Genomic DNA, 67041 nt, shown 5'->3' with positions numbered 1-67041 from the left:
TTGCTGACATAATTGGAACGTGGTGAGCCATATGTTGTCTTGAGCATTGGTCTTGGCAATGTTGAAATGGGTTGTTATCACACTTCATAGATTGGCTAATGGCTTCATTGAGCGTTTACAAATCGAGAAGAGATAATAACAAATCCTTCATATTTTCCTTCAAGCTTCAATAAAATTACTAATTATTCAATCAAGCTTGAAAATAAGGGAAGCCCTAAGTTTATATATAATTTTTCCTTTTGAGTAATTACACCAAATATAAAATCCTCAAGTAACCCACAACTTCCAAAATATGATAAAATCTTCTAAAACCTTGTTTATTCTTATGTGGAGATTTTTCCAAACTTCAACACTTCATATCTCCTAATCCGACCGTCCAAACAAACTCAAATTGTACAAGAGGTACTGATGTATTCTTATTAACTTCTACAACAAATTTCAACCGCAAATTCATTGCAGATCTTGAGATATCTTGAAAATCCTAATAGCCGCTTCAAACCCTTGTCTTTATACATCCACGTGCAATTTTCTTCATATCTCACAAAATATAAGCTCAAATGCCACAAAATTTGTATGCATAGCTTCTTAATACAAAAATTTACATTTTCCAAAATTTTAAGCCAAAAATTCATCTGAATACTCAAGTTATGGCTCCAACCATTACTACAAATAAAACCGCTTACTTACTGCCTTTGATTTAGAAGCGCCACCTTCAATTCCTGACAACTTCTTCATATGAACTCCAAAAGCAATAATTCCTTTGTGAAAGATGTAGGCCTTAAAATCGCCATTCCAGTCGCACCTTCCGATCTTCAAAAGCTGCTGTAAAACATCTCGTACTCTCAATAGAGTAACAGTATATCTTAAATAAACACCTTAGCTTCAAACGGCTGTAACTTTTTCATCCTAACTCCAAATCCTCTAATTTTTGCACACAAATTTTACCCCAAATCCTAAACTTTACAACCCTAGCTTGTAATCTCCGAATGCCTTCTTTGAAGTCGCCGAAACCCTTCTTAAGGTCGTAGGCAGCCTCCTCAAAGTCCATTGGGCATGGTATTCGACCAATAGGGATGAAGTTTCCCATTCCTTGCCTTCATCCGACCATGCTTTGTTTTCATCCCTTTCAATTAGCCTCCTACTAGTTTAGATTTTCATCCTTAGGTTTCCACCTTCTCCCAAGGCTTCATACTAAATATTTAGGTCCTATATATATATATATATATATATTTTAATATCAAAATCAAAAGAAGTAAAGAAACAAAGTAAAGTTTCTTATATCAACTTCTTTTAATTTAATCTACTAGCCACTCTAACACACATCTAGATTTATCAACATATAATATGTTTTAGCTAATTTTTACATACTGTAAGCATTTACAATACGGCAACATGACTCCTCCGTCGATTAGCATTTAGGCTGTAAAGTTGTTATCAATCTAATTTGATTGAGAAAACCTCAAAACTTGGAACGCGTACCATCAAACTTGTTTAGAAGGCTAATTCGGGGCTCCTTTCATTGTAAGACCTATTGTCCTTATTGAACTAGAGGCAAAGCTGCTTCTCTTGGTGCTGAAGCTTGAGGTTGGTGAATCCTTGATTGTGCCATCCCGGATGCTCTATAATTATGAAGTCTTGCAATGATTCCTAAAATCTCTACAGTTCTTTGTAATAACGTAGCAATAGCATGCATAATAGCATCCAACTTGGACTCTAAACTTTCAGTTATACTAATATCTTGACCTCCGGCCATTCTAAAAGAAAGAAAGAAATGACTCTATATGAAGGTAGTATTGGTTTAGAGGAAGATACTCTGCAACTTCTAAAATGCCTTAAAACCTTCAAGAATAGGAGTAATCCACTCTCTCCAAGATAGATAAGACTCCAATATTATAATAAAAAAAATATCAATTTAGAAGATGGTAATCCGCAATCTCTAAAATACTAGCACCTTCAAGCGGAGGGATAATCCACACTCTAATAAGAAAGAACTAGCTCTGATATGAAAGATGAGTATAGTCTCGACAAACTGCCATGAATTTAGAATACTGACTTGAAATCTAAACAAAAAGCTCAAGAAGAATCGGTAAGAACTAGATTAATCAGATGAGTACAAGAACAACACTAGACAAGTGAGCTAGAGCTCTAAGAGGTGTATTGTCAAGACTAAGGATCCCTTCAGTCTCGGCTCCTATATATACTACAAACTAAGAAGCTTCTCAAGTAGCTTCCACAAATTAGGAAGCTTCTCAAGTAACTTTCACGAGCTTAAAAACTTCTCAAGTAGCTTCTACAAACTACAAAGCTTCTTTAGAACCTTCTAGAATCTTCTACAACTTCCTAGTATATGTCCTTGACATTTAATTAGATAGTATATATAGAAGCAAGAATAAAACCTTCTTCACTCTTGTCAATTCTTTTCTTGCTTCTAATCTAGATTTAAGAGACTTTAGTTTCTTTGTCTTTTAACAATAGATACTTCAATTTTTTTTTAATATACATATTACTTTATTGCTATTTTTTTTACTTTTCTTTTAATACAAATTTTTTAGGTTTATGCATTTTCTTGCAGTTCATGTCTTTGACAGATTGATAAGACTATAGTTACAATATTAGAGCTTTATCTTGTCTTGATTAAGAATAGATTACCCTTTTTTCTTGATAAGACATAAGCATATTAGAAGTTACAAATTATCCTCTTCTAAACTAATATTATTCTTAGTATCTTCTTTATTCTCAAGTCCCTCTTTTTGCTTATCTTGAGCGATATTAGACATTTATTTTTTAAATATTATCATACCCTAGCTTGTTAAAATGAAAAGTGCAATGGCATAAATACAAGAGCAATTGAGGGAGTTAATGCTTGCAATGCATCAACTCAATTTACCACTACAAGGAGCAACAAGAATGGCAGGAAATACAAATATAGATATGATTAGAGTTGCTTCAACATTTGCATCCAATCATGCCCCTTTTCCTATGTTGGAACATCCTTCCAGTACTAGAAAATTAAGAATTGCCTTGTTTGAGAAGTTTGATGACACAAGATCCAAATTTCGAGGATTTATCAATCAAGTATAATTTGTGATTGAACTTCAATTCCAAAGCTATCTAATTCCAAACTCACAAGTTAGATTCATTGGTACACTTCTTTTAGGTTCAATATTATTGTGACTTTTATTTTTTCTAAATGATGTCATACAATATTAGATAATTTGGAGGATTTTTTAGTAGAATTTCAATTCATGTATGGAGAACATAATGCAACTCGTGTTGCAATCAATAAGATCCATAATTTATAACAAAACAATCGATCTGTAATATTATATGCTTCATAATTTTAACAACTTACAACTAATATGAAGTGGATTGATGTTGCACTTATTAGCCAATTTTTTTATGGATTATAATATGAGGTAAAAAAAATTGATGCTCAACTTTTATAATCTTCAAATATTGAGTCAAGTAATTGACTTTGCTATGAAGTATGAAAATCAACTTTTTGAATTTCAATCTATGAGTTGGACAAGTAGGCCTCAATATTATTATAATTCAATGGCAACACCAATGTCTTCTCAACACATACATTCAAAAATAGAGGATATGTAAATTAATGCGATATATTTCAAATCTCTTATTGAACAAGAAAAAAATCATCGTCATCAGGAAGGATTGTTCTTATAATATGGAGAACCTAAGTACACAACTCAACATTATTCAGAGAAGTAACACAATTATAAATTGAGAGGTACAAATGTCAAAAAAGACAATATATCACGAAATGAATTTTTTCAGCTATAATAGGGACCATATAGCTAGAACCTTGTATAGTATCTAATGAAGGTCATATTCTCTCTTCAAAACCTTCTCCTTATTTTACATTAAATAATATTTTAGGACCTATATATTATAAAGTCTCTGCCTTGTTAGATTTAGGAGCCTCAATGTGTTTCTTAAATAAAGAATTTGTTAAAAGACTTAACATATCTTTAGTAAGGAAAAATAAACTTATTTACATAGAACTCATAGTTGGTTTTTTGTTATATTTTGGAGATATTACTCACAAAATCCTTCCCATAGAAGTAATTACTAATGGTCATAATAGCTTTGTGGTATTTAATATCATTAGATCTTCCTCTAATCCAATTATTTTAGCTTTATTGTGATTAAAAAAAATAAAAACTTGGAGTAGATTGGATTTCTCGTAGTCTTGGCTTTTGTAAAAGTATAACTAAGAGTGTAGTTAATCAAGTAGAAAATCACATGTCTAGTATAATTAAATCTATGTTTGTAGGTGCAAGAGCTTTCTTATATGCTGCAAAAAAAGGATCACCTTGTATTATTTATATTACACTTGCTTGTAATATTATCAAGATTTCAAGTGATATTTCAAGCAAATATCAAGATTTATAAGATGTATTTGAAAAAAAAATGTGGATACTCTTCCAAAACATCATTCCCATGACTACTCAATTGAGTTTCAAGAAAGAGCACAACCACCATTTTGACCAATCTACAATTTATCACAAAATGAGTTGGCCAAATTCAAAGAGTATATTGAAGAAAATCTAGTTAAGAACTTCATATGCATTTCAAATCTCCAATAAGAGCCTCAATTCTATTTATGAAGAAAAAAGATGGATCATTGTGGATGTATGTTGATTATTGAAGACTCAACAAGATCACCATCAAGAATAAATATTGACTATTTTTAATATGTGGATTTTTTGATCAGTTGAATTAAGTTAAGATCTATACAGAAATAGATCTATAAAGAGTATATAATTTGATAAACATCAAAGAAAGAGATGAATGGAAGACTATATTTCAAATTAGGTACAGACATTTTGAATATAATATCATGTTTTTTAGACTTACAAATATACCAACAGCTTTTCAACAACTTTTGAATGATATTTTTTGAGAGTTTTTGGACGATTTTATTATCTGTTATCTAGACAAGATCTTGATCTATTCTAAGAAAATAAAAAAATATGAACTTCATGTTTATTGTGTATTATAAAAATTACGCAATAAGGGACTCTATGCCAAGATAGAAAAGTGTATATTCCACACTATTCAAGTTGTCTTCTTAAATTACATCATTTCAAATGATAGACTTACGATAGATCCTAAGAAAGTTCAAACTATTATAGATTGGAAGATTTCAAAAATGGCCTCAGATGTCCAATATTTTTTGAAAATTATAAATTACTATTGGATTTTTATTAAAGATTTCTCTCAAATTACAGCTCCATTTACTCGCTTGACTTATAAAAAAAAACTTCAATAGTATCAAGAAGCGGAAGTAACATTTGAAGCTTTAAAAATAGCTTTTATTTTTATACCAATCTTATATCATGTTGACTTCTCTATGGCATTCTTTATGAAAAAAGATGCATCAAACTTTGCTTTTTATGTTGTTTTATCATAAATGAGAATAGATGATAAACTTCATCTAATAGCTTTTTATTCTAAGAAATTTTCAGTAACCAAGATTAACTATGAAATCCATGATAAAGAGCTTTATGTAAATTGTGGATTCTTACTAAGAATAATATCATTATCTAAAAGGCCCTTCCAGTCCAATCTCTCTATATATAGATCACAAGAATTTCAAGTATTCAATATCAACTTATGTTTTGAATTATTGCTAAGCTCGTTGGAGCATGTCTTTATCAAGTTTTGAATTCAATATTACTTATTGGCTATGACAACAACAAGGTTTATTTAATGTCCTTTTTAGATTTCTTTATCTTGTACCTAAAGAAAGAAATACAACTTTTGATGAACAAAGGATATTTTTATTGAAGCCAAAATAATTTCATCTTTGAGCAATGAAATCAACATTGATTATTGATTCAACTTTTTTTAAAAAAATTTAGTCAAGTATATTCGCTGATCTACTTATTCATGATATCAAGAATATTTTTTTTAAGTCTCGTGATACTTCTAAGTTTGAGTTTAAGAACAATCTAATTTATTTTTGATGGATGCCTATATATGCTAGAAGAAGAAGCACATTTATGTCTTCTTCAAGAATATTATAATTTTTTAATAGCATGATATTTTAGATACAACAAGACTCTCAATCTAATATCTAAAGATTTTTCGTGGCCACAAATGTCGAAGCTTGTAAAAGACTTTGCTCAATTGTGTGAAATTTGTTCAAGGTTAAAAACTCCTTGGCATCAATTATATGGACTTCTTCAATCATTACCTATTCTTGAACAACCATGGTCTTTTATTTTTATAGATTTTATTACGAATCTTCCAATCTCAAGGTCATGTGATTCTATATTTGTGATAGCAGATTGTTTTATCAAAATGGCACATTTTGTACCATGTATAAAATCTATTATTGATAAAAAAAAAAGTACCAAGCTTTTCCTTGGTAATATCTATTCATAACATGGATTTTCAAAAATTATTATATCAGATATGAGGATTCAATTTGTATAAAGATTTTGGAGAACTCTTTTTAAGATTTTAAAGATAGACATAAAGCTTTCTTTGGCCTTTCATCCTCAAATTGGTAGGCAGATAGAGCCCATAAATCAAATTTTGGAGCAATACTCAAGGTGTACTATGAGTGTAAATTTCCAACTCTCAATCCAAATTATAAGATGGCTTCAATTAAGAGTTACTTGTAATGGATGGTGTGAAGTAGAAGTAACAAACAACAAGAACTAAAGAAGAATAACACAAAAGAAGTGAAACAAATACAATCAAGCAATTGTACACTACAAAACGAGTCACAGTCTGTTTATTGGATTCTCATTCAATAAAAAGTAAAAAATAAAAGTAAAAAGTATATTTTTAGAAATTTAATTTTTTTATCTTTTCATTGATATAAAAAACATGTAAATCCGAGTTACTATAAGTAAGTTATGAAGGATTAAAAATAACAAGTAACAAATGGAAAGTTAAATAAAAAATATTTTACCTCAAGGATAACTTGTTAATAAAATAACTAGGTTCTAACCTCACCAAGGCTCACATGTAGTGTATATGGATTACTTAAAGAGGCCTTGTGGCCTTAGTCTAATCTTCCTACCTACATCGAAGGTGCTACAACCCATATGGGACTTGTGCACCTTCCTTCTTATAAGGACTATATTAGCTGCTGGTCCTCTTATTTTCTACTAGTGGATTTAATATTTTTATATTTTTGACTTCACCATGGTATTCAAAAATATCCAATTAGCCTAGAAACATTGTGTGGCCTTCAAACTTTGCTCCATTTCTCCATAATGGCTCTCCACGTGGTAAAATTTAATTTTACCAAGGTCTTAAAAATTAACCTAAGCATTCATAGAAAATTCTAAATAAATTCTAAATAATCCATTCTACAATTATCAATTCAATAATACTTCTCTCAATCATAATTCTTCATAAGAAAATAATAAAGAAAATAAAGAAGTAGCACGAAGCTTATCTCGGCTTACGACTCTCATACTTTGGCTCTCAATCTCTCTTTCATCAACCTCTTTATCCTACCAGAAGATGGACCGTCGGCCAGCAGATTCCAAAGATTATGATCATTTGAATTCTAAACCATTTATTCTACTAACAACCTACTGTTACCAACTAAACTACCTAACCATTAGTCTAATTCTCAAGGTTATCAATAATCAACCAGTAACTTACCACAAAGTTTATTTACCTATTCTACATAGCCCCACTCATATCTGTGTAGCATCCTCGCAAACATTATTTAGCCTCAACTTTTAAAGACGTAGCAGCGTTGGCTTCTTCAGTCAATGGCGTTGGCTTACCACCTTTTGAATTGGTGACCTTCTCTTCTTTAAATCTTCGTCATGTGCCTCAATGTTCGGGGGTTCTCCATCCAAACACGCTATCAGATCTTCATTCAACAAATCCAATTCCTGTACCTAAGACTCACGTCGGGCAATTTGGTTGTCATGCTCCTCCAACATCTTCTGCCATTCTTTTGTCAGTTTCAAAGGTATCTCCGAAGGTGTTGTTGTTAAAACTGGTGTAATGGTCTGCACTAAATTATTGGCCTCCTTTGCTAATACGACTAGTTTAGTTTGTAACATCGCAACCTCTACCTGCAGCCGTTCTTGCCGTTCCTTCTAATTAGTCTACAATCTTGCTTTCTCAGATACAATGTTCGCCATCTTCTTCTTAACTACAAAAGAAAATATGATGCTTGTCAAGAGTTCCCCTCCTACTTCTTACTATGGTCCAATCAATTAAATCGATTCCCCTTTTTGTAACAAAAAATCCATCCTAAGTTTATATATAATAAAGTTTAAGCCGATTGCCATTGATCCGTGTCGTAAATTTAATATCCATAAAATCTTCCAATTGTACTAAACCATTTGAAAATCCTTCAATAACTTGATATGATCCATGCCATCGAACTTGAAATTTTCCTGGAAAACTTTTAAATCGACTATCATGAAGAAGTACCAAATCATTTGGCATAAAAGTCTTTGATCTAAGCTTACTATCATAATAAGTCTTCCTTAATTTTTGTATAGTTTCCATTATCATTAATGCATTGGCTCTAGTTTCATCTAATTTTTCCAATTCTTCTAAATAGTGCCGTAATGAATCCTGATCTCCTAATCTAGTATCTATAGCAATTCGTAAACTTTGGACTTCCAATTCAATAGGTAATATTACTATCTGGCCATAAATCAATTGAAAAGGAATAGCATTGGTAGTAACTTTATATATAGTACGGTATGCCCATAAAGCTGAGGACAACTTAGTATCCCAATCTGTTCCCGCTCTTGAAATTATTTTTGTTAAGATTTTACATAAAATTTAATTAATCTTTTTTGTTTGTCTATTGGCTCTAGGATGATACCGTGTAGTCTTACGATGTTTTATCTCGTATTTAGCCATAAGTGCTTTGATTGAACTATTTATAAAATGAGTTCTTTGATCACTAATCAATTCTTGTGGACAACCGAACCGTGTAACAATATTTTCATATAAAAGGTTGCTTCTGTACTTGCACTATCAATTTTCGTAGCTACGGCTTTAGTCTATTTTGTTATGTAATCCGTTGCTATCAGTATATACCATTTTTGTCCATTTCTCGAGGCTGTTGTAATTGGTCCCACAAAATCAATTTCCCATTTTTCAAAAGGTGCTTGAGCCAGAATTGGTATTAATGGCAATATTGAAGTTCCAGTAGGTCGACTCGTTCTCTAACATGGGTCACAATGACAGACGAATTGGTGGGCATCTACAAACATTGTTGGCCACCAATAACCAACCTGTAAAGCTTTACGAGTCATGCTATCCCCCGCAAAATGTCCACCATAACTGTCCAAGTGACAACTTTTTAATATAGTATGCACTTCAGTCTGATAAATACAGCATTGCAAAAGTCCATCCTTGTCTTTTATACCATCGTAAATTTGAATGATTTGGAGAGCCTCCCCTGTACTTAAATTAATTGATTGACATCGTGGAATTTCAGGTATCTTTGAACTGATGTTCTATTCAATTTCAGAATCTTTTATAAAATTTCACACATTAGAACTTTCGAACTCCAATTCAATAGCACTAATATGATTAACATCCTCTCTATTCATCCAATATGCAATCATATGATCAGAATCATCAATAACATCTGGAGGAACTAAGTACTCTCTTGGTCCCATGCATTGGTAGTTTATTCTAGTGTGTTCGACAACTTGCCTTATATCAACATAAATTGGGTCAGGTGCACCAATTTCTTCTTCTATAGACTCATCTTCACAATCCGATGTGAATTCTGAACTGACAACTTGAGTTTCTCCGTGATATTGGACAGGGTACATTTGAAGCAGAATTTTATCATTACTTTTTCCAATTTTCAATATAATACGACCCTAGTCATTTTGAGCTTTAGCTTGATACAACTATGATCACTCCAATAAAATTAGATATGACAATAAAGAGCTTCACGATCGAACAATAATATAATCAATTTTGTAGGTAATCCCCACAATTACTATATCAATACTTCGTAAAATACCCATAGGTTTAACTCAACTGGAGTCAGCCATTCTTAAAACCACTATAGTAGGCAATAAATGATCCAAACCCAGTTCCTCCATTGTAGTGGCATTCATAAGATTTACACTAGATCCTCCACCTACTTATACCCCCGATAATAACACTCCATCAATTGAGACATCAATCATAGGTGCATCCGGATTGAGATTCAAACTTACTTCTTAGATTTTTTATTTCAAAATTTGCGACAAATTAATGAGAAATTCAAGATAGTTTGGCACTTAGGTGCTACCCCCAATAGTTGCTTCATAGAGATCATAGGCTGTATGGTATCCAAATCTTTTAGAATATCATATGGTTCTATATTAGTGGTAATTCTCAATGTCCGTTTCTTCTTCGAGTCGTAGACACCAATGTAGATAAATTATTTTTTTCTATATTAGAAATTAATAAAATTACTAGAACTAAATTTGACGGAGTCTATAAAATTGGTTCTTTCAATGGGTAAGATTATTCTCCCAATTGGGTTGATATTGGTTCGTTGAAATTCACGCCTTTGAGAGGATCTTTCAACGGAAAGGATGTTTCCTAAAACTGTGTAGAAAACAAAATAGCTTGACACAAAACCAAAGCCTCCGTAATTGGTACCTCATTAAGGTGCACAACCGATTCAGGTCTTATACTGAGTAAGAGGCCCATATCAAGACCTGAATTAGATGGCCTTATAATTGGGTCCAATTGGCACTTCATTTTAAGATCATCCAAATGTTGAATTGGTCCTTTCTCCTTTTACTGACTTTTTGAAAGGATAGCTTGGACTACTTCTACCCAATGAACTGGTGAATCTCGAGGACCTTGATTTATCTCCTCCATTGTTTTTTGGCTTTGGATCTACTGATCTCGATTATTGAAATTGAACGGAGCATTACATTGCTGATAAGTATGTCCCAACAGTTTACAATTTGCACATACTGGCGCATAATCATCACTGGCTCTGGGATTGGGACATTCACTGGCATAATGACCAATCTATCTACAACAGAAACAACGAAGTGGTCTTCTTGCACCTCCATCTGGCATATTGGATGTCTCCACCAGTATATACCTATTAAGCTTATTTTATATAGAGTTAGAAAATGATCTTGGTTGTCCCATTTGTATTGAGGGTACTTGATTTGATGACGCCGGTGGAACATATTGCTGATATTTCTACTGCTCTTTCTTGTAGTTCTAAGGTTTTGATGTAGACTCCTGATTAAAATTGGAACTTTGAAAGTTATGTAATGCTCGATTATATCGATTAGATCGATTTCCATTCCATCCATATATATTTCCCGTTTGAACGTAATTGACTTCCTATTGAGTCAGTGGGATCATGGTCTAATTACTAAATTGTTGTTGCCTTTGTAAATGCCAGCAGTTTTGGGTAGGGTACTTTCCTCCGCAAAATGTACATTGAACACCCGTTTATCTGGATAATGGACATTCTATATCAAAATGATCTTATCCCTTATAATTATTACACCATACATTAGGTCTCGTATTAGAAGACTTATGTCATTTCTCCTTGTCTTTAGCCAAATTCATGGCCAATTCTTCTATCTTCTTTATTAGATTTAATAACAAGGCTTCATTGGATCTTTAACAGTCATATTTGTGAACAACTTTGGTTATTGATAGGTTGGCAATGTATAATAAGGTGTCATCATTATTGGCGCTATTGCTTAGAAAAGTGTAACATTAATTGATTTTTGCAACATAACATTCTTCACATTGGAGGCAGCCATTTGTGGATAATTACCCATTGATACATTTCCCGATTATATTTGTTGGCTTTTGAAACTTGGAATTATCGTGGCCTCGATTGTTAATAATTGGTCATAATGACATTCTTCCCATACCTTTGCTTGTACCAATGATGCCTCTACCGTAGGTGGTCGAGCTTCTTTTACAAATATTTTTAATTTTGGTGGATGGAAACGGTTAGTTAATATCGACAATATAAACGCATCTGGCATTTGATTATTTGTCCATTTACAAAGTATATCCACGATCCAACCATAATAAGACTCTACGGATTCCTCCACAAACGTCTTGCTATTCATAAAACTTTCTCGAAGCTGATCTTCAAATCCAATTGGTCTAAAATGGGTTAGGAAGGCATTTTTCAAGGCCTTCCAATTGAAAAATCTACCTACTGGTTGTCAAATATATCATTCAAAAGCTATATGTTTTAAAGTTGCTAGCAATCATCTCAACCAAATGTCTTTAGTTCTACCATTATTAGCTATGTAGGTTGTCAAGAATTGAGATATATAGTAATCATAATCAAAGCGCAGTCAACCACTAAAAGTAGGTAATGGTGCCACACTTATAGTTTGGTCTCCTATTGCTCTCATTTGTACTGCAATTGGTACTTCTTGCACTCCCGTGGCCATTGGTATTATCATTGGTCTCTTTGCTATTTGAATTTGAATTTTTTTTCCTTTGATTTTTCTTGCACCTGCAATTCTTTTTTGTCGTTTCCATAGGATATTTCTTATGCGTAATTGCTTCTATCTTTCTTTCACTTGTTGATTAACTCTTTGATAGTCCTCTCTTTTATGATTATCACTCATAATCTTTCATTCTTCTTTACAAAATCAATACTGCCTTGAATTATAACTCACATATTTGTAATCCTAAAATTGGTTCTTTTTACGTTTTCATTCAATATATAAATCCATCTCCCATACAATCAATTTCTAACATTTCATATTGTTATCATTTCTTCAACAGCGGTGCCAAAATGTTGCTCTTGTTGCGTTCAAGGTTTAGTAGACCAAAGCAATTGAACTAATAGAAGTGGATTGAAACACGGAGAAAGATTGGTTATATGAATTGGGTCTGTTAGTGTCACAATTGACTGTACTCTGGCTATCTGAAATCAATTATCAAACTACAAAACACCGAGGCTTACTACTTCCGTCTTAACTCAACCCATAATCCATTCTACGATTATCAATTCAACAATACTTCTCTCAATCTCAATTCTTCATAAGCAAATAATAAAGAAAATAAAGAGGTAGTACTAAGCTTATCTCGGCTTACGACTCTCACAGTCTGGCTCTCGACTTACTTTCCTCAACCTATTTATCCTACCAAAAAGATGATCCGTCAGCCAACGGATTTCAAAGATTATAACGCTTTGAATTCTTAACCATTTATTCTACTAAAAACCTACTGTTACCAACTAAACTGCCTAACCATCAGTCTAATTCTCAAAGTTTTCAATAACCAACCGATAATTTATCACAAATTTTATTTACCTATTATAAAATCTACTAAAAATTCTAAATAATTTTGAAATAAATTCTAAAAATTCCTATAATATTTTTATAATATTAATAGTAATTTAAGGATATAATTTCCTATATTATTGATTTTTTATAGTAATAGAATCAACTTAAATCTATTATAAATTCTACTTTCTAAATAAATAACTAAAAAGACATGAGGTTCTTTTTCATGCTTCTTTTAACTACTAACAAATATTTATAGTTTTTGTATAAATAATACATATAGATATAAGATCTATATAAATATTAATTTTAATAACTACTTTTTACTCCTCAATAATAAGTAAAAATACTAAACCAACTAAAATAATTGCCTCTAAGACTTACTAAGACTCCATTTCTTCTCCACTAATACTATTCTTCTTTCTTTAATATCTTCTAAGCACATCTTTACCTAATAATTTTAATTTTGGCACTCTACATGCATTCTTTTATCCTAAAATAACTAGTGAGTGAATCTGATGACTTACATGTACCATCAATTATCAACAAAATGATTGGAGAACCTTTTTGCCATTGGCAAAGTTTATTTATAATAATACAATACATTCTTCTATATTAAAAATACTTTTTTTTGTTAATTATGATTATTATCTATGATTTGATACTTTTGAATTTTTAAAAGATGATAATTTTTTGGCAAAAGGTTTGGCAAATTGTTTATTAGAGCTACATACAACAATGAAGGTGCAATTAAAAGAAGCTCAAGAACATCAAAAGATCAATGCAGATGCCTATCAAAAGGAATGACCATAATTCAATATAGGTAACAAGGTATAGTTGCTTTATCATAATATCAAGATTATTTGTCCTTGTGATAAGTTGGACTATGAGAAGCTTGGACCTTTTCCTATTTGTGGACAAATCAATCCCATTGCTTATTGATTATATTTACCAGAGGCAAAGAAGATCCATCTTGTCTTCTATGTGTCTCTTCTTAAACCATACAAGACTATAAATATATTAAGAAGAAGATAAGTTCCACTTCTTTGTATAGAAGTGGACAATAATGAAGAGTTTGAAGTGGAAGAAGTTTTAGACTCAAGGCAGCACCGAAATAAATTAGAATACTTTATCCATTAGCACAAATATGATATTAGTGAATGCACATGGGAGCGAGTAAAGAATCTTATAAATGCAGCAAAGGCAATGGAGGCTTTTCATCAACAATATCTATCCAAATCAAGATGAAAAATAGTATGTCTTTGCTATAAAAGCAACAAGGTCCAAAGAAGATTGCATTCTACTTCCTATCTTCTTTTGTAGCTTCTGTATATTTGTGACACTATCATATTGTAACATGACTATATCGTAAAAGATGATAATGTGGATCTTATTATAAAAGAGCCAAGTTAAAAGATAGAGTAAAAAAATATAGATAAAAGATAGGAAGGTAATAAAACTTTTAGTAGTAATGTTGCATTTTAAAAAAAGTAACTTCTACTTATTTTTTAGGGCCATAATTAAAGCAAAAAAAAGTAGATTGGAAAAATAAATGATATGGACATCTTTAGAAAGAAGTTAAGAATAAATTCTAGAAAAATTTACATATAAAAATTAGATATTGATACTCAAAGAGGGCCAATTATGAATCAAGTTCAAAATCAGATCCCAAGACACAAAATTGAGCTCCGATGATGATTCTAGGATTGTTTGGTAGATCAAAGAGTGGGATTAGAGAGAAGAAATGATAGAATTTTAATGAACATTATTTTGAGGTGATTTGGATTTGTATTGACTTTATAAGAGCTTTGCAAAGTTAGGATTTGTTTTGGGTGACTTTGGATTTGTGAAATAAAAGGAGAGATACTTTTTGGAGAATTTTGTAAGTTTGGTAATAGATCCATAAGTAAAATTTTAAAATTTTGTGGATTTATATATATATAATTTATGCCATGATTTTGAGCTTGATTGAAGGATTGGATCGAGGGTTATTGAGGTTTAAGTGGATCAAAGTGTGAGAAAGTAGAGTTTTAAGTCCAGTGAGAGTTTTTAAGATTTCTTGTAATCTATCAAATGGATTAGAGTAAAAATTATATATGTAGGTAGTAGACTTATTCTACTACATATTAAAAAAATTTATGATCAATATAATAATTTAATTAGGAGATATTAGCCCTGAAAATTCAACATTCAGATTGGAGAAGGAGGCTGGCCAACATCTGAGCAAATATTAGGGTTGATCTACTTTTTGGTGAGTTCGATCTTCTTCAAAACTTTTATGCTTGTTTTCAACTTAATTTTTAAGATGTGTACAAAACTTTGAGTTAAAATCAATGGTTCATTCATTAATTATTGAGGTTTAAATCTATTGTTAGAATTACTTGGAATTATTTAGGATTTGATTAGGGTATGTTTAAGAATCGATTAGAATTTGGTTAGGATTGTTTAGGATTTGATTAGGATTTATTTAAGATTTTTTTAGGATTTTTTTAGGATTTATTTAAGACTTGGTTAGGATTTGTTTAGGATTTATTTAAGATTTGTTTAAGATTTGGTTAGGATTTGTTTAGGATAAATTTAGGATTTATTTAGGATTTGGTTAGAATTTATTTAGGATTTGACTAGGATTTATTTAAGATTTGATAAAGATTTTATTAGGATTTGATTAAGATTTATTTAGGATTTGATTAGGACTTTTTTAGGATTTGATTAGGATTTATTTAGGATTTGACTAGGACTTGGTTAAGATTTGTTTAGGATTTGATTAAAAATTAGTTAAGATTTGACTAGAATTTATTTAGGATTTATTTAGGATTTATTTAGGATTTGATAAGGATTTTTTTAGGATTTGGTTAAAATTTGGTTAGGATTTGTTTAGGATTTGGTTAGATTTTGTTTAGGATTTGACTAAGATTTATTTAAGATTTGATTAAGTTTTGACTAAGATTTAATTAAGATTTCTATTTTAATATATTTTTTAAATTCTATATTATTTCTTTATGATTCTTTAAAGGATTTCTAAGAATACTTTGTATTTCTTATACAATTCTTTTGAAATTTTTATTGAATTTGATCAATGTTTGATTATATTTATTTATCTTTAATTTTAATTTATTTAAGAAATATATTAGAGTTGTTAGGACTTGTTGTTACAATTTATTTTTTATCTTCCATAACTAGGTGCTTAGTACATTCTCAAGTTAAACGCCATATAATATGACAATACTAAAGAGATAGAAAACCAACAACTAGCAGATTCAACTCAGGAGCTTTCATTTGTAGACTTATTAAGTGTCACAGATATATATATATATATATATATATATATATATATTTACCTCAATAGTTACTTATATGATTAAGTAGAAGTAAATAAATATAGAATAATTTCATAAAGTCTTTATGAAATGCTTTCTAGATGCTTTATAGACGTGGTTTTGACTTTAGATGTGTTTGTAGGTTAGAAACTTGGCCAATAAGCTAATCATGTATTGGTAGCTTGTGGAATAAGTTATTTCCGTATAATAGCTTGTAGAACAAGCCAACTACGTGGCATAGACATAGATAATTTACCTTACAAGATAAGATATGTGGCTAGCAAAGTCAACACATGTTGGAGGTCCTATATGACATTACTACGTAGCTCTTAGTTAGATAGTATATATGGAGGCAAGAGTGAAGCCTCCTTCACTCTTGTCAACACATTCTTAGTCCTTAGTCTTATTCTAAGACTTTTTAGTCTTCTTATCTTTGACAATAGCCATTCTAGTTCAATAATATATCATTTTTGAGTGACTTTCTAATTCTTTTCACTGACACAAGAGTGCATTGAGGATTTTCTTTCTTTGAGATTTATGTCCTTCACACCAAGCAAGATATTGTGATTGTCACAACCTTCAAGATGACAAAATTGAGATGAAGAAGTTCAAAAATGACATGACTTTCTTCAAATAGACAGCAAGATACAACATATTTGGTATCACAACTTTGGAAGATACTTCCAATATTTGGTGATTTTTTTAGAGGCAAGAACAACTCCTGACGGTGTTTTAAATATTTTATTTGAAAGAAGTTACTATGGCCTCAACAACAACCAAATAATAAGATGGTCTTCTTGTTTTGATATGAAATACTATCGATGGATGAGAGTTTTATAAAATCAAATAAATGAGATTCAATATCTGATATTTCCAAGATCACTTGAAATATCAAATCCAAAATATCACTACTCAAAAATTTTTTAAAGCCAAGAAATTATGTTTGAGAGTGTAGCATAGAGCTGAAGCAAACAACATGGCTATCTTTTGATATTTCAATTTTAAAATCACTTATGTAGTAAAGTAGATGATTTGGTGAAGTATCAAGTGATATTTTGAAATATGAGAGGATGTTTAGAAATCTCATCATTACAGGTAAAATATCACTCAAAATGACCATGTTTATATCCCTACTATATACAAAATGAATGAAAAAATAGAAATCTACTTTCAACTTGATCGATAGAGGGATACAAGTAGGGATTTCAATTTTACAAGTTTTTTTTTTATTTTTTTTATTTTTATTTTTTTTTCTTATTGGTGTTTTAGAATCAATTAATGAAAAAAAATTCTTCATGGCAAAGATAAGAAATGACAAAGAATTATAAAAAAAATATATCCAAATTTTCCAAAATTGATGAATGTTCTTTGTATTTTATGCTTTATATAAGTTATTGCACAGCTTTATGAAAGCAATCTTGTATCACCTATGATAATTTTTGGATATACTATATTCTATTCTTTGGTTGATGAAGGTAAGTTTATTGATTATTTCATTTGAGATTTTTGTTGGATGATCAAAGAATAATAATATGCTAAAATCAATGTAAGGTATTTAATTCTTACTCATTTGATATAATAAGTATATGGTTGCTTTCATTGCAAAGGATTCTACCTTGATGTCCTAAAAGTAATAATAATCAATAGAAGGCTTTTTTCAAACTCATTCTTTTGAGAAGATATTAATATGGATTTTATCAACTTTCTAGTTTTCTTATTTTTATTTGGTAAATTAATCTTTGAAGTTATTTTATCATTAGTTTCTTCAAAAATAAGGAGTAAGATAAAGAAGTAATTCAATCAAAAGAATCATAATACAAAATTGTAATTTATCAAGATACTAACATAATATGAGCATCAAATAGTAATTATATAAGTATAGAGAAATATAGGATGAGATCTATTTTTCTTTGAGATAAGTGGATATAAGATCAAGTATTTGTAGATCTATATAATAATATTAGTAAAAAGATGATGGAGTAGAAATGAATGTTCCAACATCCACTTTTATTGTAATATTATCCATGATGGAAGATATCAGAAAAATAGTTATGCAACTAAGGATGTAAAATCTAAATCAATGTAGACATTTGAAAAAATAAAAACTATGAAGCTAGTGTTTTTATTTTTTTCAATAGCAATGATAAGTGTTCTCTTATAGATGGCATGGTATACTATTTATGATATCTTATGTTAGTTGATAGTGGTTACTTTTGCAATCATATCCTCAAATAAATACAAGACAAGTAGAAATAAGAGTAAATCTTTATTAGGCGCTGAAGGTGGATTTGAACATTCTTTATATCACACTCCTTTTAATTCTACTTTTGATAATTTACTTGTTTCTTTCAAAGTTATAGAGTTTATTAAATAAAAAAAATGTTGTTATTCTCGTTGTGTTCAAGCTTCAATATATCAAAGCAATTGAACTAATAGAAGTCGATTCAAACATGAGAAAAGTCTGGTTATATAAATTGGGTCTGTTTATATCATAATTGACTGTACTCTAGCTATTTGAAATCAATTATCAAACTACAAAACACCAAGGCTTATTACTTCCATCTTAATTCAACCTATAATCCATTCTACAACTATCAATTCAACAATACTTCCATATTCTTATTTGTTCATTTCCCACATACTCTCTTTGTGATTTATATATATATTCAATTACTAATCTCCAGCTTATCTATTGTATTCAGTTTCTCAATTCATCTCACAAAATTCAATATCTTGACTTATGACTATAATAGTCTGACACTCCATCTTAACTTCTCAGTATTCAGAAACTATCCATTATTCCTCAACAACAAAGAAATAAAAAAGAGATAGCATCAAGCATCCCCTTGCTTATGACTATCACAGTCTGGCTCCGATCTCCCTTTCATCAACCTCTTTATCCTACCAAAAGATGGACCTTCGGCCAGCAGATTCCAAAGATTATGATCGTTTGAATTCTTAACCATTTATTCCACTAACAACCTACTGTTACCAACTAAACTACCTAACCATTAGTCTAATTCTCAAGGTTATCAATAATCAACCAGTAACTTACCACAAAGTTTATTTACCTATTCTACATAGCCCCACTCATATCTGTGTAGCATCCTCGCAAACATTATTTAGCCTCAACTTTTAAAGACATAGCAGCGTTGGCTTCTTCAGTCAATGGCGTTGGCTTACCACCTTTTGAATTGGTGACCTTCTCTTTTATCGCAACCTCTACTTGCAGTCGTTCTTACCTTTCCTTCTAATTGGTCTCCAACCTTGCTTTCTCAGATACCATGTTCGCCATCTTCTCCTTAACTACAAAAGAAAATATGATGCTTGTCAAGAGTTCCTCTCCTACTTCTTACTATGGTCCAATCAATTAAATCAATTCCCCTTTTTGTAACAAAAAATCCATCCTAAGTTTATATATAATAAAGTTTAAGCCGATTGCCATTGATCCGTGTCGTAAATTTAATATCCATAAAATCTTCCAATTGTACTAAACCATTTGAAAATCCTTCAATAACTTGATATGATCCATGCCATTGAACTTGAAATTTTCCTGGAAAACTTTTAAATCGACTATCATGAAGAAGTACCAAATCATTTGGCATAAAAGCCTTTAATCTAAGCTTACTATCATAATAAGTCTTCCTTAATTTTTGTATAGTTTCCATTATCATTAATGCATTGGCTCTAGTTTCATCCAATTTTTCCAATTCTTCTAAACGGTGCCGTAATGAATCCTGATCTCCTAATCTAGTATCTATAGCAATTCGTAAACTTTGGACTTCCAATTCAATAGGTAATATTACTATCTGGCCATAAATCAATTGAAAAGGAATAGCATTGGTAGTAACTTTATATATAGTACGGTATGTCCATAAAGCTGAGAACAACTTAGTATCCCAATCTGTTCCCGCTCTTGAAATTGTTTTTGTTAAGATTTTACATAAAATTCAATTAGTCTTTTCCATTTGTCCATTAGTTCTAGGGTGATATCATGTAGTCTTACGATGTTTTATCTCGTATTTAGCCATAAGTGCTTTGATTGAACTATTTATAAAATGAGTTCTTCGATCACTAACCAATTCTTATGGACAACCAAACTGTGTAATAATATTTTCATATAAAAGGTTGCTTCTGTACTTGCACTATCAATTTTCGTAGCTACGGCTTTAATCTATTTTGTTATGCAATTTGTTGCTATCAGTATATACCATTTTTGTCCATTTCTCGAGGCTGGTGTAATTGGTCCCACAAAATCAATTTCCCATTTTTCAAAAGGTGCTTGAGCCAGAATTGGTATTAATGGCAATATTGAAGTTCCAGTAGGTCGACTCGTTCTCTGACATGGGTCACAATGACAGACGAATTGGTGGGCATCTGCAAACATTGTTGGCTACCAATAACCAGCTTGTAAAGCTTTACGAGCCGTGCTCTCCCCAGCAAAATGTCCACTATAATTGTCGAAGTGGCAACCTTTCAATATAGTACGCACTTCAGTATGATATATGCAGCGTCGTAAATTTCAATCCTTGCCTTGTTTATATAAAGCTTCACCAATCATCGTATAAGGTGCACATTTTAATATTAATCATTCTTTAAGATTTTCATTAAAATTGGGTGGAAAGATTTGAAATGTCAAGTATTGAATTATTTCACTATACTCTAGAGTAATTACATCTACCGCAAATAATTCCGTATCGGGTAGTGCATCGTTAATGGGTTCATTATCCAATATATTGAATAATCAAGATAAATGGTCCGCATTAGAATGTGATTTTTTTGGTTTTACCTGAATAGTAAAGTCAAATTCCTACAATAGTAAAATCCATTGTACAATACGATCACTCAATTGAGGCTTATTAATCATATATTTTAAAGTATCATAGTCAACATAAAAAACAAATTTATAACCAAGAAGATAATGTCGAAACTTTTGTATGGAATAAATCATCCCCAATGCTTCTCTTTCGATTATTGTATAATTTTGTTCAATTGCTACCAATTGACAACTTACATAATAAATAGGGTGATCAAAATCCAAGTCATCTTTCTAGCTTAGCACAGAATTAATCACAATATTAGATGCATCTACATAAACTTGGAATAGTCTTGTCCAACAAGGTGCCACCAATATTGGTATTGAAACCAATTTCTATTTCAATGTTTCGAATGCAATTGTAAATTCCTTTGTCCAAAATAGACTAGTCCCATCGGTTGGTAGTTTCTTCAAGATATTTATCAAAGAAAGACATATAACTATGAATAGATAGATAAATCATCGATAATAATCGACATGGCCAAAAAATGCTCGAACATCCGTAACAATGTTTAATTGCTTTAATTCTATTATAATCTTTATTTTATCCAGATCTGTAGCAATGCCTGCCATTGAAACTAAATGATCCAACAATTTACCAAAAAATACATTAAATTGATATTTTTTAAAATTTAAAGAAATTCTATATTTGGTACATTGATTCAAACATGACCGAGATATTTTAAATACTTGGCTCTCGTATTAAATGTACAAAAATCATCTAGAAATATTTCCATTGAAATTCGTAGATAATCTTGGAACGCTTGCATCATTATCTTTTGAAATGTAGCTAGTGTATTACAAAGCCCAAACGACATAACCTTATAAGCAAAGGTCTCCCAATCCGTAGTAAAAGTAGTTTTTAATTAGTCTTCTTTTCAATCTTAACTTGATTATAACTAGAGAATCCATCAAGAAATGAATAACATTCATGTTCAGTAACAACATCCAATATACTATCCATAAATGGTAAAGAAAAATAATCCTTCTTAGTAGCCGCATTTAATTTTCAAAAATCTTGACAGATGCGAACTTTTCCATTGTTTTTCAATACCATAACAATTGGTAAAACCCATTCACTGAAAAAAATTGGATAGATAAATCCAACATCTAAGAGTTTATCCAACTCTTCTTTTACCATAAGTGAGTATTTTGGATTAAGTCAATGTTGTCTTTAGCGTACAGGTATAGCGTTCTCTTCCAATATAATTTGATGTTCACAAACTTTAGCTGAAATTTCTTTCAAATCTGCATACGACTATGCGAAAGTAGTTTTATGCATTAAAAAATAATCCATCCAAATTTCTTTTTCCTTGTCTTTTATACCGTCATAAATTTGAATGATTTGGAGAGCCTCCCCTCTACTTAAATTAATTGATTGATATCGTGGAATTTCAGGAGTCACTAGAATAATGTTCTACTCAATTTCAGAATCTTTCATAAAATCTAATACATTAGAACTTTCTAACTCCAGTTCCATAGCACTAAAATGATTAACATCCTGTCTATTCATCCAATATGCAATCATATGATCAGAATCATCAATAACATCTGGAGAAACTAATTACTCTCCCTATCCCATGCACTAGTAGTTCATTCTAATAAGTTCGACAACTTGCCTTGTATCAACATAAATTGGATCAGGTGCACCAATTTTTTCTTCTGTAGACTCATCTTCACAATCTGATGTGAATTCTGAACTGGCAACTTGAGTTTCTCTGTGATGTTAGACAGGGTACATTTGAAGCACAATTTTATCATTACCTTTTCCAATTGTCAATGTAGCATGACTCCAGTCATTTCAAGCTTTAGCTTGATACAACCACGGTCATCTCAATAAAATTGGGTATGATAATATAGAGCTTCACAATCAAAAAATAATATAATCAATTTTGTAGGTAATTCCCACAATTACTGTATCAATATTTCGTAAAATATCCATAGGTTTAACTCGACTAGAGTCAGCCATTCTCAAAACCACTATAGTAGGTAATAAGTGATCCAAACCCAACTCCTCTATTGTAGCAGCATTTATAAGATTTACACCAGATCCTCCGTCTACTTGCACTCTCGATAATAACACTCCATCAATTGAGACATCAATTGTAGGTGCACTCGGATCGAGATTCAAACTTATTTCTTGGATTTCTTTATTTCAAAATCTGCAACGAATTAATGAGGAATTCAAGATAGTTTGGCACTTAAGTACTACCGCGAATAGTTGCTTCATAGAGATCATAGGCTGTATGGTGCCCAAATCTTTTAGAATATTATATGATTCTGTATTAGTGTTAATTCTCAATGTCCATTTCTTCTTCGCAATCCTAGACACCGACGTAGATAAATTAGTTTTCTCTATATTGGAAATTAATAAAGCTACTAGAACTAAATTTGACGGAGTCTATAAAATTGGTTCTTTCAATGGGTAAGATTATTCTCTCAATTGAACTGATATTGGTTCCTTAGAATTCATGCTTTTGAGAGGATCTTTTAATAAAAATGACGTTTTCTAAAACTGTGTAGAGAATGGAACAGCTTGATGTAGAACCGAAGCCTCCGTAATTGGTACCTCATTAAGGTGCACAACCGATTCATGTCTTATACTGAGTAAGGGGCCCATGTCAAGACCTGGATTGGATGGCACCATAATTGGATTAATTGGCCCTTTGCTTGAGGATCACCCAAATGTTGAATTGGTTCTTTCTCCTTTTGCTAACTTCTTGTAAGGATAGCTTGGACTACTTCTACTTCATGAACTGATGATTCCTGTGTCTTGTTATTTTTTTCCTCTACAATTTGCACAGTCGATTGTATCTTCTGATCATGATTATTAGGATTAAATAGAACATTGCATTGATAATGAAAATGACTTGATTGATTGTAATTTCGACATACTAGAGCATATTTTTCTATAAACCTTGAATTAGGGCATTTAATGGCATAATGACCAATTTGTCAGCTTCGATAGTAATGTAGTGGTTTTCGTCTCATACCATCAAGTACACTTGGAGTCTGTATAGGAATATATCTATTAGGCCGATTCCAGATAGCCATAGTAAATGATCATGGTTGACTAGTTGCTACTGATTGAAAATTGGATTCCTGAATTGGAATAGTTTGGAGATTACTTCCTTGATTATTTCCACCATTTTGCATCTTTGTTCCATAAATCAAATTATAATTAGTATTTTAAAAATTTCCAAAGCCATGATTAGGTCGATTTGAGCGATTACTATTCCAACCACCCATATTTTCAGTCTATACTTGATTAACATCCCATTGAGTTGGCTGTATCGTTTGGTTATTGAACTGTTGTTGCCTTTGTAAATGCCAATATTTTTGGATAGGGTGCTTTCTTTCACAAAATGTACATTGAACATCCATTGTCGTAATACGTGAAGTCTTGCTTGAGAATGCTCTGGTTATTTGACTGTGGAAGAAAGAATAGAAATTCTAATAATAAAATCCTAATTCTAATAAAATACTAAAAATTCTCTAATTAGACCATAATAACTCTAAGCAAGCTTAATCAAATTCAAAAAAATCTCAAAGAAATTTCAAACAAACAATAAGAATTCTTAAAGAAATATTAGAAGGATCACAATTATCACTCAAATACATCTCAATTCAATCTTAATTTAATTCTAATTAAAATACTATTGAACTTCATTCAAACTTTAGGCCAAAACTAATTGAATCTTAAATCCTAATAAAATCCTAAATCCTAAATCAGACCCTAAACAAACCTTAAACCAAACAACAACCAAATCCTAAACCAAATCCTAAATCTTAAATCAAATCCTAACCAAACCCTAATCCAAATCCTAAATCCTAAATAAAACCCTAATTCAAATCCTAACTAAATCCTAAATCCTAAATCAAATCCTAACCAAACTCCAAATACTAAATAAAATCCTAACCAAATCCTAAATCAAACCCTAAATCAAACCCTAACTAAATCCTAAATCCTAAATAAAATCCTAACCCAATCCTAATCCAAATCCTAAATCCTAAACCAAACCTTAACCAAATCCTAAACTCTAATCCAAATCCTAAACCCTAAATCAAATCCTAATAATTCATACAATACATTTAAACCTCAATAACTAATGAATAAACTATTGATCTTAATTCAAATTTTGCACACTTCTAAAAAAATAAGTTAAAAACAAGCACAAAAAAATTATAAAGGATTTGAGTTACCAAATTGACGATAACCTCAAAAATGTGCTTGGGTATTGGTTGGCCTCCTTCTCCAATCTTGATGCTAATCTTCCAAAGCCAATATCTCTCCTTTGCATTGTTCGATTGATGTCAAAATTCTCATACTTATAGAAAATCAAGTCTAATATCCTCTTACATAAGTTTCACTCCAATCCAATTAGTAGATTGCAAGAAATCTTAAAAACCCCCATTAGACCTAAAATTCTACTTTATGAGACCTTGACCCACTTAAACCTCAATATTCCTCAATTCAACCATTATATCAAGCTCAAATTCACAACACGTATTAAACACAACTATAACCATAAACCCACAAAATTTCACCCCTAGATCTATCACAAAATTCTTGAAATCACCCAAAACGTAAATCCTATTTTATTTCATAAAATCCAAGTCATCCGAAACAAAACTTGACTTTGCAAAGCTCTTATAAAGTCATATCAACTCCAAATTATCCAAAATTAATGCCCATAGAAATCCTATTCAATCTTCTATCACATTACACTCTCCAATCTACCAAAGAGTCCCGAAGTCGTCGTTGAGACTCGATTTTGTACCTTAGGGTCTGATTTCGACCCTGGTTCATAACCGGCCCTCTCCGGGTATCAACATCTAGTTTTTTTAAGTAATTTTTACTATAATTTACTCTTAACTTCTTCCTTAAGATGTCTATATTATTTATTTTTCCAATCTACCTTATTTTGCCTTATTTTTGGCCCTACAAAGTAAGTAGAAGCTATTTTTTCTAAAAGGATAGCATTATTACTAAAAGTTTTACTACCTTCCTATCTTTTATCCATATTTTTCTACCTTTTCTTTTAACTTGACTCTTCTATAATAAGATCCATATTATCATCTTCTACCATATAGTCATGTTACAATACGATACTATTTGTTTGGGTGATGGACATTTCGTATCAAAATGACCTTGTCCCTTACAATTATTACACCATACATTAGATCTTGTATTAGAAGGCTTATGTCATTTCTCCTTGTCTATAGCCAAATTCACGGCCAATTCTTCCATCTTCTTTGTTAGATTTAATAATAAGGCTTCATTTGGATCTTTAACAGTCACATTTGTGAATAACTTTGATTATTGATAGGTTGGCGATGTATAATAAGGTGTCATCATTATTGGTGTTATTGCCTGGAAAAGTGTAGCATTAATTGATTTTTACAATATAACATTCTTCACATTGGAAGCAGCCATTTGTGGATAATTATCCATCGACACATTTTTCAATTATATTTGTTGACTTCCTGAACTTGGAATCATCATGGCCTCTACTGTTAACAATTGATCATAATGACATTCTTCCCACACCTCTGCTCGTGCCAACGATGCCTCTATCATTGCTGGTCAAGCCTCTTTTACAAATATTTTCAATTCTGGTGGATGCAAACCATTGATTAATATTGACAATATAAACATATCTGGCATTTGATTATTTGACCATTTACGAAGTATATCTACAATCCGAGCATAATAGGACTTCACAAATTCTCTCGCAAACATCTTGCTATTCATAAAACTTTCTCGAAGCCGATCTTCAAATCCAATTGGTCTAAAATGGATTAGGAAGGCATTCTTCAAGGCCTTCTAATTGGAAAATCTACCCACTGGTTGTTGAATATATCATTCAAAAGTTGTATCTTTTAAAATTGTTGACAACTATCTCAACTAAATATTTTTAGCTCTACCATTATTAGCCACACAGGTTGTCAAGAATTTAGATATATGGTGATTGGAATCAAATCGTGGCTAACCACTAAAAGTAGGTAATGGTGCCACACTTATAGTTTGGTCTCCTACTGCTCTCATTTGTACTGCAATTGATACTTCTGGCACTCTCATGGCTATTGGTATTATCACTCGTCTCTTTACTATTTAAATTTGAATTTTTCTTCTTTTGGTTTTACTTGGACCTATAATTCTTTTTTGTCATTCCCATAGGAGATTTCTTATGCATAATCGCTTTTGTCTTTCTTTTGCTTATCCATTAATTCTTTGATAATCCTCCTCTTCATGATTATCACTCATAATCTTTCATTCTTCTTTACAAAATCAATACTGCCTTGAATTATAACTCACATATTTGTAATCCTAAAACTGATTCTTTTTACGTTTTCATTCAACATATAATTCCATCTTCCATACAATTAATTTCTAATATTTCATATTGTTATCATTTCTCCAAAAGTGGTGCCAAAATATTGTTTTCGTTGTATTCAAGCTTCAACATACCAAAGCAATTGAATTAATAGAGGTGGATTCAAACACGAGGAAAATCTAGTTATATAAATTGGGTTTGTTAGTGTCATAATTGACTGTACTCTAGCTATTTAAAATCAATTATCAAACTACAAAACACCAAGGCTTACTACTTCTATCTTAATTCAACCCATAATCCATTCTACGATTATCAATTCAACAATACTTCTATATTCTTATTCATTCATCTCCCACTTACTCTCTTTGTGGTTTGTATATATTCAATTACTGATCTCTAGCTTACCTATTGTATTCAATTTTTTAATTCATCACACAGAATTCAATATCTCAGCTTACGACTATCATAGTCTGGCACTCTAGACTAACTTCTCAGTATTCAGAGACTATCCATTACTCGTCAACAATAAAGAAACAGAACAGAGGTAGCACCAAGCATGCTCCTGCTTATGACTATCACAGTCTCACTTTGATCTCCCTTTTCTCAACCTCTGTATCCTACCAAAAGATAGACCATCAGCCAGCAGATTCCAAAGGTTATGACTTTTTGAATTCTTAACCATTTATTCTACTAACAACCTACTGTAATTCTACTAACCATCAGTCTAATTCTCAAGGTTATCAATAACCAATAAGTAACTTACCACAAAGTTTATTTACCTATTCTACAAATATTTTCTTTAAAAGAAGTACTTATAGTATACCTTAAGTTTATATAAGGCTAGAGAAGAAGGAATCCATAAGTTTATAATTCTTCACTTTGAAATTGATAAGAATTAAATTTTATTTTATTTTATTATTTATTTATATATTTATTTATTATTTTTTTTTTCATTATAAGCTACTTTATGTATTAAGTATTGGTGATGAAAATCTTAATTGAGAAAGAAGATGGTGGAAAATTCCTACTAGAGTATACTCTTCTTTGGTATATTAAGTTCTTCATAAGAATTTCTCATGAACAATTGACCAAGAGAGGAGGAGTTTTGGAGGGATTTATATATTATTAGTTGAAAGAAGAAGATTCTTTATAGAAGTTTCTTGTGGAAAATTAACCTAGAAAGGAGGATTCTTCATAAGAATTTTTTGTGGATAGTTGGCTAAAAAAAGAGATATTTCATTATTTTTGAGACTTTTCTTTTCTAACGGTCTTATAGTATGAAGAGTCGTTCAAAGTTTGAGGAGTTATATGTTTAAGATTAGGATCCTTTAGTTGTAGTATATTGATGTGCATTACATTTTTTGAAACAATGTAAAGAGATTAGATAATATATCAAAGTATAATTATTTTTTGACTTTTTAAATATGTTAAACTTTATTGTATGTAATTTGAATTACTAAATTTTAAAGTATTTATAAAATATTTAAGTAAAAAATGATCAAGTTCAATTAGATGTTGCAAAATCAAAAAAATAATGATGATAACTTTAGCCTACATTGAATTATCTTCATTATACTATAAGATTAGATTTTTACATCATTATGTTGGTGTGACATTGTTTTTTTATTCAGTCATATAAAAAAGACTTATAGATATTAATTAAGACTAAAATTTATTTTAAAAAAAAAAATATTATAATATCTCAAAATTTAAATAGAATTTGTGAATTTTATTTGAATAAATTAATGGTGGTTTAATTTTAATATTTAATTTTATTTGATTTTAAAAATAATAGATATATAATTCTATCAATTAAAAAGATTCCAAATAATTGAGATAAATATATATTTTTTAAAAGTTCAAATTAAAAGTCTTTTTTGGAGGTATTGAAATTTTTTTTAGAATTTGCATTGAAATAAATCTTCAAAGTTCTTAAAGTATTTTTTCTACTATATGCCTTGTGATTAAAAAATTACAATTTGATATTAAAAATAATTATACAAAATATATTATATTATCTATTAAAAATTAATAAATTTGTTATACATATAAGTCACCTTAACTTATTAACTTGTATCATATTGTATTGTGAGACTTTTAGTAAAAGCAAAGATTCTTGGTATACTATATTAACATGTCATTGGAATATTATTATGTTAAAAATATAGTATAATTACAAATTAGATGGTTTTTTTAAGATTATTTTAGAAATTAATATAATACAAGATTAAAGCTACTTATTGTCTTAAATAAGTTTTATAGGTATTATAAGAATATTTGTACATTTTTTAAAATTCTAATATATACATTAATTTAATTTTTAACTACATTAATAATATTTGATATTATATTATAAAATAGATTTTTTTCAATCATCAATAGAGGTTATAAAAAAAAGATACAATATCATTGAAAGAAAGGATATGTTATGGATATATATACATACTCTAATAAATACCTATATGATTAGATAGAAGTAGGTAAAAGTTGATAAAAGTAAATAAAGTTTAATCATACCTTTCAAAATAGCTTCTTAAAAGCTTCATAGATGATATTTTTACTTAACATGTATTTGTAGTTGATTGATAGGCTAAAAACTTGATCAACAAGTTAATCACGTATTAATAGCTTATAGAATAAGCAAACTATGTCACACACATATAAAAAACTTGCTTTGTAAGTTAAGATACGTATCTTATAAAGTCAACATGTTTTAGAGGTCTTATAGGACATCGCCATATAACTCTTAGTTAAGAGTATATATGGAAGCAAGAATGAAGCCTTCTTCACTCTTCTTAAGGCCTTTTTAGTCCTAAGTCTTGTTTTTAGACTTTTTAATCTTATTATTTTTTTTATTATAGCCATTCTAATTCAATATTATATCATCTTTGAATGACTTTCTAGTTCTTTTTAGTGACATAAGAGTATATTGAGGATTTCTTTCTTTGAGATTCATGTCCTTGATAATTTGACAAGATTAATAACTTATTGTTTCTATCTTATTTTAGAAGTGAGTGGATTATTCTATTTCTATTGTTGTATTTTGAAGGTTTTAAACTATCTACCTTTAAATAAAAAATATTTTTTTTTAACACTTATTGTTTCTTTAAAGAGAGTGGATTATCTTTGTTTGTAGAAATTTTTATTTGATATTAAAAGTTGTGGATTATCTTCCTCTAATTTAACTTTTTGAACTTATTTGAATTTTCTATGAAAAAAAAGATTATGGATGCTACTTTCAATGGAAGTGACAATAGATTTGTAACTATTGTTGATCTTGATGAGCTTCTCCACACTTTAAGAATAGAAATTTTACATATTTCTAACATGAATCATGGAAGTACCATTCCTATACCTATAGATGAAGTTCAGAGTCTTTGGTAAGAAGTTGTACAATAAAGGAAGCAAGTAGATTAACCTCACAACCAAATCCGAGGAGTTTTGCTCCTACAAGTATGACAAGGACAAGGATAAGTATGCCTAAGAAGTTTGATGGAATAAGATCAAAATTTCAAGGATTTTTGCAACAAGTCAAGCTCTATCTAAGGTTGCATTCTTTCCAATACTTTGATGGATTTACTCAAGTTGGATTGATAGGTATACTTCTATTAGGAAGTAATTTTTCCTAATTTATAACTTTAATGGAAAAAAATTTGTAACTCTTTTATGATTTGAATTCATTTTTAGAAAAACTTATAGCAATATTTAAAGAAAATAATTAAGAAAGAGTAGCAAAGACTAAGCTCTTATCTTTACGACAAGGATCACAATCAACTACCATATATGTTATTCAATTCCAAAATCTAACAAGCAACATGGACTAAGATGACAAAGTCCTTATCAATCAATTTCAATATGGATTGAAGGATAATGTCAAAGATTTGTTATTGATAATATCAAAGATAAAATCTTTAGAAAAATTTATTATTCAAGTCATTATATACAATAATCGATTATTTAAAAGACATCAAAAATCATGACTTGGCTAGAGAAGAATAAATCAAATAATAATAGTAACTTCCAAGTTTTTAAAAACATATTCATCAGGGCTAGAACTAATACAAATTAATATGGTAGAAAAAGACTAGATAACGTTAAGAAGGCTTATGCTTATATTATAGAGAAGCTAAACATACTGCTTAACATTGTCCAAAGAAACAATGTAACCACAAAATAAGAAGTATGGTTGCGAAATAAGACAATATATTAGAAAATGAGTTTTTCCAGCTATAATAGGAACTATTTTCATATTGTGGTTTGGCTATAATTTAAAAATAATGCACATAAATATTTAATGTATAATTTATTATATAATATGATAAAAGCCATATTATTAGATTTTAATTAGTCACAAAATATGAGTAGATTATTACTTTGAAATGGTTACTTTGAAAAGACTATTATTAAAGTTGATTTTATATTGATAATAATTATATATATTTAGAGCCACCTTTGTTAGCATTAGTGATCTTTAAAGTTTTATTTTATTTTTTTATTTAGTATTTAAGAAATATATTATATAAATCTTACTAAAAAAAATCTTATTATGTAAATCTTATTAGAAATGGATCTTGTTAGCAAAAAGAGAAGTTAGAACATCCATATGAATGAATAGAGATGGATGATGAAAATTTCCATTCCTATTGGCCAAAAATCATGCCTAATGGGCTTCAAGGAGGCTGCCTAAGGCCTTATGAGGAATTAGGATTACTCTCTTGAGATCATTTGAAGTTTGGAGGTTAAAATTAGCAATTTTAGATTTTTGACTATGGTTTTGATATAAATTTTGTGTAATTTGGAATTTATATAAAAGAGATATAGACGTACAAAGTTAAGGTGATGATTTTGTATCTATTATCACTCATTTGAATATAATGCATGTGTACATGAAACAATCAAGGATCGGAAACCAAAGTTGGAGAAAGTATTTTTTTAGCTATATTTTTTTATATTATTTAATAAATTTCAAGTTGAAATAAAAGAGATATTGGAAGTTGAAGTCAGCACTTCAAATCTAAAGGTGGTAAGTGACCCAATTCACTAGTGGTTGTATTTTGAGCTATATCTTGAGAAATTTGATAAGATTTTGGCTCAAAATTTCTAAAATTGTATATAATTATGTTATTAAGCTTTATACACAAATTTTATGGTATTTGAGTTTTGAATTTTTGAAATATGAAGAAAAAAATGCTCTAGTGCTTGTAGATTAGGATTTAGAGCACTTGCTAGGATTTCTAAGATGCCAAAAAATTGGTAGTGAATTTATAATTTATTTATTTTATGATAAAGCTTAAAAATAAGTGCTACATTATTTAGAAATTTGAAAGAAATTAAAAGATTGATTTAAGAGATATGAATTTTTAAAGTTTAGAAAGAATAAATATTTTATAGGAAAAATATGCTTTGAAAGATTTTGCTACAATTTTGGTATTTTATACAAAGTATAAGAGGTTTTGAGAGCCAAGACTTTGTATATAAATTAAAGGTAGAATAAATCACTTATTGGAGCTTAATCAATAAGTTAAAATTAAATTCTCTACATATATACATCCAAATCCTTATTGGTAGGTGCAAGTCCTTTCATACATGCTATAAAAAGAGGATTATCTTTTACTATATATGCCATGCCCATTTTTGATGGTGAAAATATGTCAAGTGGTATTTCTAATCAATATCAAGATTTCTAAGATATTTTTGAAAAAAAAATATAAATATTCTTCTAGAATATTATCCTTATGATTTTTCTATCAATCTTCACAAAAGAGCTCAACTACTATTTGGACCAATCTATAGCCTATTACAAAACAAGTTAGCTACACTCAAAAAATATATTGATGAGAACTTGGCTAAAAATATCATACATCATTTTAAATCTCCAATTGAGACTCCTATCTTATTTGTGAAGAAAAAAGATGGACCTCTATAGATGTGTGTAGACTATTAAAGACTCAACAAGATCACCATTAAGAATAAATATCTTCTACTTTTGATTTCAAGACTATTTTATCAATTGAATTAAACAAAGATCTATACAAAAATAGATCTATAAAGATCACATAATTTAGTACATATTAAATAATGAGATGAATAGAAAATTATATTTTGAACCAAATATGGAAATTTTGAATAAAATGTCATGCCTTTTGGACTCACAAATGCACCAATTATTTTTCAACATCTAATGAATGATGTTTTTTTTGAGTTTCTTGATGATTTTATCATCTATTATTTGGATGACATCTTAATCTTGTCTAAGAATACATAAGAGCATGAAATTCATCTTTGTCATGTATTACAAAAACTTAGAGATATAGAATTATATGCCGAATTAAAAAAAATATATATTCCATACTACTCAAATTGACTTCTTGGGACACATCATTTCCAACAAAGGGCTAATGATGGATCCAATGAAGATTCAAATTATTAAGGATTGAAATATTCAAAAAGTAATAAGAAATGTACAATGCTTTTTGGGCTATGCCAATTATTATCAGATCTTCATCAAGAAATTTTTTTAAGTTGTAGCTCCACTTATATGTTTGATTTATAAAAACAAACTTGAGTGGAGTAAAGAAGCCAAAGTATCGTTTGATGCTTTAAAAAAAAAATTACTTTTGCACCAATATTATAATGTATTGACTTCTCAAAGGTATTTTTTATGAGAATAGATGTATCAGACTTTGCCTTGGCTACAGTATTATGGCAAATGAGAGTAGATGAAAAACTACATTGAATAACTTTTTATTCCAAAAATATTTTAGCAATTAAGATTAATTATGAAATCCACAACAAAGAATTCTTTGTAACTATGGATTCATTTCAAGAATGATACTATTATTTATAAGGTACTTCAAGTCTAGTTACAATATATAGATCATAAGAACCTCAAGTATTTCACATCAGTACATAATTTAAATTATTGTCAAGTTTGTTGGAACATGAATTTATTAAGATTTGATTTTAAGATTATTTATTGATCAAAAAAAAATAACAAGATTTATTGGATATTCTTTTTAAAGATTCTTATCTTATATTAAAAGAAAGAAATGCATCTTTTGATCAACAAAGAATAATTTTCTTAAAGCTAGAGTATTTTTACATTTAAGAAATAAAATCAACATTAACTATTAATTCAACCTTTGTCAAGAAAATTCAATCAAGTATGTCCTCTAATCTTTTTATCAATGATATTAAGAAGAATTCTTCTAAGTCTCATGATACTTCCAAGTTTGATTTTAAAAAAATCTATTATATTTTGAAAGAAAATTATACATTCATAAAGGTAGGGCACAATTATGTGTTCATTAAACTTGTCATGACTTTTCAACACTTGGACAATTGAGATACAACAAGATTTTGGAGCTAATATTGAAAAATTTCTTGTGGCTTTAAATGTGAAAGGCAGTCAAAGACTTTTTACAATCATGTGATATTTATTCAAGATTTAAAACTCCTTGCCATTGACCTTATGGACTTCTTCAGCCATTACCTATTCCAAAACAATGATGATCTTCTATTTCTATAGATTTTATTATGTATCTTTTAGTCTCATGTTCATATGATTTTATATTTATAGTAGTAGATTATTTTATTAAGATGGCAGATTTTGTACCATATATAAAATCTATTATAAATAAAGAAACGGCTAAGCTTTTTCTTAATAATATCTATTGCTATCATGGATTGCTTAAAGATATTATATTAGATAGAAGGACTCAATTTATATCAAGATTTTAAAAAACTCTTTTCAAGATTTTAAAGATGGATATAAAACTTTCTTTGACTTTTCATCCTCAAATTGATGGGCAAACAAAATGGATGAATCAAATTTTAAAGCACTACTTCAAGTGTACCATCAACTATCATGAAGATGATTGGACATCTCTTTTACTATTGGTAGAGTTTGCATTTAATAATTTGTTACATTCTTCTAGTCAAAAAATAATTTTTTTTACTAATTATGCTTATCATCCATAACTTGATAATTTTGACTTTTCAAAAGTTGATAATTCTATGGCAAAAGATTTGGCAATTCATTTGTCATAGCTACATGCAACATTGTAGGTGTAATTAAAGAAAGCTCAAGAAAGTCAAAAGATTAATGTAGATGCCTATTACAAGGAATAACTACAATTCAACGTAGGTGACAATGTATAATTATTTCATTGCAATATCAAGACTATCCATCCTTGTCATAAGTTGGATTACCATAGGCTTAAACCTCTTCCTATTATTGAACAGGTCAATCTTGTTGTTTATTGATTATATCTAGCAAAGTCTATGAAGATCTACCTTGTATTTCATATATCTCCTCTTAAGTCATATAAGATGGTCAATATTTTGAAAAGAAGATAAATGCCACCTCCTCATATAAAAGTGGAAAATAATAAAAAATTCGAGGTAGAAGAAGTAAAAACAACTCTTGACTGTATTTTTAATGTTTTATTTGAAAGAAGTTATAATAGGCCCAATAACAATTAAATAATAGGATGATCTTTTTGCTTTGGTATAAGATACTATTGATAGCTAAGAGGACCTATCAACCATCTTTGAAGAAAACAAAGATCAAAGTATATAACAAATAAAATTTGCCACATCTTAGATTTTATTAACACATGATCATCGCTCTTTGTAGGACTTGTCTTTAGAAGGGTGGATAATGTCATAGATATATAAACATTCTTTAATAAATATCTACATCATTAGGTAGAAATATATAAAATTAAATAAAAGTAGATTAATTTCATAATATCTTTTAAAGAAGCTTCTTAGAACCTTCATAGATGCTACTTTGACTTAGCATATATTTGTAGTTGATTGATAGGCTAAAAACTTAGTCAACAAGTTAACCACATGTTGATAGCTTACAGAACAAGTTAACTATATGGCATACATATAGAAAACTTATTTTACAAGTTAAGATATGTGTCTTGTAAATTCATTATGTTTTGAAGGTTCTATAGGATATCGCCACATAGTTCTTAGTTAAGAGTATATATAGAGGCAAGAATGAAGCCTTCTTCACTCTTGTCAATGCCTTTCTAGTCATTAACGTTCTTTTTAGACTTTTTAGTCTTCTTGTTTTTGGCAATAGCCATTCTAGTTCAATAATATATCAACTTTGAGTGACTTTCTAGTTCTTTTCAGTGTCACAAGAGTGTATTGAGGATTTATTTCTTTGAAATTCATGTCCTTGATAAGATGTTGAATGAAAGGCAATATAAGAATCTCTTCAACAACTTTTCAAAAGATCTTGAAACAATTCAAACTATCATTGGTGGTTCTTATTTTCATATGTTTGAGAAAGCAAAAATATTTGTTCAAAATTACATACAAAGTAAGAACCTTGATTGAAGAGTGTTGCAAGGAAGATTGGTTAAAAGATGCAATAATGCAAATCAATGATAAAAAAAAAGCTTTTAGAGAACTTTTTATGGATTTAAATTGTTTTTTTGACACCATATATAGCATTTCTTAATATTATTATCTTGATGAATGTAAAAAGTTCATTGAGATGAAAAGATTTCCACATTTTTCTCAACATGTATTGCTGAAGTTGTTCAAGATATGTTCTTAGAAAAGAAGTTTCTTAAGATTGCTTAATATTGAAGCAACAAAGAAATTATTCAAAGAGAATCCTAAGATGACTTTGAGGCAAAGCCTTCTACAAGAAGCTATTTAGAAACTTCCTAAATCCTAGTATATATAGGTGTTGATATTGAAGAGTTTTTCAATCTCAATAATACATGTCTTGTGGTCTAACTTGGATCTTCTAGACTTATTTTTATTTGATATTGCATTGTTTAGCAATTATCTTTTTATAGTTTTGCATAGTCTTTGATTTTTTTTTGTGATACTAGCCTCTAATACTACCACCCAACTAATACCAATGCTTGTAAAGAGCTCCACAAGGGTAATATCTTAATTTGGTGGATGCTAATGAAAAGAGTGAACAAAGGCAAGTAACAATAAATGATTTGATATCTATAAAAAATCCAATGAAGATACGATCACTTAGTATTAATAAAATACTTGTCCATGTGCTTTCTTTAGAAAAAATAGATCCTTACAATGTCTTGAATGAATTTCCAATGATGGTGAATTATGTGATCGTACAGAATTAAACATAAATGCTAATGTCTCTTCCAATTGAATTGGTCTACAAAACAAGTCTAATGCCAATGTACTATTATCAAATAGGATTTTTACCAACATAATTATAGTAGTTGCTATAAATGTGATAAAAATAAATTCCTTTCTTTCATCAAAACGTATTTAGTTTTTTAGTAGAAAAAAGAATATATATATATATATATATATATATATATATCTAATATTTTTTAATTTTTTTCTATTTTTACATTGAAGCAAACTCACTACAAAATATAGCTTAAAAGGCCTTTAGATAGATGGGGCTTATATAAAATTACTAAAAATTTGTACAACAAATCAAAACAGTATGCTAAATCTTAACAAACTTCATATACAAATTTATTAATAATTTAATGTAATATTTCTACCAAGATAGTTTAGTAGAAGATTCTTGCATGTCAATTTACATTGAAAGATTGCAATTTTTTGTTGTACATTCACAACATAATTATACAAGATTCTTGATGCAAATTACCAAATTACCAAGTATCTTAAAAAAATTTAGATACTTCCTAAAATGTGTTAAAAATACCTTATAGGAGATACAAAAACATTAGTATAGATTATGATTTTCAAATAATTTTCTAGAAGTGATTTATATAAATTAGTATAAATATTTTTTTCATTTGTAAATTGACAAAACAAAGATCTATAAACTATAGAATATATGGATCATGAGATTTAATTCTCTCTCTCTCTCTCTCTCTCTATATATATATATATATATATATATATCTTTTTTAATATATGATTTGATATGTGTGGATTCTTTCAAGAATATATATTCAAATATATTAGTTTTTTTAAAATATATGTTAGAAAAGAATTTTTAATATATATGTACATGAACAAATTCTATAATACCACAATCAAGCATATTCATTTAACACATCTGATGCCAAATTGCACCAGGATTACGATTCATCAAACACAACCCATCACCGCTGTTTGATTTGCGTGCCCTAAACAAGCACCAAATTCTGCAACTCACGCCGCTCATGACACCCCTTCACATCATGGCGTTGGGTTTGCACCCAAAAGCCAAAGATTTAGGGTTTCGTGGGCACGAAGTGAAACGAGTGATGACACCACACACAAAACAAAACAAAAACAAAGGGAACGGAGCTGCACATGCAGCGGCGAGACGGACCCACCACCACTATCACCACCACCACTATCACCACCACCACGCCGGAATATGGTCACCAGGGGACGGCACCACTTGCACGTCGGAATCCTCTGAGGGATCATGAGGTGGGTGGGGCACACACAAACACATACTCTCGATCTATCTTAACTCTTGCACGCAGGCACGTAGGTGCTGTGGCTCATCGCATCGCATCACATCGCAGCGCATTGTAACCCAGGGGGGTTAAGGAAGCTTTTATCGCATCGGAGAAGCACCCATGTCGAGACCTGGCACCATGCTCGTCGATCGCATGGCCCACCGCGAAGGTTAATCCGAGGTGAAACCCGAAGCAGTCGCTTCCGCCTCGAACCTGGCGCTCGATCCACCCTAAAAACCTCATTTCGTCGTCGGCTTGGTCGATCCCCATCCTCCGCCTCCATGCTCCAAATGGGGAGATCCTTTACTGTGCATCCTTAATTTGGATGCGAATCTTTGTTTCCCTTTCATTGGGCGCCTCGTTTTGTTCTGGTTTCTTTTCCCTCCCGTAACCCTTCCACTTCCTGATTTGGTTGTTTGTTTGTTTCCTCGTCGATGCTTTTGATCCCGACCTCGTTTGTTCGTTCGTCGGTTTGAGTTCCTTGCTCCAGCATTCTACTTTCCATTTCGATCCCTCAGTGTCTTTCTGCGAAGTGGTGATCCTGATACTGTATTGACGAGGAGTTCGTTTGGAACTTTGGCGTTTCGGAAGCTCAGGTTGGTCCATGGTCGTGCAATTGATGAGTAGAATGCGTAGCAGTAGCAGGTTATCATGCTAGGCGCGTAGAACCGAGCGATACAGTTGCTGCTATCACTCATCAGGAGTACTAGCGATTGATCTTTCAGGTCAATGTTGTTAGCTTCTTCGCACAGTCGTCCCAACGTTAATCCGACGCAGCTTTTCTAGTGGAATGCGGCTTCAGCGCGGCATCCTCATGATCTCGTATATTAATCCTCGTAAGACTCAATTCCAGATGCACTTAGACGTATTTCAATTCTAATCATAGCTACTGCACGAGTAATGCTTCTTGAATCCACTCGCCAGCAGTCTGAGTTGATCCCTCGGGTCTCGTACTTGCATTGTAACGCAGTGCAATTGTGCAAGCTCTCCGTTTCACACTAGGACCTCGCATTGACAGCCTTGGGATTCTGTCTAAATTTCGAGAGTGCTTCACGCCAATACTTGACCACCGCTCAGGCTGTGAGAACTGTCCAGGCGAAACGCTCTTGGTCACCATTCTATCGTCCTTTAAAGAATATCCAAACGAACTCCTCGTTATCTCGTCGATAGAGATCTGCCAGTGTGCTTCCCAACTTCTAAGAATATTTTACTGATGTGTGACATAGACCCAAACAACGGAAACAACCAACTAATTTACCCGCAATCTCCTTGATTTAGCTTGGGCTGGGTCAGGAGGTAATTTTAATCATTTATGAGTTTAAGGTGTAGCTTTGGTGTGTCGTGAAAGGGAGATCAAAGGTTTATACCATTGATCTATCGTCAAACAGAATAAAGTTCTAGTGTATACCTCAAAGCGGCTCGTTGTTTCTTCAGGCAAGAGCTTCTTCTATAGGACATGACTCATATCCAAGCAGCCGAAACGGATAGTGAGCTGTGATGCAGTTGTGCTGGCGTGAACCAGAATCTGAACAGCAAAAGAGAATAATCGGGTTATACAGAATTAGCGGTCACAGCTGAAGAGAATTCGCTCTGGTTATGGACGACGAAAATGATGCTATTGCAAGCAGGCTTTTAAAAGCTGGCGGGTGTGAAACCAGAATACCAGTGAAGCCGTCAGTGAGTTGGATGTTGGCGGGGGAGAATTGTGAGGTGTGTCTCACGCAGCTCTTCTGTAATCGGTAACTTAGTACAACTGTTGCGCATCTACTCAATTTTGTTTGTAAATCTTAGTGAAGCCATCCCTGTCGTTATTTTATTTGGAATCAATTGTCACCTCTTGTGCATCCAGCGTGAAGTAATGTATACTTAGTATTAATTCTAGCTTCTGGTCTTTGCTATCTTCAGGGTGAAGCAGACTTACTGTGTGAGTTGCTCTCAATGGGAGAAGATGTTGTCGGATTCCGCAGATTTGGACGGTAAAGACCAGCTTGAAACGCCGTCCTCTATCGGAATTAGCAAGTCCTCATCAGAGTATATTGTCAACATCGGAGAAAACTTCAAGGATATTCTTAGAGCTGATGTTGGCAGCACAAGGTCGAGGGGTGGATCATCCTCTCTCAGCATGCTGCAGCAGAAATTTTTCTGCTCAGTTCCTTCGATTGTAGACAACGAATCAGGCCCCATCAATGCTTGCCTCTGGGATGAGGATTTTAGTGACAAGATGAACTCGATTCAGAAGTTTAACATTTCCAGACAGGATTCGAGATGCGATGCTGAGAGGGACTCTCCACGAGCAGTGCTGGAGGGTCCATTTTCGAGTGGATCGCCTAATTTTTCCAGGAAAAGTGTATTGAATTCAACTTTTGACGTTGAGAACTTAAGTGACCACACTGGCTTGACACAATCCACCCAGAAGCATTGTATTCAAAGCCTGTGGAGATCTTTCGCGACTAGAAAGTGGCAGTCGTTTCCGACGTCGTATCGTAAGAAAGATCTGTCGATTTCGGATCCCGTGTTGCAAAATCCTCAGGCACAGGCAGAGCCTCTGTTCCAAGAGTGTGTGGATGATTTTCTTAGCACATCTTGTAGCATCCGAAGGGCTTGGCAGACTTTCTCGTATGATGATATTTCTCTTGCAACTAACAACTTCGGTCCAGGTGTGCACATGAGCTCCTCCCAACATATCTTACGAAACTTTCATGTTTTTTTCAAATGAAAATACGAATGCCAAGCTGAATTTGATTCATTGAACGAACAGCTACGTTACGTTAGGCGATTGAATCATGCAATATTTACTGCAGAGAATCTAGTTGGCGAAGGTGGATTTGCGAAGGTGTACAAGGGAATGCTTAAAAACGGTCAGCTGATTGCAGTGAAGAAACTCAATCGCGGTGGTACTCCAGCAGAAAAGGAAAGAGGCTTTCTAATTGAATTGGGCATTGTCAGCCACGTATCCCATATAAACGTTGCAAAAATCTTGGGCATCTGTATAGAAAACGGTTTACACCTAATATTTCAATTGTCTACTCTGGGCAGTCTCCAGCCGCTTCTTCACTGTAAGTGTATCTGTTCTGCGACAAAATTTCATTCACAACTTTATTTCTTGTAGGCTGGGTGCTTTTATAAGTCCTTAATTATTCATAACTAAGAATTGCTTAGCAACAGTAAGATGTTCACGTTATAGCCGATTTCAATGTGGTGACTGAAATGCATGAGTTGACTTTCCAGCTTCGAATTCCCCAGGTCTTACGTGGGAAACGAGAAAGAAGGTTGCACTGGGCGTAGCAAGAGGATTGCATTACCTCCATGAGCAGTGCCAAAGGCGGATCATCCACCGCGACATCAAGGCGTCAAACATATTATTGGACTCTAATTTTGAGCCCCAGGTTGGTACAAATCGCAACATGCTCGCTAATTTCAGCTTCATTGTTAAATTCGCAAAGTGGAGCCTGCCATCTATTTCATCTGGGTAATATTCGTTCAACTCCTGTGGTACGCAGATATCAGATTTCGGTCTGTCAAAATGGCTTCCAGATAGATGTTCACATCATACTGTTCTTCCCATAGAAGGAACCTTTGGGTATGTCACTATCCTCGCGTTTATGCACAACGAGCCCAAAGATTGTCTGACCTGTACTCTGGAATTAATAGATCATAGGATGCTCATTTATGCCATCAGCTTGTATTATTGCTAAATGTACAAGTCTACTCTCTTACCTGTCACCTTAGTTCACAATAAAATGAACATAATTTCCTAAGGAAATGACATCTTTCTACATCTTATTGACGTTGAAACGTCGTCATATCCACTGGGTTCTGACTAGTTTTAAAAACTTGACCTAACTCAATGAAAAACGAATGTGTAGGTACTTAGCATCTGAGTACTTCCTTCATGGACGAGTGGATGAGAAGACGGATGTATTCGCTTACGGCGTGTTGCTCCTTGAGCTTATAACTGGCCGTCGACCTGTGGATTCTGAAAAGCAAAATCTTGTTATATGGGTGGGTGAGAATTTTCGGTGCTTTTTGTCACACTAGGTCAGTTCGTCCTCAATCACATGATATTGTCCTACTACTCAAGGAATTGATCGAAGTGCTTACTTTTAAGCCAAATTGGCCTGCATGCTAAAGCTGCTGCAGGGCTAATGCAGTAAAACATATGAGGGGGTTCTTCTCAAGTCCTATCGTAGTGCTAATTCAAGCTCTCAATTGCGGACCACAGGCAAAACCATACCTGAGAAAGGGCAACGTCAAGCAGCTTGCAGACCAGCGTCTGGATGGCGAGTTTGATTCCGATCAAATGCACCGCCTGGTATTGATAGCAGGCCTGTGTGTCCGGCCATCACCCACTTCTCGCCCTTCGATGCGTCAGGTTGGTTCTACGCTTCGCCACAGGCCTCCAGAGTTAATCCTACCAGTACCACCCTCTTCAGAATTTTTCACTAACATCCATGACAACAACTTTTCGGACTAGTAGAGGTATTGTGTAGTCGACAAGGCAATTAGATGATAGCTCAAAACTGTTTCTGCTTCCGCACAAGTTGCAAAGCAACTGCGAGATGTTAAGAAACGTGGGTGGATTTCGTGGAATCACAGGTAGTGCAACTACTGTCGGAAGATGTGGCAGATAAGAAATCCGATCTCGTGTCAAGATCGTTTTCGCAATGGCATGACGTTGCATGCTCCGATGCCGACACCGAGGAGGAGTATGGTTCCACTGAGGATTACGAGACTGACATGCAACGGCATCGAGCTCTAGCTCTGGAATTCGAGTGACAGTGAACGAAGATCATCTCATATTTTGCATCGATCTTCACACCAGCACGAGTTCACTTAGACGTTCAGCCTAAAGAAACCCAATTCTAGGGCCTCCTATCTTGCAGCATTGAAGGTGGACTTCTCTTTTAATAATCAAAGGCCCAGAAATATGCAAGTTTGCAGTGGAAGCTCCAGTTTGTTTGCTAACGAAATTGCTTCTTTTGCATCTTTTCTTACAGGTCATCTGTATAACAAGCAGGCATAGATATATGGTATAATGCAAGACATAATTTTGTGTCGACGAATTAGATGCTGAGATTTAATGAGCAGAAAAACTAGAGGTTGACTGCTTGTTGGAAAATGGAGAGATTCAGTATTATGGCTGTAGACTGGTTTAGAATATCCAGTTTGTGAGATCCTCCTCTTCGAACATCCTTGCCACAAACCATCAGAGGGTGTTTTTTTCTTTCTTTTTTTTTTCTTTTTTCTTTTTTTTTTTTTTTTTTTTTTCTGTTAAATCGTTTTGAACGTGTCGAGGTGGACTTCAAGCATGCGATTCTTATCAACAGCTCCCAATGTGTTAAAAATGATTCTTCTACCATCGAAATAAGTATGGTTTACAATGTAGTAGGCATCAAAAACTAATCCAAGTCACTTGATTGAGTGTACTAGCATTGGTTATGATGTTGATATGATTAATGTTGATTTTAAATTTAATATATATATATATATATATATATATTTTGAAGCCATGTACAAGTTGCAATAGTACCTTCTTTTGAGTGATGAAAGCCTTCTAAAAGTATAAATTTATGGTGTACTTTTATTTGTTTAATGCTACTGTTCATTTGCTAAAATAAAATTGTAGATATTCAAAAAAATATGTTATTACTAATAAACAAAGAAATAAATGAATAAGTATTTATTTATTCTTATGCCTTGTCTTACAAAAAGAAGCTACAGTATAATACATGAAAACGTCAAAAGCCAAAATAAAAATACAAACAGCATAAACAAGATGATTGATTGATTGATTTATTTATTTATTGAAGTCACAGTAAGTCATAATGTTAATTGTAAGTTGGAAAATTGACCTGGCATAATGATCTTATGTTATAAATTAAAAAATATATATTTACTAGAAAGCATCTTTTGAAAAATTACTCTATTTTTCTACAATTTTTAAAATAAAATAAATAATCAATTTATATTTCTATAATTAATCAAATCAAGGATTATCAAATATTTTAAAAAAAAAATTTACACTAAAAAATGAATTATACTTGTATGTAATAGAATTATAGACTTGATATTTAATGCTTATCATAATAAGTAAAGTATTAAATCATTCTAATTTTACACAACATTTTGACATCTTATTGTAGTAGGTAGAGTTGGTGGTATTTAAAGACCACCAAATCTACCTACTACAATAACAAAAAAATAATATCAATATAAAAATGACCAATCATTGGTAAATAATATCTCATGAAGACCAATCACAAGGTGATAAAATCATCAAGGTGCAATCTTATAAAGATCAATCAAAAAACATCTTATATTGTATCTTCTACTTATAAAAAATAAAAATGAAAGGTGAGGATTATCTTATGCCAAATATTTTTTTATATGTGCACTTTCATATCTTGCTTGTATTTGTATTATTTTATATTGTATTTTCTTTATATTGACAAATTATGAAACAAATATTTTTCTTTTATTTCTAAAAATATATTTAAAAATTAAATTGACATTTATTTTATTTAATATATTTAATTTTAAATATTTTCCTTCTAAATCTTTTAAAAGATTTATACAACAATAATATGTTTTTTCTATTTTTTTAATAATAGATAGTTGTATCTTAAATTTATTTTTGATTTATAGCATTCAAATATTCATAATAATTTTACATACAAGTTAAAATTACATATGTATAAAAAATGAGTAAAAATAAAATCATATTTTATGAATATTTAAAATAACATCCATGTTTAATTAAGGTGTTATTACACTAAAAATATGAGTTGTTAAATCTTTCAAAGATAATTCAAAAAATATTATAAGCATCTATTAAATAGAATATCTACTATGTTATAAAAGATAGTATTTCATCTTCCTTCTTTATAAAGAAAAAGCTAAGAAAGTACATCCACCTTTCAAAAAAACTATTATAATTGTAGTTAATTATGTGGCAAGAAAAACTATTATAACATATATATATATATATGAAGAATATTCTATCTTTATAATAAAACTTCATGTAAGGTTTATTATAAAGAAGTTAATATATGTTAGCGGTCCTATTGAATATCACCACATAGCTCTTAATTAGATACTATATATAGTAGCAAGAGTGAAGCCGTTTTTACTCTTGACAATACCTTTTTAATCTTTAGTCTCGTTTCAAGTCTTTCTAGCCTTCTTGTCTTTGGCAATAGCCATTCTAGTTTAATATTATATCATCTTTGAGTGATTATTTAATATTTTTAAGATTCATATTAATTCTTCAAGATTCATATCTTTGACAATTTGACAAGAGTGCTAACTTAATATTCTTGTCTTGTTTTAGAAGTGAAAGGATTATGCCATTTCTATTAATTTATTCTAAAGACAATTTAAAACTAAACTCTTTGTAGCTAGATACCTAATATATTTCCAAATTATAAATCATGCCATATGACACCATAATATTATCTCCCTTTTTAAAGATGATTTTATCAGTAAAATATTTTATATTGTTTATACTTTATTAAATATAAAAGATTTTATCAATAGAACATATGTTAATATTGTTGCATTTATTTGTCTTTCATAACAAGAATATATCATATCTTAGAGTTTAGCCAATAAATTAAAACTAAACTCTCTGTAGCTAGATACCCAATATATTTTCAAATTATAAATCATGCCATACAACACCATAACATTATCTCTCTTTCTAAAGACGATTTCTATAAGGAGCAATCATTATCTTTCATACATCTTGTTTTATCTTCATCTTCATTTTGATGGATGTTATTGATAAAAAGCATGAAGCTTCTTTGTTATATTTATAAAATTCTTTATTAGCTCATATATGCATTCATTAATATCATATCCGTGCTAATGAACAAGACATTCCAATTTATTTTGGCATTATCTTAAGTTAAAGTTTTCTTCCACTTCAAACTCTATTATATTATCTACTTCTATCAAAGGAAGTAGAACTTGTCTTTTTCTTGATATATTCATTGTCTTATATGGTTCAAGAAAAGATATATGGAATGCAAGATAGAACTTCATTGTCCTTGATAGTTATAATCAATATGCAATTGAATTGATTTATTCATATATAGGAAAAGATTTAAGCCTACAATAGTTTAACTTGTTACAAAGATGAGTAGTCATGACATTGCAACAAAGTAATCATACCTTATTACCCATATTCAATTGAAGTTATTCCTTACAATAGACATCCGTTGTAGTGATGTAATACAATTATATAGTGAAACTATAATCAAAATTGAATTTCTAATTAATATCTAAATTATCTTAATTCAATAATAATTCAAGGTATCCAAACATGGCTTTTATAAAAGCCTCTTAAGTTATTTTCTTTTCTTAATAATTAGTAGGTTGAAGGTTGGTTAGTACTTTTACCTTCTAGGCCATAGAGACTCTTTTATTACCTTAGAAAGACCATAAATTGATAAAATCATATTAGAAGACATAAATAATTAATATGGTTGATACTAAGATTAAGTTGAGGGTAGGGTTGGGCTAAAAAACACTTAGGATAGGTTAAATTGATATCCGAAAGTCGACCGTTTGTAACATAGGGTCGAAATCAGACCTCTAGCCACTAAAATGACTGCCTAGGAAAAAATAGGTTTTCATTCAAATATTGGAGATTAAGATTTGAAAGTTAGCTTAAATTTCTTTCCAAAGGCATAAGGCTTATTTTTTTAGGATTTGTAAGGACTTAAAAATTATTATTCAAAGTCAAGATTTGTATTGGTGATTTGGATTTTATGTAATACAATTAGGGCTAGAACTTTTGGCTAATTTGTGCAATTAGTATAACATCTATAGTTCAAAATTTAGTATTTCCTAGATTGTTAGGTGTACCAAGTATATAAATTTTTTTGTAATAATTCAATGGTGCAATTGAGAAATATTTGGGTTTTGGTACAAAAATATATTAGAAGTTGGTAGTTTGGAGTTGGATAGGTTTTCTATAATATCTAGAGATCTATAAGTTGGATCAAGGCAAAATTTGGCATAGTATTGGAAGACTTGAAGATCAAGCTATATACTAATTTTGAATTAAAGTTAATTATTAGAGAAGGAGAAATCATTGCTGGAACTTCTATATCACCTTTCAAGTTGGCAATCAAGTGATATTAGTGTAGTTTTTGGAGATTTTTTTACAATTTGTAAGTTATATTGGACTGAAATTTCTTGAACATATAGAAAACTTACATTGATAATTGCATGCAAAATTTCACATCAAGTAGACAATCAAATTAGAAGTTATAGCTTCTCAAAGCTTACTGATTAGGATTAGGGCTTAGAAGAAAAATCTAAATTGCTTAAATATAAAAGTAAAAAGGTAATTGAGATTTATATATGATTGAGGCTATTAAGAAGAGTGTTTTTTATAATTTTTGAAATTTTGATTATATTCTTTTCATATGAATTAAAACTATTAGGGTTTCTTAGATACTTATGAAATACAACTTCACCTTCTATAGCTAGGTGTCCGGTGCATTTCCAAACAAGACAACATGTAATACGACACCACATTAATCTTTTGTTGTTCTTGAGATTTCTTTAACTATAGCTTCATTTTTGCATGTAACTTTGAAAAAAAAATTAAAATCTTCTTTCACAAGATTATGAACTTTTGAAAAGTCAAAAGTATCAAGTTATAGATGATAACCACAATTGGCAAAAAAAAGTGTTTGTTGAATAGAAGAATGTATCTAATTATTATATGTAAACTTTGTAAATGGTAAAAGAGTTGTTTAATCATCTTGATGATAGTTGATGGTACATCTTAAATATTACTCCAAAATTTAATTCACATATTCTGTTTGTCCATGAATTTCAATAACAATAATAAAAAAATAAAAAAAAATAAAAAAAAATCAAAGATAATTTTACATCCATCTTCAATATCTTAAAAAAGATTCTCTAAAATCTTGATACAAATTATATCTCTCTATCTAATATAATATCCTTTGGCATTCCATAATAGCTATAGATGAAGTTAAAGAAAAACTTAGCTATTTCTTTAATTGAAATAGATTTTGTATATGATAAAAAATGTGCTATTTTGATGAAGTAATCTACAATCACTAATATAGAGTCATATTAATTCAAAATTAGAGGATCCGTTATAAAGTCTATAAAAATAAAAAAATCATAATTATTTTGATATAGGCAATGATTGAAGAAGTCCATAGGATTGATGACAAGGAGTTTTTAACCTAAAACAAAAGTCACATGATTGTACAAAGTCTTTTACAACTTTTCTTATTTGTGGCTATCAAAAATCTTTAGATATTATCTCTAAAGTCTTGTTTTATCCAAAATGTCTTGCTGCTGGAAAGTCATGACAAGCTTAAAGAATACATAATTATATTTTGTCTTTTAGAATGTATAATTATTTTTCAAAATAGAATAAATTACTTTTAAACTTGAACTTAGAAGTATCATGAAACTTAGAAGAATTATTCTTAATATTATGAAGAAGAAAATCAAAGGACATACTTGATTGAACTTCCTTGAAAAAAATTGAATCAATGGTCAATGTTGATTTTATTGCTCCAAGGTGAAAATACTTTGGCTTCAAGAAAATTTTTCTTTATTAATCAAAAGTTACATCTCTTTTTTTTGGTGTAAGATAAGAATGTCTAGAAAGAATGTCTAAAAAATCTTATTATTTTTTGAATCATTAAGTAATCTTGAAATCAAAACTTAATAAAAATACACTCCAACATGCATGGCAATAATTCAAAGCATATGCTAATATGAAATATTTGGAGTTCTTGTAATTTGTATACATGATGACTAAATTCAAGGAACATTCTAAATAATGATATCATTCTTTAAATGAATCTATAATTACAAGAAGTACTTTATCATGGATCTTATATTTAATTTTGACTTTTGAAAAGTTTTTGGAATGAAAAGCTATAAGATGGAGCTTGTCATCTACTTCCATTTGTGACAAAATAATACTTATAGCAAAATTTGATGCTTCTAAGTTCAAGTTTGAAGAATGTCTTGAAAAAATTAACATAATATTAAATTAATATAGAAATAAATGTTATCTTCAAGGCTTCAAAAAATACTTCCATTTCTTTGTTATACTCAAGTTTGTCATTTTATATATAATGTATAAATAGAGCTAAAACTTAAAAAAAGTTCTTAATGAAGATCTTATAATAATTTGCAAATTCTAAAAAACATTGTACATCTTTAACTGTTTTTGAAATCTTTCAATCTATGATAGTTTGGATCTTTTTTGAATCTATCATTAATTCTTTCTTAGAAATGATGTATCCTAAAAAGTCAACTTGAATAGTGTAGAATACACACTTTTCCATCTTGTTATATAATCTTGTATTTTTAAGTTTTTGTAACATAGAACAAACATGAACTTTATATTTTTTTTTTGTATTCTTAGAATAGATTAGGATGTTGTCTAAATAATAGACAACAAAATTATCAAGAAACTTACAAAACATGTCATTCATGACATATTAAAAAATAGTTGGTGCATTTGAGAGTCTAAAAGGTATGACATTATATTCAAAATGTCCATATCTAGTTTAGAAAGCAGTCTTCTATTCATCTCCTTCTTTGATGCAAATTAGGTTATATACTCTTTATAGATCTTTTTTTTTTGTAGATCTTTGCTTGAATGAATTCATCGAGAAGTCCTAAAATCAGAAGTATGAGACACCTATTTTTGATAGTAATCTTATCAAATCTTCAATAATCTACAAACATCTATAGAGATTCATCTTTTTTCTTTACAAATAAGATAGGAATTCTTATTGGAGATTTTGAATAGTATATGAAGTTCTTAATCAAATTCTTATCAATGTAACTTTTTAGTATAGCCAACTTATTTTATAATAAACTATACATTGGTCCAAATGGTGGTTGAGTTCCTTCTTGCAAATCAATTGAACAATCATAGAATCAATGCTTTAAAAGAATATCTACATTCTTCTTTTCAAAAACTTCTTAGAAATCTTGATATTGGCTAAGAATATTACTTGATATCTTTTTACTATGAAAAATAGATATAGCATATATAACAAAAGATGATCCTTCTTTTATCGCATTCATGAAAGTTTTTATACCTACTAATAAGGATTTGGATGTATTAGACTTATATATTTCTACTTGATTAAGAAAATTTTGAATCAAATTATAAGAAAAGTTAAGGTTATAAGAAATCTAATCTATTTGAGGATTATACTTTTTTAATTATAATAATCTTAAAATAATTGGATTAAAAGAAGAACTTATTATATTAAATATTATTATATTATTATAATCTTTAATTTTTTCATCTAAAAGAACAATCTCATAGATAACATCTCTAAAAGATAATGAATGACCATTTATGATTTCTACATGTACAGATTTGATTTTTTTGATTAATAATATTTTTTATTTTTTGACAAAGTCTTTATCTATAAAATAGAATGAGGCATCCAAATCTAATAAGGCTAAGACTTTATGATTTTTTGGTCGTGAATAAATTTCTATTGTAAAATAAGATGAAAGATCTAAAGAGAAAATATAACCTTTAATATGTAATATGTAAGATTTCAATTGTACAATCCTTATTATAGCTAAAAAAAATTATTCATTCCAATCCATGTCACAAGCAAGATTTTAGAATTCAACAACATATGTAGTAGCTGAATGTGATCCTTGTTGTAGTAATACAAGTTTGATCTCTGCTATCTGTTTTCAATCACTTTTTCCAAATGTAGCTGTAAATACTTCTAAGAATGAATTCAAGTCATTGAATAGTTATAAATTTTTTTCCATCAAAGATGCAAACCAAGAAAGAGCATTTTTTGATAGAAATGTGCCTATGAATCCAACTTGAATAAATCCATAAGAGTATTAGAAAAGATGCAATCTCAAATACAACTTAACTTATTATATAAATCTTCAAAATTTTAATCTTGTTCCATCAAACTTCTCAAGCATGTTAATTCTCACCTCCTTTATCTTATAGAAGCAAGACTTCTTGGATTTGGTTGTGAAGTTGATCTACTTGCTTCCTTCAATTGTAAAACTTCTTTACATAGACTTTGGACTTCTTCCATATGTATAAGAATAGTACCTCTATGATTTAATTAGAAATATATAAGATTTTATTTTTAGAATGTTGATAAGCTTATAATGATTTGCAATAGTTGCAAATCTATTCTCACTTCTATTAAGAGTAGCATTTATAATCTTTCCTTCTATAGACAATTCAAACAACTTCTAAAAGCTAAATTAAAAGAAGGCAATGTGAAACCTCTAATATCAAATTAAAATTTCTACAAAAAAAGAGAATCTATTTTCTTTAAAAAAAAAAAAAAATGTTAAAAAATTAAATTCTTTGTTTAAAGGTGGGATCATCTATTCACTTCTAAAGTAAGTCAAGAACAATAACTTAGTACTTTTGTTAAATTATCAAAGACATGAATCTCAAAGAAAGAAATCCTCAATATTTTCATATGTTATTCAAAAAGACTAAGAAATCAGTCAAAGATGGTAATATATTAAATTAGAATGACTATTGCCAAAGATAAGAAGACTAGAAAGTCTTGAAACAAGTCTAAAGATTAGAAAGGCATTGACAAGAGTGAAGAAGGCTTCACTTTTGCCTCTATATAAACTTTTTAATTAGCACTTACGTAGTGATATTCTATAGGAGCTCCATATATGTTAAGACATATAATCATAACCATAGCATACAAGTTTGTATACAAAAAAGTAAAATATATCCATAAAATCACTTCAAAACATTCTAGCCTCATTTATTAGAAATGATTGTGGAAATGACAATCTATTATGTATTTATTGTGATTCTATATTTTCATGAATTTGATCAATTCAATGGATTTAAGCTCCAAAATTCTTTGATAAGTTTAATAAATCAATCACAATTTGAAGGTAATTCTAGTCTTCTACCATTTTCTATTCTTTTGAATATGTCATACCTCTTACAATTCTTAGATGGACCTCTTTTGAAAAGAATCTTAAAACAAACCATTGCAAATGAATACACGTCAAAATGACAAAATGTCATTCTTTGATATTTATTCTTCTTTACATCAAGACCCACATAAGTTGCACTATCATAAATTTGGATTGCTACCAACTTCAATTTTAGATATTCCATAATCAACCAGTTTTATGATAGAATGTTCAACAATCTTATTCATGACTTTTTTTTCAACATCATCACATTCTAAACATCACTACTCCATGACCCAACATGCAATGTGGAGTAACCATCCATTTCGTGCCATCCAAGTACTCACCCCATATCTTCATTGAAATTCTACCGACAGATGGTGAATTTCTGCCTGTTTTGGACACTCGTGCAATATCCAGGCTCTGGAGAAACAGTCAACGGCGTCCAAATCAGCAGAAGGAGTACTACAATACCAGAAAAAAAAAAAAAAAAAAAAAAAAAAAAAAATGTTCGATGTGACCACTTTCCACCCCCAAAATTTATACATCCTATCCAATCCTTAGGCCATGACTTTGACTTGGAGATATATGTAAATCTAACTCATGCAATCAATCACTAGTAAAGAGGTCAACCTGCTTACGTTTCAATAATAATAATAATAATAATATAGAATAAAATGCTAAGGGTTTCACAGCAGGCCCCTGGCTCAGCAGACTCTAAATCCACGCAACTATTGACACAGGACAAACCCGCCCACCTCAAAGTTGGATCCAAACTAACCGTGTCGGTATTCACCGACAAGTGACTTCGATTGCATGCTGTGAACATCAGCAACCTCACGGAGTCCTGACTCGCCTCGGGAGATGCTCGAAGTGGCATGAGAAATCTCCCCACTCCCATCTCGAAGCATGTAACTCTGACGGTGTACCCCGGTAATGTTGCGAAATTGGCATGTGCTTTATGGTGTGAATACGGAGCAACTGGTCGTTTCCATCACTGTGGGTGGTTTGAGATTGGGGATGATGGTTTATCTAGCCATCTTTCCGTGAGAGATTCGCGTCGTGGGTCGTGTAAAGGCCGCAATCGACGATTGAGGATTCAGGTGACGAGACCCGTACTGCATAAACCCTAGACCGGGATTCATGGACTGACGTTGTGACAGAGCTAAGTCGAACGCCTACAATGCTATTGTCATCGTTCGTCAGTTTTAGTTCTAAATCTAGAAGTTGCCGTAGATGTATCGGAATTTGAGAAGGAGATTAATCAATCTCACAATCTGTTCATGGGAGTAGCACACACAGTCACTCGCAGTGCTCTTGATTGAAAATCGAAAGCACAGGGGCATGGAAACCGACTTCGTAAGGAAGGAATGATAACATTCCTGCTACTGTAGGTTCGTCATAAGGGAGCACCATACACATAATGTTGATTGTCAGGCCTTTCCAGCTCCCACGTGTCTCGAGTGCTCTTTTGGTTTGCTTCAATATATTCTTGAGGATATGTTAGGTTTGAGTTTTATATATTTGTGTGACTTGCCAGTGGAAAGTGTGTTTCGAAGTGCAGAAGGAGTGGGAGGGATGGCTCAACTGCGGCCTGTGGTGAATTCTATGGAGTCCATGTCCATCTCGAACGGAGCCACCGTGGAGACCAAGCCTCGGAAGGCTGAGTACCTGCCTATGCCTGCTGATCGCGCTACACGCACTCCTCACAGCGGGTAAGAGTGAATCAATCTTCTGTTTTAGAGCGTGCATGTAGGGCTGTATTCTATGTATGCAATTTTTCTGGGGTGTGAGGGTGAAGATGACAGTGACGGTGAGAGATAGAGAGGATAGAGGTCCGAGTTGTGTACGAATTCCTGAGAGAGACGATTAATGTCGAAGTGGATTTTCTTTAAGAGTTTAGAGGGGGTATACATTTGCTTCCTTTCTTTTTTTTGGTTGATAGACTTGAAATTTGGTACACTATAATTAATGCTCTGCAATAATTTTTCAGCCTGAGACTGTGCAAGCTTGGCCATTTCTTAACTCAATTGTTGGGCTTCCTTACTTGATGTGTTGCGAGAGCTTTGGTTGCACGCCTCCTCGATTGGGCTGAATCTTGTGCAGAATTGACTTTCTTTTCCGCTTTAACCGGCAATTTCGGTTTCGTTACCAGGTTGCTTAATCAAAAGTATACCTTGTCATACGAATTAGTCGTTATATGATGTACTCTGGTTGCGTGATTAGGGATCACTACTTGTTTGTCTTTAGAAACTAAATTTGTTGTGTCAGAATTGGGGTTTTTGGGTCATCGCGTTACCCTCATCTATTGGACATGGAGGAAGTGGTTATGTGATCAAATAGGAGTCTTGTGTAAGCACGCAAGTGTAAAATGGAGAGAGCAATCAGTCGAAGTTAAGGGAGTAGTGATTTTATTGCTGTAGGACGTAATAAAATTACACGAGTTCGGGAATTAGATTGATTTTGCGTGAACTGAAGTGTGCATTTTCACTGTTAGAAACCAAGAACCTGAGCTACACTGGTACGAACACATCAGAATATTCCAAGTTCCCTCTCCCTTGTGGGTTATCAATACAATCTTGAGATCTTTCCAATATCTGATCTTTTTGGATGAAATTTTTATGATTTTTAAGGATATGGAATGCAACGATTGCAATTTCATGATATATGATACTGAGTGATCCAGTAGAGTTGCTCGTCGTGTGGTTTTCGATATATATATATATATATATATATATATATGTGTGTGTGTGTGTGTGTGTGTGTGTGCGCGTGCAGTCCTGGTCTTAGTTTCAAATTTAAAACGTTAAAAGTCAGAAAATATTTACACTTAACTCCCACTTCATAGTTTAGATACTTGTAAAGTAGGATTAAATCAAATTTTGATTTTTTGTTACTCATGTTTCATGTAGCTAATTTTGTATCCTTTTATCTTTCTCAGTTATCATTTCGATGGCACGAGTCGTCGATTCTTCGAGGGTTGGTACTTCAAGGTCTCCATTCCGGAGGTGAAACAAAGTTTTGCTTGGATGTACACGAGTGAGCTCCCCGGGTCGTCGGAACTTACTGAAGGAGAAGTTTTCGACCCCTCATCTACACCATCAGGTGCTGCACAAGTTATGGGTGCTGATGAAGAGTACCTACTACAAGATGCACCGACACTCAAGAATTTCTGGGCAGGTCAGTTATAGTATTCACAGTTGAGAGACAATGTCACTCTGTTTCTTTTCTGCCGGTGCCGGGTTGAGATAACAGAACGTAGATATACGTAGCGTACAGTCTGTAAATTGGATGGACCATGTATTGTTGATAAATCCCTTGTCAACAAGAAGAAAAAGATTGCTTTAGATGTTTGGTAAATTTTATTCTTTATCATGAGTATGAATTTCGTGGTGTTGCAAAGTGCAGCCCGACATGAACTTGCCCTTGGTAATACCTATGTCTCTAAGAACGGAGTAGCTCCGCCCAAGTCCGAGGTTGACCCAAAGGTATGGTCTATCCAATTTGTATTTAAGAGGTCTCACTTATTGAGGCCAGGATACTCGATTCGGGAGAAACGTATTCTTCTCAGCGTTTGTAATGTAAGATGGGACGAGAACTTGTCAAAATCTCAATGTGTCACAGCCTTGAATGAACTATGCGAACATCAAATGCTCTCTGTCTAGTCACTAGACCTTAAATCTTTTAGAATTTCTTGATCCTGGTTCAGGATTTGAATTATGAGTTTTTATTAAAGCAGGAATTTTGGGATTCTGTGGAGGAAGGTTATCAAGTTACACCAATCTGGCATCAGGGGTGCTTACGTGACAATGGCAGGTCAGTTCCTTGATTCGTTGGCCACCGCTAATAGGGGATTTAAACTTATTTCTTACGCTAGACTAGTCTTATTAGTAAATGCCTCATTACCGAATTCAAAGTTCAATAGTCTAGTTTCTTGTGATTCTTCTCTCTTGAAACTGCTAGCAAATCATTCCCAGGAGGCGTAGTGAAGCGAAGTCTTTCTTGCCTACGATGACAAGCGTTTTCGGATTCTTACTTAACCTATGTTGACTGATATATTGCATTGGATTTTGCACTCAGCACCGATTTTGCGAAGACTGTGGGAACGGTTCGCTGGGAGTATAGTACCCGCCCCGTGTATGGGTGGGGCTCAATAGGAGAACGTCAATTGGCTACAGCGGGTTGGCTGGCAGTCATGCCTGTATTCGAACCACATTGGCAAATCTGCATGGCGGGTGGTTTGTCCACAGGTCTGCTCATTACTATTTCAGAAGACTCCGCATTCCAGCAAAAACTCTTAAGTGTGGAGGCTAAGCGTCTTGATTTAGAATGTGATCGCTGGAAATTATCACTTATTGTTGGCACTTGATACTTTGAAATGACTGATGCGGCTGCTGAGCTTATCTGTGTATCCCTCTTAATCAAAATAATCGAATGAGTTACAGATGTCTCTGGATAACAAACGAAGATTACGGAGTGCAGAAAAAGTTTGTTACCTTTTGTTTAGGATTCTTGTTATATTCTTGCCTTCTATTAGCAAACCTTTTTATTTTCTTTTTTTCCTCTTTTCCCTTTTTTCTTCATGTGTTGCGACACTCATCTTCACCTCTTAATTTGTCGTGTTGAAAATTGTGCAGGCTGGATTGAGTGGGGTGATCGACGCTTTGAGTTTGAGGATGCTCCTTCATACTGCGAAAAGAACTGGGGTGGTGCTTTTCCACAGAAGTGGTTTTGGGTATGCCGTTGATCTTGTCTACAGCTTGTGCCAGGATACTATTGTCTCCATTTTGGTAGCGCTGCTGCAGAGCGTTGAACATAACTTCATGTAGTTACTTATGTGTTTTACTTCACATTAGGAATGTAAATTATATGTCTGTCTATTTATGTGCGATCTATATCCCTTGCATAAAGCTGGGTTTTCTTCAGCTTTGCTCATACTTTGGGACGTAGACGTGGTCTTTGTCAGATGCAATGCAATGTGTTCGATGATTTCTCTGGTGAGGTTGCCCTTACAGCTGGTGGGGGTAGACGAGGACTTCCCCTTCTAAAAGATACGTTTGAGGACGTCGCTCTGGTGAGCTTAATTACAATGACTGAACATGAGAACATTCCGTATTTTAAGATCTTTTATGTTCCATGGCTATGCAATTTACAGATATTGAGCATGACTCGGGAAAGTCAATATAGTGATAACCAATTTTTATGAAAATTGAAGGAATCTGCTCTGACACGAAGTTGAAAATCCTACATTAATTAGTTTCACTGAATTTAAGTAAGCAATAGCAGGCACTTCGACACAACTTGAAGAATGTGCTGCAAGTTAAACTTACTAGAATTACTATCTTTTTGCAGGTAGCAGTACACTTCGAGGGAAAATTTTATGAGTTCGTTCCATGGGAGGGTAAGGTCGAGTGGGATATTGCCCCATGGGGATCGTGGAAAATGACAGCTCAAACCAAAACACATGAGGTATAGTCGGCATGCTTGTTTGACCGCCGTTGCATGTATGTACTGAAATTTGGTAGAGATATTTCCATCACTTCTAACGTGGGATTATTCACTGTGTAATCACTGGAATTGCTTTACTGTTAGCGAATTTTGATGTCTCTCCTTTTTCCACTTTTCACCTCTCGAAATCTCTCATAATCTGTTGAGGTCGGATTAAGTATTCAATGTGGATTTGGTTCTATTGTACAAAGTAGCAAGTGCCTCAAGAATTTCGTTTGCACCAGCACCATCACGACGATAGCTTCTATGAACATCACGAAAGGAAGAGGCTTTTTCTGCCGCTTTTTCACGTTGCTTCGTGTATATAATATCATTGTGAACTAATTCTTTACAAGCCGGTGGTAGCTAAAGACCACCTTTTTTGTTGGTTGGTATTAGCCGTTCTTCTGTGATAACCACAAAATGGAGTTTAGTCTTCTGGTTTGTTTGAACACTTTGATCCTTAGCTTTTCATTGACAATCTGACAGTGTTGCTATCGCGTTGCTTAGTACTATTGAAGTATTCTAGAATGACTTTAAAGATCTGTTGCTGCATATGTAGCAAAATTTCTATGATGCCTTCTTGAAGCTCTTGCATTATTGTGTCCTTGATGTTATTGAGACCAGAAATGACTACCTTTGTTTCGATACTTACAGTACCCATAACAGATAAAAAAAAAAAAGTGTACTAGTGTCCATGTGACCGATAATTCAATTATTAATAAAAATAAATTATGTATATCACGAACTATACAGATTGCATCACTCTGTAATTGGATTGATCAGGTGAAACTGGAAGCATCCACGGATACACCAGGTTGCCTTCTGCGCGCTCCGACTGTTGAAGGATTTAAGCCAATATGCACAGATTCGTTTGCTGGAAACTTGAAGCTTCAGCTTTGGGAACGTAATGCAAATGGTAGCCTCGGGAAGGTCAGTACATATAATCGCTTGATGTCAGTCTCGGTGCCCTTAGATGTGTCGTATACGTGTCGCCCTACTACCTAACAGGTTGTGAAGTAGTGAAAACGGCATTGGAGTTGCATATTTTAAGTCATGCATTATCTACAATGGTATGTTATTAGAGTGTGCAAGCATGTCCTAATTTGTATGATTGTTGGCATTCTCTTATGTTCGCATTCCTCCCAGGTTCTTTTGGAGGCCACAAGCAGCATGTGTGCGTTGGAGACTGGTGGTTCACGTGATCCTTGGAAAGAGTCTTGGACAGGAAAGGCGACGATGAGACAACCTCTGAAGACCTTGTTACAACTTCCGATCAACCCCGAGAAATTTTACAACTGGGTTCCTGGTTTCAAGCCACCCGGTTTTTGAAGTTGTTTTCTCTGGACGAGGCGTTTTCTACTTTTCAAATCGTCGCTATGCAGTCTTCTGCATGGACATTAGTACAGTTTCGATGAGATGAGCAATGCGCGTACCAGGTGGTCGTTTCTAATATTATGCATATATTTTCAACCTTCACTGGCAAGGATGTACTACCTTAAAGTCACTGGGACATATAGTATCTTCCGTTACCAGGTATACCAGAGTCTCATGTCGTTGCAGTGACCTTGAAGAAGGCACTTCAGTTACTGACTTGTAGCGAAATACAGTTCTCCTTGTGACTTATCCATTTTGTTAGTAATCGTGACGAACCATTTTGGACACCTCTGTGCAATTGCATGTAGAAAAATAAATCAAAAACGGCTGTTTGTGTTATAAAAGGTTGGGTGAGTTTTTGACTTCAAGTCCGAGAGTGATTGCAATGAAATAATTCTGTCACTTCGAGAACATGCTGTGGTACAAGTGAAAATAAGCACGTGTGTGTGCTAGACGTGTTAGTGACTGAAGTCTAGTCTTATTGACGGAGATTCATAATGGCAGTTTCTTCCAAACTGAAGCAAATTGGTAGACATCAGTTGCTGGACGTTACTATTACAAATCAAATAGCGTCAGCTTGTTCAGTGGCATTGTATGAGGTAACTTTGGGATGAAAGGTCACCAACAAGTCCCAGGGTGATTGGAACCCTTCCACACTGGCCGTTACGTCTCCTCAGCCTACCTGCTCCCGTCGGGTCTCCCTTCTTTTCTTCATCCCTTCTCAACAGTTTTTTCAGCTAAATCCTTAAGGCACGGTTGCTCTCAATGAGCTGCTCATCATGTTACTCTCCATTCATTCAACCCCAAGCTCTCCGGTGATACCCTTCACCTCAAACATCTTTAGGGTTCCGTCTTAACGTTTGAGATGAGGCACACTTCGAGTATTATTGTAGATTCTAAGACAACATTGCAACTCTTTATTCTTCTTTGATCCTGATTGACTCGTTCCCTCAAAATCCTTTCTTCACTACTTAAACCTCTGTCGTAAAACCATGGTCCGTTCGAGTAATTTGGATATGATAACTCTCCCCATTTGAGCAATCGAGTAGTTTCTTCAATTTGTTGCTGTACTGTCCCGCTAAATCCCATGTTTACGATCGTGACGAATCGGTCCCTTCCTAAATCTAGAGGCACGTACAAGTGGTTTGAAAATGCAGAGGATTGTAAAGCTGGTATAAAGAATGGATTTACAGTTTTCAGCCTAACTTGGTTGCAAACGAGAGGAATGAAGCAGTTGGATATGTAACTTTAATGATGGAAATAACGTATGTGGGAAGCTCATTGATCGTGATGCGGAATGGAACACGCAAATCCAGGTGTGTTTACACCTCACTGCATGCTTTATACTTCATAAATATAACTTGCAATTGTGCGAAACTTTCAGCGGAATTGCTCAATTGTTGCACCACAGCCAGATTCTCTAGCTCTTGTACGGGTGAACAGTTATGCAATTATTCACCAATTTCGTCAGATATATAATCAGGCTTAGGGTTCAAGGGCCAAGGAAGCCTTTTACCTGTTTGTTTACGCATAGCCACAACACATTGTTGTTCTGTATCGATTGAAGACAAGGTGAATTTGGTAGTGTCGTAGCAGAAACTTGCATTCATGAGACAATTCATTGAAATGTTCGAGGACAACATCAGATTGAGTGGTAGGGGCTGAGACCTTGAATCGTTCGATCACAACTTGCTGGTGGTCATACGATTCAAGAAGACGTTGCGATGGGTTCCCAGTGTGCTTTTTCAGGGTATTAAAGTTTAAACAACTGAAATGTTTGGACTTTGGCCTGACATCACAGAAATGAATCCACCTAAGATGGTGATCTTTGATCTTAGGTTTAAATGATTTGCTTTAGACAGATACTCCCTCTTCCGGCCATGGAGGTAAGGAAGGGCAAGTGATATCCCACTAGACGCGTTCAGAGGTTTCAGCATTGAATAATCCAGAGTCGTTGAAAATGCCTTGTCAACCAAACCGAGGTCCAGTCTGTTCGGCGACTTTTCAACCTAACTCCGACAACCTCCCTGCAACTGACTGTCTACCAAGGAAGGACAGTTGGCGGTGGCAAACCTCAAACTCTGAGTATGGGAAATTCTACGTTTTCGTAAACAGAGAGGTAGCAATCGCAGCTTCCAAGTCCGTCAAACTTGCTGACAGTGACTGTTCAGCCAAAATTGGGTCAATAAATTCATTAATTCCAGTTTCGAGTAGCACCATTTCTGTGCTGAATGTACAGCATAAAAAGTGTGCGTTGAGGTTGTCCTGTCTGTTGGTGACAAGGTTGTTGTTTGAAGTTATGTTGCTTTCCTATTTTCATTTTCTGGAACTTTAAACGGTTGAACTCGAGCAAGGAATTCCAGGTTTCCAAAAATAGAGAGGCCCACAAGGATTGCTTCAAGAAGGTTGAAAACTTGGCTGACGAGCTGAAATTAGCTAAAGCTCAGCTGGAAAAGCTTATGATCTCATGTGGTCGGAGCTTTAGCAGGCCTGGTACAGTTCCTCACTCACCTGAAGTCTCTGATTTCGTCAATCGGTCATACTGCTGGAACTTCGATTGTGATCTTCGGGGGCAAAAGTGTTGATTGATGTTGCTACTAGCAATCTAAATATGAAGCTCTAGACTTTTGAGTCATCGAGCCTGTGTGGTTGTGCAAGTGGTCGTTGACGGTCCAAAGTCCTGACAATTTCTTAATGAGACACAATTAGTCTTTGAGCCCAGCCTCCTTTGCATCGTTCTTGGTGTCATCAAATCCAACTACGATCCGCTACTCTCTGTTAAAAAAATGTAATTATAGGGTATCGCTTCTGGATGTTGACTTTACTGTGGTGTTGCAGAAGGGGACCGAGCTATGTCGTGTTCTTCGACGGCCAGATCGCCAAGTCAAGGAAGGTGCGAATGCCTAACCAAGCCAGGCCCGCCCACTGAAAGCATGTACGTCACGGAGCACATGAACCAGTACAATGGGGCGCTAAGACATGATCCTCAGCCGCTCATGGACCACATCAAAGAAGAACACCCACAACTTGTGAAGCGCGTGGCACCAAAGCTACCGACATCAGCGATTCGAAGGGTCATCGACAGCCCGTAAGATTGCCATGAATATAACTCTATTCAAATACAGGCTCCCATTCATTGAGTCAAAAGTGCATCCTTCTCAACGACCGCTTCACAGTGTTCAAACGACATAGAAGTTCCTACTACAGGAGGTTTTCGTTCCCTACAGCAACTCTATTGCTCTTGGTAGACTTAGCCAATTGCATCTCCCATGTAGGGCTTTGTTGAACATTGAACTGCAACTTTGTGAATGTATGTACTTCGTTTAGCTTCTCATCCAACCCCAATCCGAATTACCATAGAAACTCCAGCCTCTTGAAGGTTTCAGCATTGCAGTACAGACAGCAAATAATATTTGAAGAGGTTACTTTATGTGCAACTCAACTGTGTCTAATTTACAAGGTTCACATCAGCTTCGATGTGGTGGAATGTAATAGCTGCTTAGAAATCATGCTTTCATGAATACCGACCCTAGGTTGCGTAGTAAAAAACCGTCCTGGTGAGAGACCCACAAGGAACTTGGATTAGTTCATTCTTAAATCTTTGTGAATATCATATGCATTCTGTTTTTATGTAAGTATGCTTTCTGAAACTAGGCATCAAGCTGCTTGCTATGAACACGAACGTATGTGACAGCAGAGATAATGCTGACTTCGATGAAGACGCTGGATGCTGTCCGGGTAAAATGGGATGCGGATTGGGGTCGAGATGGAAGTCGAGGTCCGGGTCTCTCTCACCAGGAGATCGTTCTTCACCACGCCGCGGCGATTCTGCAGCTTACGCTGGCAAGCGGAAGATGCAATGGAGACAATCCCCTCCTCAGAAAAAGGCAAAAGGAGCCAAATCCGAAGCAGCCTCAGATTTAAAACACACTGCCGCAGGAGGAATAAACCTTCCTCCCAGTCAACGTTACAACTTCTACCGTCAATATGGTAATTACTAGGCTCCTCTACCTTTCTTCCATCAACGAAAACGTTCTCCATTCATTTACTGAAGGTGCAGTTTATGGTCCGAAATCTCATGATTGTGGTTGTGATTGTGAAGGTTACGCGGGACAAGGTGCCAAAACAAGCAAAGGATGGCACTCTGTGAAGACCCCCTGGTTGCACACTGGAGTACCGTATGGCTAATTCTTCACGTGCAACTGAAGTGGTACAAATCAGATAGCAAGCGATAGGACAACTCTCCAACTTTCTTCATTAGTGTGTGAGTTCAATGGATATGTGAATTATCAAGGACTACAGCAGCTCAATGTTACAAGACGCCACATGCAGCCACTGAGCTTGTAGATTTGTGTAGGACAGGTTTGTGAAAACGGTTTTACTTGTTGCATTTTAGTTAATTCGTACTTATAATTATGTGGTTTCAATGAACGCACCCCTTGACGATGCTGAAAGTCGCACTCTCAAACTTCCAACAGCTACACTGACAGGAATTTTTAGAGACGGCCTTGTGTGAAACAGATCGCTGATTGTGTCGCCACGTCCTTATCGGCTATGAAGCTCTTGCTAGATTAATGAACTTTGTAGCGTGGCTTACATCACATGCATCAGGTTTTGTACAGATTGAATTGCATACACAGATGTCCATGAGCCTCCGTTGCATTGCTGGGCCGGTACTCTTGTCACCAGTCAACTAGCTGGGACATAGACATAATAACAACCTTGTCTACTTGCAATTCATGTATAAAATCAGGTTAACAATTGCATTACAATTCCGGCGCAATCCTCTTTTCGTTTTCAGCCACAAATGATTAGCCGCAACATTACGAGATGAGAGTCAATCAATGGAAGAACACACCGACACAATTATTGTCACCGACACAAGTGAAAAATGCTAAGTAATCATTGGAAGAAAAAAATTGATGAATGTAAACTTGGTTAACTTTTTAATTGATGAATGTAAACTTGATTAATCCTATTTTAGTAAATAAAAAGAAACCAATAAAATTTATTAAAAAAAATAATAAGACAATATTACTCAAATAATAATAGAAGTGATAGAATAATAAAATAAATGGATACCAAAAAATAGAAATATTTCAATACATCACCTTTATTTATAAAAGAAAGAGATTCATATATATATATATATATATATATATATATTTAAAATATTCTTATACAATACATAGAAGAATTCTTCCACACAACTATTGGAAGTATAAGCATTGGATATATCTATAAGATCCATATAATAAACTAGTACTATACATATTGTGTCTATTCTCAAAAGATTATTTTGAATGTAGAATTATATCATCTAGAAGTAGATATTGTATCTATTCTCAAAAGATTGTTTTGAATGTAGAATTATATTATCTAGAAGTAGATAATGGTATAATTTGATTATTTTATAATCAATGTAATAAATTTTTATATAGTCTCTCCTAGATTTAAAACATTGCCAATTACTCAAATTCACAAAATTAATTCTTTGTTTCTATTCCCGACTTACATTCAACAGTCTATGCTCTTCACTATCAAGAAAAAGAATTCCGCTAATACATCCACAATGCTACATGAAGTTTGTTGAGAATATTTTAGAAAGTCATAAGAGTAGGTAGAAATAATGTGCATATATAGACACAAGTGAGTATATAAAACGAGAGAGAGCTTCTAAAAAAATTGTGTATTGATGTGATTGTTTTACATATATATAAAGAAAAGAGGAAAAGATGAACAGTTTCTCTCTACTACATTCTAAACATTGTAGCTATAATATTTATTGTAACTACAATGAATGTTATAGAGAGCCCCAACTATATTTAATGCTTTCAATACTCCTCTTTACTTGTCATAATATTTATATAACATAAAATTTGCATTGAATTATGATCTATATTTTTTTATAATCTTGCAAGATCAATAATTGTTACCTCATTAAAACCTTATGTAGAAAAATCTTATTACATTTAAGGACAAAAACCGTAGATGAAAGAAAAAGTGTACAACATTATTTTTCTTAATTATTTAAAGAATTTATTAACTTTCTTGCTTAAGAAAAGCACGTCATTGCATGCCAATACTATAAGTAAGTTCACAATGATTGTACAAAAGGAGAGCTTTAGTCAAAAGATCAAAAAGATTATTTATAGATTAAATTTTTTTAATCTTAAGTACTTGATTAATAAAAAAATTATGGATGTAACTAAAATATTTTAGATTATTATGCTTTGCTTTGTTACCTTTAATGAAACTAACTTACATTTGTGCATTACAAGCACTATTGTTTTCATGAAAAATACTTGAAGAATCATCATATGAAAGTCAACATGTTGTTTGAATGAATTTATCAATTAATTGCAACCAAATACATTCTTGAAATGCTTCATGTAAGGCAATAATTTTTGCATGGTTGGATGAAGTTACAGTTATAGTTTGTTTCATTGATTTTTATGATATTGCAGCTCTATATCTTAAGAATACATAGCCTATTTGAAATTTAGTTGTTGTAATATCAGATTTATATCCTACATCATAATATCCAATCAATTTTGGATTTACAAATCATGTATAATATATTTTTAAGTCTTTAGTATCTTTTAAATAATACAATAAGTATTTGATGCCATTCTAATATTGTAGTGTTGGACATGCACTATATCTTACAAAAATATTAATTGCAAATGCAATATCTAGACTTGTAGATGTGGCTAAATATAAAAGTGCTCCAATTGCTACAAGATATGGATATTGATCTCCCAAAATTTCTTCTTCCTCCTTGTAAAAATAGTATCGATCATCACTATTACAACCACATCCAATAATTGGTGTTGACAATGGATAAGCATCAATCATATTGAATTTCTACAAGATTTGTCTAATATATGTTAGTTGGTAGAAAAAAATGCTACAATCTCTAAAATGCTTAAATTGAAGATCAATGTAGAAAGTTGTTTTTCCTAGTATTTTCATCTCAAACTCATGGATAAGTAGGTTAATAGCTACGACATATACACATCTAATATCCACTAG

General features: G+C 32.2%; 3 protein-coding genes across 15 annotated transcripts; all 3 read left to right on the top strand.

The window, feature by feature from the left end:
• Window positions 1-39461: 39461 nt before the first annotated feature.
• On the top strand, window positions 39462-44305 carry LOC112272992 (receptor-like cytosolic serine/threonine-protein kinase RBK2). Of its 7 annotated transcripts, XR_002966848.3 has the most exons (9): window positions 40327-40916; window positions 41083-41834; window positions 41979-42233; window positions 42406-42563; window positions 42678-42757; window positions 43044-43179; window positions 43400-43549; window positions 43774-44068; window positions 44175-44305. XR_002966848.3 is itself a non-coding variant. In XM_024501266.3 (8 exons), exons 1-8 carry the CDS (start codon window positions 40774-40776, stop codon window positions 43951-43953), a joined length of 1839 nt encoding a protein of 612 aa, XP_024357034.1. In that variant the 5' UTR covers window positions 39462-40773; the 3' UTR covers window positions 43954-44123. The 7 variants fall into 7 exon arrangements, 4 of the variants coding, with proteins under 4 accessions (XP_024357034.1, XP_024357035.1, XP_090101380.1 ...); XM_024501266.3 differs by lacking the exon at window positions 44175-44305 and having other exon boundaries at window positions 39462-40916; window positions 42421-42563; window positions 43774-44123; XM_024501267.3 differs by lacking the exon at window positions 44175-44305 and having other exon boundaries at window positions 39566-40887; window positions 43774-44123.
• Window positions 44306-53846: 9541 nt separating this feature from the next.
• On the top strand, window positions 53847-60350 carry LOC112273462 (tocopherol cyclase, chloroplastic). 4 transcript variants are annotated; one of them, XM_024502290.2, is made up of 11 exons: window positions 53847-54245; window positions 54707-54857; window positions 56084-56322; window positions 56551-56630; window positions 56882-56958; window positions 57223-57392; window positions 57780-57877; window positions 58109-58216; window positions 58495-58611; window positions 59416-59562; window positions 59779-60350. In XM_024502290.2, the coding sequence occupies exons 2-11, from the start codon at window positions 54721-54723 to the stop codon at window positions 59959-59961; spliced, it is 1356 nt and encodes a 451-aa protein (XP_024358058.1). In that variant the 5' UTR covers window positions 53847-54245; window positions 54707-54720; the 3' UTR covers window positions 59962-60350. The 4 variants fall into 4 exon arrangements, with proteins under 4 accessions (XP_024358058.1, XP_024358059.1, XP_090101623.1 ...); XM_024502291.3 differs by having other exon boundaries at window positions 53916-54245; window positions 54683-54857; XM_024502293.3 differs by lacking the exon at window positions 53847-54245 and adding an exon at window positions 54365-54536.
• Window positions 60351-60752: 402 nt separating this feature from the next.
• LOC112273463 (uncharacterized) lies at window positions 60753-64453 on the top strand. 4 transcript variants are annotated; one of them, XM_024502296.3, is made up of 6 exons: window positions 60753-61322; window positions 61869-62125; window positions 62370-62499; window positions 62845-63094; window positions 63704-63996; window positions 64109-64453. In XM_024502296.3, exons 2-6 carry the CDS (start codon window positions 61967-61969, stop codon window positions 64192-64194), a joined length of 918 nt encoding a protein of 305 aa, XP_024358064.1. In that variant the 5' UTR covers window positions 60753-61322; window positions 61869-61966; the 3' UTR covers window positions 64195-64453. The 4 variants fall into 4 exon arrangements, with proteins under 4 accessions (XP_024358064.1, XP_024358062.1, XP_024358063.1 ...); XM_024502294.3 differs by having other exon boundaries at window positions 61180-61322; window positions 63701-63996; XM_024502295.3 differs by having other exon boundaries at window positions 61180-61322; window positions 61865-62125; window positions 63701-63996.
• Window positions 64454-67041: the final 2588 nt, after the last annotated feature.

Source organism: Physcomitrium patens, chromosome 20 (assembly GCF_059467195.1).
Source record: "Physcomitrium patens ecotype Gransden chromosome 20, ASM5946719v1, whole genome shotgun sequence".
Lineage (NCBI taxonomy): Eukaryota > Viridiplantae > Streptophyta > Bryopsida > Funariales > Funariaceae > Physcomitrium > Physcomitrium patens.
This window is presented reverse-complemented; position numbering and strand designations above follow the sequence as displayed.

Bases quoted from the DNA above. Each gene is read 5' to 3' on its own strand.
- LOC112272992 (XM_024501265.3), top strand. From the start codon at position 40,774: ATGGACGACGAAAATGATGCTATTGCAAGCAGGCTTTTAAAAGCTGGC. The intron at 42,564-42,677 runs GTTGGTACAAAT...TGTGGTACGCAG, and splicing joins ACTCTAATTTTGAGCCCCAG to ATATCAGATTTCGGTCTGTC. The intron at 43,550-43,773 runs GTTGGTTCTACG...GTGGAATCACAG, and splicing joins CTCGCCCTTCGATGCGTCAG to GTAGTGCAACTACTGTCGGA.
- LOC112273462 (XM_090245497.1), top strand. From the start codon at position 54,643: ATGTTAGGTTTGAGTTTTATATATTTGTGTGACTTGCCAGTGGAAAGT. The intron at 54,858-56,083 runs GTAAGAGTGAAT...TATCTTTCTCAG, and splicing joins ACACGCACTCCTCACAGCGG to TTATCATTTCGATGGCACGA. The intron at 57,393-57,779 runs GTCTGCTCATTA...AAAATTGTGCAG, and splicing joins GGCGGGTGGTTTGTCCACAG to GCTGGATTGAGTGGGGTGAT.
- LOC112273463 (XM_024502294.3), top strand. From the start codon at position 61,967: ATGCCTTGTCAACCAAACCGAGGTCCAGTCTGTTCGGCGACTTTTCAA. The intron at 62,126-62,369 runs GTAGCAATCGCA...AAGGAATTCCAG, and splicing joins ACGTTTTCGTAAACAGAGAG to GTTTCCAAAAATAGAGAGGC. The intron at 62,500-62,844 runs GTACAGTTCCTC...GTGGTGTTGCAG, and splicing joins TCGGAGCTTTAGCAGGCCTG to AAGGGGACCGAGCTATGTCG.